General features: G+C 44.7%; 1 protein-coding gene and 1 pseudogene across 1 annotated transcript; one reads left to right on the plus strand and one right to left on the minus strand.

Moving 5' to 3' along the window:
- Window positions 1-10,265: 10,265 nt before the first annotated feature.
- Thbs1 (thrombospondin 1) lies at window positions 10,266-23,085 on the plus strand. The gene is made up of 21 exons (XM_032902592.1): window positions 10,266-10,277; window positions 10,352-10,939; window positions 11,736-11,811; window positions 12,048-12,250; window positions 12,344-12,466; window positions 13,189-13,282; window positions 14,940-15,113; window positions 15,755-15,931; window positions 16,243-16,416; window positions 16,649-16,776; window positions 16,892-17,044; window positions 17,382-17,600; window positions 18,006-18,113; window positions 18,630-18,789; window positions 18,911-19,029; window positions 20,227-20,461; window positions 20,623-20,850; window positions 21,016-21,287; window positions 21,654-21,751; window positions 21,872-22,011; window positions 22,417-23,085. The coding sequence occupies exons 1-21, from the start codon at window positions 10,266-10,268 to the stop codon at window positions 22,422-22,424; spliced, it is 3,489 nt and encodes a 1,162-aa protein (XP_032758483.1). The 3' UTR covers window positions 22,425-23,085.
- Window positions 23,086-37,682: 14,597 nt separating this feature from the next.
- On the minus strand, window positions 37,683-47,034 carry LOC116900956 (annotated as a pseudogene).
- Window positions 47,035-72,089: the final 25,055 nt, after the last annotated feature.

Below are 72,089 nucleotides of genomic sequence, written 5' to 3' on the forward strand. Positions count from 1 at the left end.
AGGCTGTATGTGCAGGTGACGTCATCATTACACCAGGACAGGCTATAGTAAGCAACCCTGAAACCTCAAAAGTCTAGATCAATGAAAGTCTCTTTCTCTCTGACACAAGTTCTCCATGGGTCCTGAGAGGCTCTGACAGCCTTTTGTCTGTGACTGACATCTACCATTGAATTCCCAATCACATTTTACTGACCAAATCGAGTCACATAGCTATGCTTAGCTCTGAGGGCTTAGGAATTCTGTCCTGACATCTTTCCAAAAGGAGAACTGCTTGGCAATGTGGCAGATAGCATGAGATAGCACAAGCATATCCCACACCAATCGAAAGACGATCACATCCCACGCCAATATAAACCATACACATCCATACGTATGCCCACAATATAAGCATATAGATTCCTTCGCTGTTAGAGACAGGTTTTGACTATATCTCAGATTTCTAGAAGGCACTGAAGTTGGCCTAATTGCCCACATGACTCTGTGGTTATTAAATAGACCCAAATCCAATAATCCTTACCTTCCAGAAAGATCAAAGTTGATTTAAGGATTCATTTTTTAAAATAGCTTCTTCTCTTCCCCAAAATTCAATTTTACTACAATTTGCTTATGATCGACTACTTTAGATTATATACAATTCACAAGTGATATAGCATGGCTAATTATTTAATTATAAATTTAAGCATTCTTTAAGAAGTCATAGTTCAAGCAGATCTTACACATTTCGGATAATTTGGGTACTCTGTACTTTAAGAGACAAATTACCTATGATACCAAGTAGAAGAAACGGTTGCCACTCAAGGGATACTGAGCATTCGTTGTGCCAAAAGTCAAAGTCATTATTAATTCTTTCTTCATTTAGAGTTAATTACATTTCCCATATGTTAGACGTCAACAGACTGGGTTGAAGGGCACTCCATTGCTGGGCAAACATTAATCCCAAGCATGTCTGTGAAGGTATTTATTTGAATCAGTAGACTGAGCAAAGATCTTCCCTCACCCATGTGAGCAACCATTATCCAACCCATTGAGGGTTTAATAAGATGAAGGAACATATGAAAGGCAAATTCATCCACTCCCCTACAAGGTCCTACCCCCCACTCACCTGAGATATCTTTCTTCCTCTGATTCCACATATCAGAACGCCAGGCAGACCCATGGCCTCAGGCCAGCAGCCACCATGTTCTCCAACCTTCCTGCTCCTCAGTCCTGGCTGTCAGACTGGATTGCATCATCTGCTTCCTTAGTTTTTCAGTTCGTGAATGATATATGGAATTTCTTGGTCTCCACAATGGTATGAACCAATTTCCATAATAAATCCCCACTTAGATGTCTATATATCCAATTACTTCTGTTCCTCTGGAAAACTCTAATATATTATATAAGCAACTATTTACAAATGAAGAGAACAGTCATTCAATCTAAACAGATCAGACCTTCCATTACGATAGCCTCCTGTGGTTGACATGCCAGAGAGCTGAAATCAGAAAGGGTAACTTCTAGAAGGGAATGGCCTTCAGGAACTGGTGCGGTTGTCTACTGCGAATCGAGCACACTCATTTGGCCCTCTGTCTCCATTTTCTGCCTTTCTGTAATGAGAACTTAGGAAATTCACTTTTGATATAGACTAGCTTTTGGATCATTTATAGACACACAAAATAATTCTGCTGACTGCATTACAATAATATACTATAGTTGTGCCTCCTGTAACCTGTGAATGAACAAGCACGCACTAGAGGCTCCTGGCCGTGACCTGGAATATGTGCTTTTTCTAAATAGTTTCTGTCTTTTCTCCTTTACTTTAAGAGGTGTTGCCAGGTGGTGGTGATGCACACCTTTGATCCCAGAACTCAAGAGGCAGAGGCAGGGAGATCTCTGTGAGTTCAAGGTCAGCCTGGTCTACAGAGCAAGCTCCAGGACAGCAAAAACTACACACAGAAACCCTGTCTTGAAATGTGTGTGTGTGTGTGTGTGTGTGTGTGTGTGTGTAATAGTATGGGTTACCTTTGTGTGCCTGTAACTGTGGTACTAGACCCCCTCCAAAAAAACCCCAACTGAATGGAGGAAAAAATTAGTTTTGCTCACGGCTTTAAAGGTTTTTAGCGGGGTTGGGGATTTAGCTCAGTGGTAGAGCGCTTGCCTAGGAAGCGCAAGGCCCTGGGTTCGGTCCCCAGCTCCAAAAAAAAAAAGAACCAAAAAAAAAAGCATAAAAAAAAAAAAAAAAAAAAAAGGAGGGGAGCATCCACATTTAAAAAAAAAAAGGTTTTTAGCCTGTGATGGCAGGGAAGGCAGGACAGCGGAAGTGCATGGCTGGCATCACTGCAGACCAGGAAGCAAAAAGCAAGAGTGATAACAGTATGACCTTCAAAGGCCCTGATGACTTCCTTCTGCCAGCTAGGCCCCAACTTCCAAAGGTTCCATAGCCTTTCAAAATCGTGTCACTAGCTGCGGCAGACATATGTAAGACAGCCTGTGGGGACCATTTTAGATTCAAAACATAATATACAATGACCTGTACCCACACATGGTTTGAGTTGGGTAATTTATGGGTAAATTATGATTTTCACACCCATGATCTCACCAGAGATGCCTAGGAACAAAGTTGAGCCTTCTAAGCGCCTGTCACCTTGGCAGGACCCCACTGCCTGCAAGGTCACAATGACTGTAAGGTCATACGCTGTTCTACTGCATTGCTGTCTCAGATAATAACTTGTCCGGGCTTTTATATCAGCATCCTTTTAAGACAGAGCCAAGGCAGCCCCCTGTATTAGAATACGGCTAAGAGAACAAGGCCTCTCCCTGCCTGATCTGGCTGCAAGTGAGCAGCTGCTGGCTTGCCATGGACGTCGCCTCGGGTAACTCACTCCTCTGCGTTTGCCATTCAACTGTATTTCTGTTTGGAGATGCGTTTCTGTTTTCCTTTTAGTTCTGTATGTGTTTAAAACCTAAACTACTCATAGAAATTGCAAACTGCTCCTGAACACCCACATCCAGGACATGTTAGTGAGCACGCGTTCTCCACATAACTGCTCTTGAACTCCCTGTTTCCTGTGGACCCTCTCTTTGGAAATCAAAGTTGTTTTGAGATCAGTTGTGTTTGTTGGGAATATGTTGCCATAATTAAGAACACTGAAACAGAAAAGAACTGAACACTTTCCTTTATTTACTCATGTTCTGAGACTTACTTGTGTTAATAACACAGCTCACCCTGGATATTCATTCATTCATTCATTCATTTGCTCTTTCGTTCCCAGAAGGCGAATGCTACATGCTTAACAGGTTGAAGACCCTGTACTAACAAAACTATCTAGGAAAGAAGCATAGTCTATTTGAGAACAGATGTTCACACACACACACACACACACACACACACACACACACACACACACACACACCACTACTTAAGCCTTTGACTAGTACAAGCTCCAGAAACACAGCATCTGAGTGACCAGAAAATCTGCCAACAAAGAAGGCACAAGGCAACAACCCACGCAAATCCCATCAGCCAGGGAGCCTCAGCCCACAGCCCCCGTCCGGGGAAGTTCATTACTGCTTGAGTTAATTGTTCCCCTGGCCCTACAGTATTTGAGCAAGAGGGGAAAAGAAGGAGTTGGATATATATTACAAATATATATATATATATATATATTTGTAATTCTCCACATCTTCCAACCTGCTAAGAGTAATTAGAATAAAGGTAACTTTCAACTGGAACTGCTAAAGGTGTGGGGTCCATTTGCTTTCATTGGTAGCCAGGAGAAGGTTGACACTCATGTTCATGGGAGGCTGTATAACCAAGCTCCTTAGGTCTTAGATTAATTACCATGTTAGGTGCGGGGGGGGGGAGAGCTTAGCCTTCACATTCTGTAAGGTAGACAGAGAACAGGTGAGGTTATAGTCAATAAAACTTAGACAAGTTGCTTTAAGACATTAACTGCCACACTTAATTATTATTGTTACATAGCAGTCATAGTAGTTAGGTGTTGGTGGCAAACAACTCATGCTATAATTAGCCCAGGTGAATTACATTTTTTTTATTCTCTAATGTTTGTAGAACATTATTGTCTATTGTGCTTCTAATATCATGGTGTGTTTTTATTTTCATTTTGTCGGTTGGGTCTAGTTTGGAGGGATTATGCTTGCTTGTGTTTATTTTTGTTTTTTGAGACAGGGTCTCGCTTTGTAGTCTAGGCTAACCTTCCATCTCAACCCACCAAGTGCTGGATTACAGATGTGCACCACCTGGCAGAGGGCTGGATTACAAATGTGCACCACCTGGCAGAGGGCTGGATTACAAATGTGCACCACCTGGCAGAGGGCTGGATTACAGATGTGCACCACCTGGCAGAGGGCTGTATTACAGATGTGCATCACCTGGCAGAGGGCTGGGTTACAAATGTGCATCACCTGGCAGAGGGCTGGATTACAGATGTGCATCACCTGGCAGAGGGCTGGATTACAGATGTGCATCATCTGGCAGAGGGCTGGATTACAGATGTGCACCACCTGGCAGAGGGCTGGATTACAGATGTTCACCGCCTGGCAGAGGGCTGGATTACAGATGTGCACCACCTGGCAGAGTGCTTGTCTTATTCTTCTGACACCCATCATTTTCTTCAAGGAAAGGTAACAGAAAACCTGGACTTATCACTTAATCTGGAGTACACGTGTGAAAACTTTAAGCACTTTGAAAACTTTGCAAGTGGCTGGTGTGAAGGAACATGTCAAACTTTAGGGAAACTGGGTTCTTTTAGAGCTTTAATCAGCTTCTAAAGCAAAATTGCAACATGGCAGTTCTGGAGACTCCACTGTCTCATGGTTTTTCAGATTCATGGATTCCCTTACCAGGGACCTCTGAGGGCCACCCAATGAATAACCAAGTCGTTGGGTAGGAACACACCTAGCCCAGGCCAACTACTGTCCAGGAGCTCAGGCTAAGAGCTTAATCCAAATCCCTAAAACATTCACATCCTATCTTAGGAGCTTTCCAGTGTGTAGTCTTCACCTTAGGAAGCCCTTTGTCACTCCAAAGTCACTGCTGTTGTGAAGGTCACATGATTGGAATCTTTTCAGTCTCAGCAAGGAAAACAAGTCCAGGACTCAGACCCATTTTCCTCTGTAGTAAACCAACTTACTTACACTCCTTTTTAAAATAATCATATATAGTCAGTACATATGGTGCTGTGTAGTACATAAGAACCTTTCATGAAAGTCCATATTGGACATCAGTTTTACTCTCCCACAATCCCCTTCTGCCCTCTTCTCTCCTAGGCACATTCACGTCTACTTCCATGTCATATGTACATAACATGTCCCATAAACATAAAATATGACTCTATAGATCTATACAAAGAGGACGTGGCATCTGTCTTTCCAAAACTGCCTGATTCGCTTGACAGGCGTCCTCTGGGTGACAGTTCCCCTGTTTCTATAAATGACATAACTTTGTTCTTCTTTTGGCTGAAGGAAATGACACTGTATATGTGTGCTGCATTTTCTTTGCTCCTTCCTGTCCTTGGGGACTCCAGTGACGAGTGTGACAAGGACTCTGCCATGAAAACATCTTACAAGTGTTGATTTGGAGTTCTTTGGGTAAATGCTTGGGTGTGGTGTAGCTGCTCACATGATAGATCTATTTTTAGTTTTTCAAAGAACCCCCCTACCGATTCCCTTAGTGACTGGACTAGTTTACATTCCAACTAGCCATGTATAAAACATCCCTTCAGCTTGGGCTGAGGAAATGGCTCCTTGAGCAAAGGGCTTGCTGGGCAAGAATGAGGGCCTGAATTTGCATCCCCAGGACCCATGTAATAGGAAAGTCAGATGCCGTCCTAGCAGAGACAAGAAGAAGAAAGGGGCTTGCCTGCTCATCAGGCCAGCTGGTTAGTGAGCCCCATGGTCAAAGAAAGGCATTGTCTCAAAGACTAAGGGAAGGTATTTGACATTATCTTCAACCTCGTGTGTGACTCAAACACAAAGTCAGGATGGTCCCTGGGATTCCCAATTGCAGGCAGAATATCTAACATCTCACTTCACTCTACAAAGGAGTTGGTCGGTACTGTGTTAAATAAAGTCTTACTTCGTGGTGACTAGAGATATGAGAGTCTCGGTTGCTTCCTATAGCATAAGCCTGTTTGAGAATGAAAAGCCACCAGAAGAGAGAATAAAGCAACTTATGAGGGACAAATTTTTATATTTAACAAAAAAGTGTTGTATTTAGCAGAATAGGTGAAGAGGCTATCAAAGGTTTAATCTATGACCTGCCTTTATTTCTGTACCCTCCAGGGGTAAAAAGAGAGCCTGGCCAAGCATGAGCAGGAAGGAACAGAAGAGTAAAAGTCGTGGTCAGAAGTGGCACCAGCGTCCTGAGCAACAGGAAACAAGAGCCGACCAGATGAAATGGTAAGACACCAGGAGGCAGTGTGGCCCATAGGGGTGGTAGGTTTAGTAGCTCGAAACTAATCTCTTCAATATCCACCATATGGAAGCAAGCTAGAAACCTGTCGACTGATCAATGGAAAAAAGAAAATGAGGTATATATACTTCAACAAAGGAATTCTGTTCAGCCATAAAGAATAATGGAATTATGACGTTTGTGGGAAAATGGATGGAACCAGAGATCATTATGTTAACGAACTAAAACAGACAGGCAAATGTCACAGTTCCTCTAGCATGTGGAATCTATACTTAAATGGGATACGAAAGTAGGAATTTTGACAGGAGACCATGAGGCCTAATAGGAAGGGCAGAGGACAAGTGAGAATAACAACCAGAAGACACAGAAGCAGGAGGGGAATCCATGCTTCCACTCACTGAGGAGACCACACACACACACACAAGAGAGGGGGGGAAGGGGAGGGGGAGAGGAGAGGGAGGGAGCACACACACATGCACACATACTCGTGCACACACACTCATGCACACATTCCCATGCACACATATGCATGCACACAGACTATATCCTTTCTACTAAAGAAGCAACCTCTGCCCATTCCAGTACTCCTCTACAATGTCCCAAGAGTGTGCTGAATTTCTGTAATCTGGTCACGGCACGTGGTGTTCAGGAATATGGTTGGGACCTCACAGCTGCCTAGGAACCTTGTCTCCTGCAAACCTTGTTTTCGCCAGGACAGCTGGATTACCATGTTGTGTTTAGGGAAAGACTCTGTGTTTGTATTCAACATCTCCAAGGCCACTGCCAGCTTTAGTACCGCAAAGCTCTCCCATAATGCCTCATCCAAAAGGTGTGGAGGAGGTCAAAACTTGTGTTGTCATTGTCGTTGTCAAAGAAGCCAAGCTACAAGCTCACCCCTTAGTCTGGGCAGTCCGTGGCCCTAAGGGGCAGAGCCTGACTGAACCGGTTCCATCAGCAAAGTGTAGCTGGGTCTGGGGAAGTGGATGGGTTTACACAGGGAGAGAAGCTCTTGCCTGTGGCCTCTTACATTCATCTCTGTGGTACAAAATTCAAGAGGAAAGAGGATCTCAAGGCCAACCCTCCCAGGGCAGTAAGCTCCTAAGGTCCCTGCCGGAAGAATTAGTGCTGAGCAGAAAATTTAAAGCAATCACCTTTCGCAGAGCAAAGGGACTGAGGAAGGAACTGGAAGGGACTGGAAGGGAAGAACTAGCCTGGCTGCTGATCCCCAATCTTCAGATCGTGCGGCTGAGTCAGTGCCTGTGACTTCGAGGACAGGAATCCAGTTTGACTAATCAACCAGTAGAAACTTTTACTCCTGGCTCTGAATTTCTGAAGTCTAATAAACAAACACATCTTGGGAAATACTTAGCTACAAGAGGCACTAGCTGAGTAGCTGTGTACCCTGAGTAACTAGGAAACACTCTGTAAGCCCCTCCTTACGTGTACACACACATACCACACGCACACACTCACGCACCTTGTCACAGAACACTCCCACACGAAGAAAGTGAAATTGCTGTGTGATGAGCATAAAGTCGTGGGTGTTTCCAAGATTTGGGAGTCCAGCCAGGTGGAACTGATAAGGGGAGGGAGCCCCAACAGATCCTCAGTCTGCCCCCACCCTGATTCTGCCAAGATCCTTATTTGGTGATGCTTTTACCTGGGTCCCTGGACTCAGAGCCAAGCCTGTTCATGCAGGGCCACAGCTGGAGAAGCGTCGCCGCTGACGTCCCTTCCCAAAGAGATGAATGGAATTCCAGGAAGCTAGAGTCATCTTGGCTTGGGACCGGTTTCATAGAGACCAGACTTCAGAGACAAAGCATCAAGAGCAGGCTACTCATGGAAAAGTGTATATTCACAGAAGTGTAAACCACACCTCTGTTTTGGGAGCCGAAAATAAAAAAAAAAAAAGTTTAGGGAGAAAGACAGGAAATAAAATAATAGGCAGAGAGCAATTTATTACTCTATGGGTCCGTTCTGTAAATAGTGTACGATCCTGGAGCCAGGTGGTTCAGCAAATTCTCCAATCTGGAGTCACGTTAAGAAACACGAGTGGTCACAAAACTGTTTTTCAAAACACAATTTCAGTTTGCCTTGAGGGTGCTAGATACAAATTTGCTTTCTTAAAACGCGGCTAAAAAACTTCGCAAGGATCCCCTAAATCAGAATACATATACCGCCCCCAAGCGGCCATCTGGGGAAGCACAGTAGAACTGGGGAAGAACTCTGGAGTTGGGAGAATGGGAAGGCGACCTCGGTGCACCGTCCTGCTGACCCAGCGCAACACCGCACTGCCACCCTTAGTGAGTCAGAAGGAAGGCTAGCGTGCGGGGCAGGAGTGGAGCGCGAAGTATAGATGACAAGGGATCCCCCACCCACCAGCATAGACCCAGGAGGCAGCTTCTTTTAAGAGGTCCGACCTTTTGCCCTTTTATTTTTAAACCAGACTATCTCGATCCCCAAGCGTCTCCATCATCGAGGTATGCAAGGAGACGGGCTTTAGTGAAAGATACCCTAAAGGGTCTTAGTTGGTCCCCAAAGGAGCATCTTGTCTGGGGACCCTCAGGCGGAAGGTCTCCAGCTCGCGTGGCGCAAGATCCTAAGCGCTGAGTTCGCCAAGGCTGTGTGGGCGGAGACCTATTTTTCTGAGAAGTTCCAGGGCTCCTGTGCGGGATCGGAGTCTTCCCCTTCACTTTCAGCCCGCGAGCTGCGCGCCAGGCAGCAGGGGGCGGAGAGAGGAACCCGTCCCCCGCCCCCCGTCCCGTTCCGTGTCCCCCCCGCCCCCCTCACTCCCCCGGCCCCCTCCCCCCCGCTTCCTGCCCATTGGCCAGGAATGCGGGAGCCTCTTTAAAAGGTCCAGGGATCCTCAGTCGAGCCAGCCACTGCCTGGAGTCAGCCAGCCTCATCGGACTTCTGCAGGCACTCGCGACGCAACTACCCAGTCCTGCCACGGTCTATCCGGCCGCACCAGCAATCTCAGCGTCTTTACCGGACTCGAAGTCCTTGTCCTTCACTTCGCCTTCTCCACCACTCCGGGCTGCTGAGCTCCGGTGCACACAGGTAAGCCTTCTCCCGCCTCTGCTGAGCACCTGGCCGACCAACTCAAAACCCCAGGCTGCAGACAATCGGAGCGACTCCCCATCTCCCACTCAACCCCTTCTGATTTTCCTTACTGTCCCTTATCCTGCCCCATCTATCCGCTGGTAAGAACTTGCCGGAATTGGTTCTCTCCAGCCTTAGGGTTCACCAACTTTACCTCCAAGACACTCCAAGATTTTCTTGCCAAGTAGTCCCCAGGTTGCTCCTGACTTTTGCCATCCTTCTCCCCAGGTACATTCTGTATTCTTGTCTAAGAGAACAAGAAAAAGCCCAAGTCACTTTATGCCCTTCGTCCTGGAACACCAACAGTCCCCTGCCTCTGGCGCTCTTTTTATACTGGATACCATCTGGAAAGTAAATGGGGCCAAAGAGCGCGCGCGCACACACACACACACACACACACACACACACACACACACACACACACGCTCACACCTCTGCCCTACTACCTTGCTTCCTGGTCTCTAACTCTGTCCTCCTGTGCTTCTTGCTACAGGCTCCGTGTTGGGCACAAAGGCTCCACCATGGAGCTCCTCAGGGGACTAGGTGTCCTGCTGTTCCTGTTGCCTGTGTTTGGAAGCAACCGCATTCCAGGTGAGTCTGTGATAAATCAATCCCTCTCTCTCTCTCTCTCTCTCTCTCTCTCTCTCTCTCTCTCTCTCTCTCTCTCTCCTCTCTCTCTCTCTCTCTCCCCCCCGCAGGTGTACTCCTCCTGTGTTCTCCTTAAGATGTTCCCTGAGTCCTTAGCGCCAGGATGCAGCTCTCAGTATTCCCTAATTGCCGAGATTTCTCACTTTGGCCCCTCATAGCCAGGACTTTACACCCTTACACCTAGCCTAGAAAGCCGATTGTCTTCTCTCGCCTTCAGAGTCTGGGGGAGACAATGGTGTGTTCGATATCTTTGAACTCATTGGAGGTGCCCGCAAGGTTCCGGGTCGCCGACTGGTGAAGGGCCAAGATCTATCCAGCCCCGCCTTCCGGATCGAGAATGCCAACCTGATCCCCCCTGTGCCAGATGACAAGTTCCAAGACCTACTGGACGCTGTGTGGGCCGACAAAGGCTTCATCTTCCTGGCTTCCTTGAGGCAGATGAAGAAGACTCGGGGCACACTCCTGGCCGTGGAACGAAAAGACAATTCCGGCCAAATCTTCAGTGTGGTCTCCAATGGCAAAGCCGGCACCCTCGATCTGAGTCTGAGCCTGCCCGGGAAGCAGCAAGTGGTGTCAGTGGAGGAAGCTCTCCTGGCCACTGGCCAGTGGAAGAGCATCACGCTGTTTGTCCAAGAAGACAGGGCCCAGCTCTACATTGACTGTGACAAGATGGAGAGCGCAGAGCTGGATGTTCCCATCCAGAGCATCTTCACCAGGGATTTGGCCAGTGTCGCCAGGCTCCGCGTCGCAAAGGGAGATGTCAATGACAATTTTCAGGTAAATCTTCTTACCTGTCACAGGGCTATGTGGAGTTAGTATCTGTAGACTAAAGTTGTCCCAAATGTGGAGAGGAGCAGACCCTCCCACACCACCACCAGAGGGCTGGTTAGATCATATATGGATGCCCCAAACTCCAGGGTTTCAGATTTGGTAAGTCGGCTGAGCGACCTGGGAAATTGCGTTTCTAATAAGAAATAAGCTGTAATGACACCAGGACCTGGGAACCATGCTTTCAAAGCTACCCAGAGAGATAAGAGATGGTTTTCCTGTTACACTCAGCCTGTTTCGGTGTGGGGCACTCCCTGCGCCCTTAGGAAAGTAACTTGTATCAAATGTACCTATCAATTTTAATAGGCATGAAAAGAATACTTTGTCAGTATTTGGGCCCCTGGGTAGGGTGTTCTGGATGCAAGGCAAGGCATGAATAGCAGTCTGGTCATGTGCTTCTGGGACTTCTTCCTTGCCTTAACTTTCAGATTCTTTCTTTCTTTTTTTTTTTTAACGCCCACGTTAACTCTTTGTCACTGGAGAGTATCATGTCCTCCAGACCTGGGATCAGATTCCATTTCCTGTGTACCCCCAGCAGCCTGATAACTGGATTCTTTGTAAAATGCTCTAGTTGGCAAAAGACACAATTAAGATCTTGAAGTTGTTTGGCAATTTATGTCTATGAGATATTTTGGCAGGATGACCTTAAGTTCTTTTAAACTTTCTGAGCACTCACCACAAGCAGACAGACAGACTGCCCCACCCCCACTCCCAGCATTCTACAGTATCTGTCTTCTGCCCACAGGGGGTGCTGCAGAATGTGAGGTTTGTCTTTGGAACCACCCCAGAAGACATTCTCAGGAACAAAGGCTGCTCCAGCTGTGAGTACTCCTGTGTTTTTAAGATTTGGAGAATTCTGGGGAATTCCACCAAAAGCACCCTGAGAAATGTAAGCAGTAGGGTGAATGCACATCTCAGGGGAACAGAGTTGGCATGCACCCACTCTGTCATCACAAATGAAATGTCTTTTACAACCCATAACCTGAAGGGTGGGCGGGTGAGATAAACTGTGGAAGCCTTGAATTGGCTGTTGAATATTTTATACCTCATTTCTTAGCAGCTACCAACGTCCTTCTCACCCTTGACAACAACGTGGTGAACGGTTCCAGCCCTGCCATCCGCACCAACTACATCGGCCACAAAACAAAGGACCTCCAAGCCATCTGTGGCCTCTCCTGTGACGAACTATCCAGCATGGTCCTGGAACTGAGGGGCCTGCGTACCATTGTGACCACGCTACAGGACAGCATCCGCAAAGTGGTCAGTGGCCTCTGCTCCCATTTGCCGGCTCTTGAAGGTCACCACAGGTGGTCCCATGAGAGTCTGGACACTCATGAGTGTTTTCCCTTTCAGACGGAAGAGAACAGAGAGCTGGCTAGCGAGCTGAGGCGGCCTCCCCTCTGCTTCCACAATGGAGTCCAATACAGGAACAACGAGGAGTGGACTGTAGATAGTTGCACAGAGTGTCACTGCCAGGTAAGGGACACTCACAGACTACAATAAGACTTGACACCATATGTCTCAGTAGATATTTTTAAATGTGCTCTGGCCTGCTACCAAAAGTGATGATTTTCTTTCATAAGTAATGACGTCTACACATTCCTCTTTAAATCTCAGTAGGTTTATCAACTTGTAATTATACCCCAGGCTAAGCAGCTAAGAGAGCAAATCTATTAATCATTAGAATAATTTACCTGCTTTAGTTCAAAGACCAAGTATTGGATGTCAGATACACAAAACCTGCTTAGAGCATTCTTTTTTGACCAGCCCTAATTTGTATTCGGCTCTGGCAGGCAGATCCTTCTAACAATGTTCGGATCTCTGCATCACCAGGAAAAGTTTAAATGCAAATCCCTAATTACTGAATTTAAGACACAACTTCCATTAAGTTCCTATTTTCCTCCAATATGTGATAAGACCTTATCTACATTTGAGATACTCACTGATATGGCCTGCAGTCTGTTGCTTTTCCTTATATCTGTAACTTCCACCCCTGACTGAGTAGCAGTTAAAAAGAACTTTCTCAGAGAATGGAGAATTAGCCCTGGAACTATGTGACTCTAGGGACTACAGATCCAGCAGACATCTGTCCTATAAAAACCATCCTGCCTATATCTCAGCTTATAATGGAAATGCCACAGAAAGCTCCTCTTAGCAATATGCGTGGTAACATGTTTCCCTCTCCTCCTGCCTTGCAGAACTCAGTTACCATCTGCAAAAAGGTGTCCTGTCCCATCATGCCCTGCTCCAATGCCACAGTTCCCGATGGTGAATGCTGCCCACGGTGCTGGCGTAAGTTCCTAAAATGGTAGAACCATACCTCAGTGGCTAGCTCAGTTTGGGGCATCCTGACAGCTGGGCACAACACTGGAACCCAGCCCCTCGCAGGTCGTTCAGGCATATCCTGTCAGATTCTTGCAGACAGACTTGGGTATCAGCTAGTCTATTGTACACAGTGCAAATCTCCATGAGGACCAGATCTTAACCACCCATCTGGATTGTAGCATAGGCAGTGGATGATCTTGTTAGAGCTCATGGACTCTGGTGTTATGCTATAAGGAGGGGAGATGAATACAGCACTGGACTTAAGCTGGTTGCTTTCAGGAGTTGATCTTTTTGTTAGAAAAAAAATGATATACTGGAGAACAGACAGAAACTGGTATAAGCATTGGGCTGTTTGAAAAGTCACCTGTTTTGTGTGCAGTGATAGGAGCCCTAAGAGATTCATATCTATTGAATTTCCAGGGTAGTAAAGGAAATCAGCCACTACACTGCTGTGTAACGCTCTGCCTCCAGGGCTTCTTGCCAGCATAAGCACTTTGCTAAGATGTTTTAATATAGAAGGCACAAGTCATAAAAGTGACTCATCATGCCTCACAAAGAAAGCAGGGATGTTGAATTGCCCTTCAGAGAGAGAGAGAGACAGACAGAGAGAGAGAGACAGAGAGAAACAGAGAGAGACAGAGACACAGACAGAGAGACACAGACAGAGAGAAGACAGAGACAGAGCGATAGAGCGATGCACATATGAGCCACAGCTCAGAGTCATCAATCCCATGGTAGCAATTTTGGCACAGTAATGTTTTTCTGTGTGCCCACTTCTGTCCAGCCTCTATCTGAGGGTGAGTTACAGGGAGCAAAGACCACGGAGAGTAGCACAGCTCTGAGCTGGGGTTGTTAGGAAGATGTTTATTGATGGAAAAAACAAGTTCCCTGTCGTCTGATAGACAGGAGTGGTTGTCATCACGGTGTCTGAGCAGATAGCAAACAAATACCCTCTCCTCTTGAAGTACAAAAACACCAGAGGCCGGCATGAGGAAAACAAACTGATCCACCTCACAGCCTCAGCCACAGTGCCTCCCAACATAGACCAGGGCTTCGCTGATAGTCAGAAATGATACAGGCCAGCTGTCTGACACACTGGCATTCTTGGACACTGGCCTGGAAGCATCTAAGACATCCACAGTCAGCAAAGGGGAATCTGCTTAAGACGCACATGGGAGACTCCATGATGGGTGAACAGGAGAGTCCACACTGTAAGCAGGTTCAGCTGTAAGGACCAGGCAGAGCCTGCCATCACCCCAGACCTTTACGATGACCTGGGATGAACTCATGGCCCACTGGCCCAAGACTGGCATGTCTGGAGTTAGTGATATGACTGCATGCTTGCTCCTGCGAAATAAGGGACGTGTGAATTGGCTCCACTATTGTTTTCACTTCCCAAGGCACTAGTGTAGCCAAGCATCTGGTGTGTACCAAAATATACACAGTCACTATTAGTTAATGGTCCTTCCATTGAGCTGGGAGTATGGAAAAAGAAGGATTTTTAAAAAGAGACCTATTGCTTTGCAACCTCTGCCAATAAAGGTCCCTAAACACATACATAAGCTGCCTGAAGAGACGTTGATCCTAGTCAGGAGATGCTGAACGGCCTCCTTTCTCCCCACAGCCAGCGACTCTGCTGACGATGGCTGGTCTCCCTGGTCTGAGTGGACCTCCTGCTCTGCCACCTGTGGCAATGGGATTCAGCAACGTGGTCGCTCCTGTGACAGCCTCAACAACAGATGTGAGGGCTCTTCGGTACAGACGAGGACCTGCCACATTCAGGAGTGCGACAAAAGATGTAAGCATCATGGCCGCCAAGGGGTGGCAATGTCACCCCCATGCTGTGTCACCAAGAGCAGCTCTACAGCAGACAGCCTGAGGGCCCAGGTTCTGAGCTCTCAGTCTCAACCACACCCCTGACCTCTGCACTCTTGAGCACAACCTTCCTTCCCAGATGCTCCTCCTCATCGATAACATGAGAGTAATAACCATTCTTGATAAAAGTTATTTTTGGAATTTCCTCAAGATAATTCACATGGAACAATTAGAATAGAGCTGGGCTCCTGACCAGCAACCTGTGAAAATTAGGTTGACAGCATCTCTCTCTCTCTCTCTCTCTCTCTCTCTCTCTCTCTCTCTCTCTCTCTCTCTCTCCTCTCTCTCTCTCTCTCTCTCTCTCTCTCTCTCTCTCTCTCTCTCTCTCTCTCTCTCTCTCTCTCTCTCTCTCTCTCTCTCATACACACACACACACACACACCATTTTTCCTATGATAGTTTCTCCGTTGACATGTGACAATAGCCAGTTGCCACTATACACTGTATACTATACACTAGTTTAAGTTGCTGTTGTTCAACTTCGAGAACGATTGCGTGTTGAGACTTTCTTCGTGGTCCCCTTCCAAGGCAGCACCATTTGTGACCGTCAGCTTTGCCTTTCAGTTAAACAGGATGGCGGTTGGAGTCACTGGTCCCCGTGGTCGTCCTGTTCTGTGACCTGTGGTGACGGTGTGATCACGAGGATCCGACTCTGCAACTCCCCCAGCCCCCAGATGAATGGGAAGCCCTGTGAAGGTGAAGCTCGGGAGACCAAAGCCTGCAAGAAGGACGCCTGCCCAAGTAAGTGTGGCCTGCCCTGTGGGTTCATGGGAGGCAGCCCTACCCAGCTGGTGGCCTGCTTGCTCTGCGGTTCAGTGGACCATGGGGCATGGGAGCTCACTCACTAGAGAAACAAACAGAAACAAAGTCCTGCGTACTCAGCAGCTTCTATTAATGAAAAACAGAAAGCAAACCATTTCAGCCTCCCTAATTTCCAAAGATTCTCCCCGTGGGCCAGGTTAGAAGGCGTTTGTAACAGGCTCCGGACAGGCTTCTGGGACAGATAAGGCACCTGAACACTACATTTTTACATGTGACTCATTTCCTTACAGTCAATGGAGGCTGGAGTCCCTGGTCACTATGGGACATCTGCTCTGTCACCTGTGGAGGAGGAGTACAGAGACGTAGCCGACTCTGCAACAACCCCACACCCCAGTTTGGAGGCAAAGACTGTGTTGGTGATGTGACGGAAAATCAAGTTTGCAACAAGCAGGACTGTCCGATTGGTAAGCTGTGAAGCCAGGGACACCACCCTGGGAGCTTTCTCTATTAGGAATGTCATAGTCAGTATTCACTGGGTGCCATATTTGATTGGTCCTGTTGGTCTGATTACCGTGAGACGGAGGGCAATCATTACCAGAAACAGAGACCCTGCAATGTCCTCTTCTGTTTTAAGTAATACATGGCAGTAACAGCAACTTAAACCCAAGCACTAACCTGTCTCTTACCTCATCTCAGATGGATGCCTGTCCAATCCCTGCTTTGCTGGTGCCAAGTGTACGAGCTATCCTGACGGTAGCTGGAAATGTGGTGCGTGTCCTCCTGGCTACAGTGGAAATGGTATCCAGTGCAAAGATGTCGACGAGGTAGGCAAACAATGGCTCTAAGTGATCAGACTGAAGAAGGTAGCTAATCTGGCCCAGGGCCTTTCCTGAAAACAGCATTTGCCAAGTGCTGAACAAACTCCCATTTCCTCCATAGTGCAAAGAAGTGCCTGACGCTTGCTTCAATCACAATGGAGAACATCGGTGCAAGAACACCGATCCTGGCTACAACTGCCTGCCCTGCCCACCACGATTCACCGGCTCACAGCCCTTCGGCAGAGGTGTCGAACACGCTATGGCCAACAAACAGGTATAGTGGACAAGTAGGCCAGAGTAGAATAGCGTGACTTTGGCCAAACAGTGAACAGAGAGGGCACTGAGTGCACAGTCTCAGATGTATGAAAGTTCTGTGCTGAAAGCTGTGATCAGATGGGCTTGTACATGAAGAGCAGTTCCAGGAAAATCCAGTGTCAAACAGTGTTTGCCAATAGCCTGGGTATCCTCAAAGAGAATGGAGAGGGACAGAAGAACCCCACCTTTCTCCCGCATGGGGCCACTATCTTTTTCAAGATGGGAGGGGTCTGGACCCTTTGGTGGCTTGGGACTTTTAGACATTCTGTGACATCATTGGGATGCTGTACCCTCAGGTGTGCAAACCCCGAAACCCCTGCACCGACGGGACACACGACTGCAATAAGAATGCCAAGTGCAACTACCTGGGTCACTACAGCGACCCCATGTACCGCTGTGAGTGCAAGCCTGGCTACGCAGGCAATGGCATCATTTGCGGAGAGGACACAGACCTTGACGGCTGGCCTAATGAAAACCTGGTGTGTGTGGCCAACGCAACTTACCACTGCAAAAAGGTACAGCCAGCTTCCCTCGTGGGCTTCCCCCTCAGGAATTGGGCTAAGGAATTCTAAATGTTGAAAAACTGAAAATGAAACAAGTGTTGAACCTCCCAAAAGCAAGATGACTGACTCTCATTAACATGGAGTCATTCAGTGCCAAGATCAGGTTCTTTGGACATTTGTATCCCAGAAAGACTGCTATACCGACACATTGAAGAGCATGATTTGTGGTCATGGCATGTATGAAGCCTAGAGCATTTGTACGGACTGTACATAAGTAACCTCCCAAAATACCTTCCGTGGTTCATCTTCCCATTAAAAACATGGCTGCACCTGAGCATTCTAGTAGGCTATCCCAGTGTGACCCCTCATGCCTGTGCCAAGCTAGCGAATGCTAACCATGGCTGTCATTTTTCTTAGGACAACTGCCCCAACCTTCCCAATTCGGGGCAGGAAGACTATGACAAGGATGGGATTGGCGATGCCTGTGATGACGACGATGACAACGACAAGATTCCTGATGACAGGGTAGGTGCCTCCTTCATCCTTGTGGTGTGATGACAATCTGAAACACTAGGATTCAAGGGATCACAGAGTGATAACAAAAATATATACCACACTCATATAGAGGATAGTTAGAAACTTGTCACTATATCTTGGTGATTTGAGGACACAGATGTTGCTAGAAGAATTATTAAAGTGAGTTTTATTTTTCATCACAGAATACCTCAGTTTGAACATCTGGTATTCCATTCCCCGCATTCACTTCAGATATGTCTAAATGACTGTAGTTTTATAATGAAAGCGTAGATGATGTGATCATATACCGTATCCCTCTTAATTGCAACTGAAAAGAATCCAGTCTTCACCTATAGTGTCTTCCTGTCTGGGGATTTCACTTATGCTGAATGCTTCATTAGTATATGGACCAAGGATGAGATAACTGCAGTAGATCTTTGAGGGTTTTAACACTGTGTATGGGGTTGAAGGCATCAGCTGACTTCCGAGGCAGCACTACAGAGTGTCCATTTTACCTCTTTGCAGGACAACTGTCCATTCCATTACAACCCAGCCCAGTATGACTATGACAGAGATGATGTGGGAGACCGCTGTGACAACTGCCCCTACAACCACAACCCTGACCAGGCAGACACAGACAACAATGGAGAGGGAGATGCCTGCGCTGTGGACATCGATGGCGATGGTAAGGCTCCTGGTCTGGCGTCTGAAAGGACAGAGACAGGCACAGCTTACTGAGTGGCTGCTAGTGTGTGACTTAGTTACAATATATGGGGCCGCAGGACTCATGTACACCCCCTCCGTAGGAATCCGCAATGAACAAGACAACTGCCAGTACGTTTACAACGTGGACCAGAGGGACACGGACATGGATGGGGTTGGAGACCAGTGTGACAACTGCCCCCTGGAACACAATCCAGACCAGGTAGATGAACTCCTTTCAGAATCTCTTAGTGAGGTGTTGTGCCTCCCTTTCTAAGCCTGTCAAAGTAGTGAATTCAATAGACTCCAAACCCTCCCATCACTGGGGTTCCCCAGAGCCATTTGCAATGTGTGCCTGCACGGACTTTGCCTGATTTAAGCCTCTGGCAAACACTCTGAGAGATTATTGTGGAAATCTTGGGACCTCAGACTTGATTGTGACCACCATTAAGATAAACTACACAGAACAAAGAGCCAAGACTGATAGTTCTATAGTCGTTTCTCAGTTTTACACACTGAGAGGAGAGCAGTATGCAGAAGTGAAACAGACACCTATGTGATGGCCAGGAACAGAGTCTAGTAAAACATTAGGAAGCTAAAATACTTCTTAGAGCTGGAGAGGTCTGGTTTCTCCCATTCCCCCACTGATCTCAGCTTCATTCTCCTCCTGGCCTGAGCTGCAAACAGATATTGATATTGGCTTCTGGTACCAGAGTGCTTCTTCTCTCTGTGTCACTGCACATCATGGTTTTCTAAGGATAAAGTAAATCAATTTTTTCTTCTTTCTAAAACAATGGTTCTAAAAGGTTAAGTGCTCAGAAATTTGAATAGATTATTTTCCTAAGGATTAGATAAATGAGAACTCAAATTACTCCTAATAATTACCCTTGTGAAGTCTATCATGCTAAAAAGCAAGGTGACTTCAAGTCACTGTCACAGGACCCCAGGCCTGTTTGGGCTGCAGGTCACACAGTACTGAGAGCTTCTGCTTTGGGTGGGGTCTACCAAACAATAGATATCTTCAATAGCATTCAACCTCACAGAATGAACTTGGATTCCTCAGATTAGAAAAACTTTTATAAGCAAATTTAAATAGCATACAGAATCTCAAAAGCAAAGAGCATAAAACCTGGAAAGAAAAAATCCAGTTTTCATATAAACCATCCCAAAGCATCTCACGCATACTGAATGCTAAGTCCTCTGGGAAAATCTATTGTGAAAAAACTCTAGACCTTGATTTTATCTGAGCCAAAAGATAAAATCTTTATGGGATAAATGTAGAAAGCCAAATGCTTTTAAAATAAGAAAAAGGTCATTAACATATTATGCAGACAGTCTGCACAGACCACTGCCATGGTTAGGGGCCTGGAGTGGACGTTGACTTTATTCGACTCACCCACCGCTGATGTCTCTCTTCCAGCTGGACTCTGACTCGGACCGCATAGGGGATACCTGTGACAACAATCAGGACATTGATGAGGATGGCCATCAGAACAACCTGGACAACTGTCCCTATGTGCCCAATGCCAACCAGGCCGACCACGATAAAGATGGCAAAGGAGACGCCTGTGACCATGACGATGACAACGACGGCATCCCTGATGACAGAGACAACTGCAGGCTGGTGCCTAATCCTGACCAGAAGGACTCTGATGGTGAGTCACAGTGACCACTGCTAGCTAGCATAACTGACACTTTGGCTGTCTAGATGGAAGGAACAGGGAGGGCATCCCAATTTTTGACAAGATGGTGAATTAGTGACCCGCTCATAATGGCAGTTCAGAATTTACTGAACTCTTGCCTTCTTTGACCTCAGGTGATGGCCGAGGTGATGCCTGCAAAGACGACTTTGACCATGACAATGTGCCAGACATTGATGACATCTGTCCTGAGAATGTTGACATCAGTGAAACCGATTTCCGCCGATTCCAGATGATTCCTCTAGATCCCAAAGGAACCTCCCAAAATGACCCTAACTGGGTTGTCCGCCATCAGGGCAAAGAACTCGTCCAGACTGTAAACTGTGACCCTGGACTTGCTGTAGGTGAGTAGTGAACTCCTCAGATCCAGGTGGGGATACACTGAAAGGGAGAAAATATAAAATCTGACCACTACACCTGTAGCCTTCGACCACGCCGGATATCCTGGAACGTTGTAGAGAACACCGTAAAAGCCACAGTCTTTAACTGACCCTGGTCCTGCCTTCCAGGTTATGATGAGTTTAATGCTGTGGACTTCAGTGGTACCTTCTTCATCAACACTGAGAGGGATGACGACTATGCTGGCTTTGTTTTCGGCTACCAGTCCAGCAGCCGCTTCTACGTTGTGATGTGGAAACAAGTCACGCAGTCCTACTGGGACACCAACCCCACAAGGGCTCAGGGATACTCAGGCCTGTCTGTAAAGGTTGTGAACTCCACCACTGGCCCTGGCGAGCACCTGCGGAATGCACTGTGGCACACAGGAAACACCCCTGGCCAGGTAAGAAGCCTCATCATCTACAAGGGAGAGTTGGCAGGCCCTTGGGAAGCATGAGAGACAGCACTTTGGCCAAGTTCCCACTAGGGAATCTTAGCTGTCAAGTTCTCAGCATCACCAACCATGGTACAAAACCATAGTAGTGTGTAGAGGGGAGTGGGCTCTGACCAAGAGCTGCCCTTTAAGTACACAGGCAGCTTTAGCCACTTCAAACAAACCCCTCTTTTCCTCCCCCACCCCACCCCACCCCTCTGGCCCTCGGCAAATAGAGTTCAACTCAGAGCCTTTCTAGCAGCAGTTTCTCATGAAATGAAATACGAATCTTCAGAGGGAGCTGTGTTTCAACCTTTTCTGGTCCTTTTCCTTCAGGTGCGCACCCTGTGGCATGACCCTCGTCACATTGGCTGGAAAGATTTCACTGCATACAGATGGCGTCTCAGCCACAGGCCAAAGACCGGTTTTATCAGGTAAGACTGCAGGAGTTAAATTTCACTGTAGTCACACTGAGTAGGCTGGAAGGATAAGACCAAGAAGAGCAGTCTCATGAGTGAGTTTGGTTTTGTTTTTTTTTTTTTTTTCCTGTGTAGAGTGGTGATGTATGAAGGAAAGAAAATCATGGCTGACTCAGGACCCATCTATGACAAAACCTACGCTGGCGGTAGACTAGGCCTGTTCGTCTTCTCTCAAGAAATGGTGTTCTTCTCGGACATGAAATACGAGTGCCGAGGTAGGGTGCCACTGTGATGTACAGTTAATGTGCCTACAGATTTATAAGGTGGACAGTGACTATGTTGGGGAGAGTGTACCGTTTTTTTTTTTTTTCTTTTCTTTTGAGAATACAATTTTAAACAAGAACTAATGTCTTTGCCATCCTGAGTCCATATCAGGACTGCTAGCTTGCCCAGCAGTCTCTGAACTCTTCCTACTGGGTCAGAGGCAGACAGTAAACAAGTAGCTATAAGCATGAGCCCTCACTGGTAACTAATGCCTTGAGGCTCTGTGCGTGTGTCTCTGGCTTGTGGTTTTATTCATGCCACCACAGCACCCTGAGTTGCTAGTCTGATGATGACTGCTAGGATGACTTGTGCTCGATGACTCGTTTCATGTATATGCATCTGTGTTTATTTAACAGACTCCTAATCACCACCCCGATCGTAACCAGCGCTGGCATTGCACCTTCTGAAACCAAGGGCTAGAGAAAAACCCCTCCAGGATCGCTTCTCCTTCTCCTCGCCTTCCCTGCCTCTCTTCTTGCATAGTGTGGGCTTCTAGAGTCTGTGACCTGCCTCAAGAAAATGCAGTTTTCAAACCTAGCCAGACTCAGAACTCTGCCTTTAACGAGTGAGAATGCATCTTCTAAGAACATGAAGAATTACTTTGGTTTGCTTTTGAGAAAGCAAAAGCGACTATTTACTTCCCACTGGGAAGGTGCCCACTCCACTCTGCCTTACCCACAGAGCCAGAGCTTCTGCCAGGCCATCTCCGAGCTGCACACTCAGAAGCATTTTCGGGCCTGTCAAAGAAAAAACAACATGGCTCACTAGAACTCACTGCCAAACCACCTCTGACATAAGTCCTCGGCAGTGGGGAGGCAGGAGCCAAAGCACTAGGGAGCCATGAACCCAAGAGACGATTGTGCGAAGAAAAGATGGAGGAGCTGTTACTTGTTCGGTACTAATCATTTTCAGGGGACAGAGAAGACTTGCTGCTTTCCTCATGCTGCCCTGAGAGCTGATTGCCCAGTCTTCCACACAGGCACCTGAGTGAGCAGGGGAGGGAGGGAAATCCTGGCTCCTGGACTTCCTCCCTGTGGGCGCTTCTCACCTGCAGTGGCTGCCCTTGGCTGGTCACACTGAAACTGTGGGCGTCTTCTGCATGTATAACATGCGTGTCTAAGGACAGCAAGAGAACCCTACCGTCTCGGTGAGCTCTAGCTGCCTCCGCAGGAGGGGCAGTGCGCCTTTATTTTATGGTTAGAAAGGCACAAAATTATCAACCTAAAACATTCCTTTTTCTTTTTGCCTCAATTATCATGGAGTTTTCCAATTCTCTTCTGGTTTTTGTTTAACAAACGCTTTAACAATGTAATATATTTATTTTCCCCCTATTCTGGAGGATTCGTCTGAAGGATTGTTATTGAAACAGGATGCGTGGGACTCTCTGAATCATCTTCATAGTGAGTCTTTATGACTGTAAGATTGTAAATACAGATTATTTATTAACCCTGTTCTACCTGGAATTAAACTGCATAGAGCAAATGTTTGCAAGCAGGTAGCTGAGGCCGTCAGCAAATCTCTCCAAAACTAGTGTGGAAGTCAGCAGGAGCTGCTGGCTTTCATTTGGGGGCTTAGAGCGAATGATTTGGACTCCTTTGGCTTTTCCCCTTGGTTTTCTCTGTCTTTTCAAGTGGGAATGGGTGGCTGCCCATTTGCATTTGCCTCTCCTGCAAAGGAAGCCTGAGCCTTCCAAGGCTCACCCACCCCACCCCTTCTGCCTATTTCCAGGGAGAAGAAAACACAATCAACTTTTTATTTCATTTTCCCAAAAGAGACAAAGGTGGAACTTATATACAAATATTACCTCATTTGTTGTGTGACTGAGTAAAGAATTTTGGATCAAGAAGAAAGAGTTTAAGTGTCAATAAACTTAAAACTACTGTTGTGTCTAAAAAGTCGGTGTTGTACATAGCATAAAAATCCTTTGCAGAGAATGATCCCAATACAGAAATAGCTTTGAAATGTTAAATACAACTCCTCAAAGTTCTGGTTTTGTTCTATCATCTTGTACACCATTGCTTTTATTTTTATAAATTATTTTCTCATTGCCATTGGAATAGAGATCTCAGACTATGTAGATACGCTATTTAAATAATTTATCAGGAAATACTGCCTGTAGAGTTAGTATTTCTGTTTTTTATATGTTGCACACTGAATTGAAGAAATGTTGGTCTTTCTTGTTTTGTTTTAGTTTGTTTCTTTGGTTTTGTTTTTGGTTTTGCTTTTTACTTCCCAGGTTTGACTATTTGCCAATGCCCTGTGTTCTAGGAACGTGCTTTTTTGTACACATTTTATCCATTTTACATTCTAAAGCAGTGTAACTTGTATATTACTGTTTCTTGTATACAAGGAACAACAATAAATCATATGGAAGTTTATATTTATACTTACTGTGTCTGTGTTTGTTTTGTTCTTTACTGCTTGGCTACTATGGGATCCGGGCAAAAGCCATTCCCAGCCAACAGTTAGCAAATAACATTCACGATTCTTGCGTGATCGGCAGGCACTAGATTCAGATGATATATTTACTACATTTTTGGACGGAAAAAAAAAAAAACATAAGTCTGCCACATGACAAACAAAATAAAAATGAGCCTTGTGACACAAGCCCCGCCCCACTGAAGAACACATTTCATCATTTTATTAACATTAGGTGTTGACTTCTCAAAGTCCAGCAGTGACTAAGGTGAGGACAGTTGTGAGATGTGACATTTTCTGATCCTGAGTGATGGATCCCAGGGCAGTGGCTGTCAGAGAAGTGCAAGGGAGGAGCTGTCCTGGGACTCTGGAGAATACATACTTTGGGTCAAAAACAGGTAACTAAAGAAATGCAAAGTTGGAGTTAGAGAGATGGCTCAGCAGTTAAGAAGGTTAAAGCACTGACTGCTCTTGCAAAGGACTCTAATCCCAGCAACTCTTGGGGCAGTTCACCACCTCCTGTAACACTGCTTCCAGGGGATCTGGTGTTCTCCTCTGGCCTCTGTAGGCACCTGCACTCACATGTACAAACCTACACACACACACACACACACACACACACACACACACACACACACACACCCTTTTGTAATAGAAAGGTAAATCTTGGATGGATTAACCATGGATGTAAAGATTAACTGATTCCTAGTTCCAGTAAACAGTTCAATAAAGGGATTCTGCTAGGTGAAGGATCTGGCTTTGAGGGCTGTGTGAGGTGGGATCCACCTCGCTGGCTGGCCTCTATTACTCTAAAACTACCAACCTGGCTGGCATGATAGCAAGAGTGAAGTATCCCTGCCACCCTATAGACCCAGAATGAAGCAGTAAAAACTAGCATGAGCTGGGAAAATGATCTGAAAGCAATAATTATCTGCAAAGCGGCACCCATTTCTCTCAGATTGTTCAATATGTGGATTCCTAAAGGAGAATTCTATTTAATTTTTAGCAAAACATTGTTGATGGGGAGTGGCAAGATGCAACAAAAAGAGTGGCCAGATAGAGCTTTTAGCCCAGGGTGGCCAGATCAGAGCTTTTAGCCCAGGCTTGCTCCATTTCCTTGTGAGAATGACCTTCAAGTTAGTAGGTTATAACAGATCAGACTTGTTTAAAACTAGAGTTACATAATCAAGATGACAGACTTCAACTCACACAGGAGTTTACTGTCATGTGTTCTGGGGCTGTTTAGCTGAAAAGTCATAAAGTGGTTCCTGGAGAATTTATAACTAAGCCGTGCTAGTCAGTTACTAAAGAGTCTGTCTAGAAAACTATACTGCAGCCCCTGGATCCCTTCCTAAAGTATAGCATATTCTCTCTCTCTCCCTCTCTCTCCCTCTCTCTCCCTCCCTCCCTCCCTCCCTCCCTCCCTCTCTCTCTCATATGCCCACACACTTTCTCTCTTTCCCTCTCCTCTCCCCGTCTCCTATAATCTTTGTTGTCTTAGAGGAAGCCACTGAGGTGATAAATTATGCTGTACATCTTGTTCGTTCATCCTTGCCACTTTCTGCTATGGGATAATGTTACTCCTTTTAATTAAAATTTCCATTACTAAATGTCATTATCTCCTTCCCCTAACCTAACTCTGGCAACACCCAGACTCCTTATGCCTCAAACACCCTGTGCAGAAGCATTCTGTGAAGTTATTAGCCTGTGCAGGCCCCAGAGAAACAGTTTCACTTGGTGTTTCTCTCTACCTTCCCTTTTCTTCCTCCTCTCCTTCCTGTGTCTGTCTCTCCCCTTCCATACACACACCTCGAAGACAAGGGAGACATGGATGTGGAAAGTCGAAATCTTCTGAAAGGCTCGTGGACAATAACGGCTTCTCTCTGTCCCACTCCCAATGCCCCACTGTACCACCCCTGCCCTCTGATTGTTCCCACCAAACTGCCACAAATCATTTGGGGAGAAACTAAAATTGTGATTTTTAACTTTTGTAGGCCAGCAAAACTCAGGCATTAAGATAAATCCCACTGTAGTACATGGACGCCAGTGTATGCCCTTATCACTTTAAATGGACAAACAGCAGGCTATGGGTGTGGCTCAGTGGCAGAGCGCTTGCATAGCATGTGCAAGGCTCTAGGTTCAATCCCCTGCACCTCAAAAACAAACCCAGCACAAATTAACAAGCAATAAAGGGAAACAGAAAGACTGGATAAAGATATTCATAAGAATGTGGGTGCCCTTGAAAAATGCAATTCTTCATTTCAGTAAGTCAGGAAAATATGTAAGCATGTATTAATGTCAAGCAGGGCCAGCAAACGTTTGCTGGCGAAAAGGAACAATGTTGTACGGGCTGTAATTTAAACTGTATTAAGGGGGGGGGGCAGAGACGGCTTATTGTGAATTAGGAATGAACTAGACTTTCCCACATGCGGCCGACTCGGCTTACACGAGTGGCCATAAAACCTTCTCAGATCAGATTCCCGGCTCATGACTGGGCAAACCTTCTCTCCTGAGATAGTGCTGCTTTTGATAAAGGTCACCTCACCTTCATTCCTTCTTACTAAAAGGCCTGAACTTCAGAAGTAGATAATAAACTGAGAGTAATAAATAATCCGCCACACTCAAGGAAGGCACCAGGGCTAGCAGGAAGCACAGACTCTGCCAACATTCCTTTGTTGCCAGAACTCAGTTCTTCCAAATGTAAGCTCTTCCTACTGACAAACTTAACAGGCAAAACAGAAGGGGAAACCAAGGCACAATAAAAAGCCTCCAGAATCATCACAGAGTTAAAACACATAAAACCCAAAGGAGAGGGCGGGAGAAACGGCCGAATGACAGAGAGTGTGCCTCAAATCCACAGGGCCCTGAGTTCACTCCCCAGCACCGCCCCCAAAACGTGACAAATAGAGACCAATAAACTCATGCCCACCAGATTAGCACAGCATGCATATGTTACAACGTTGGTTTTTACAAAGTATCCTTGAGATTGCAAGATTAGTGATAGAGTTGTAAACAAATTTCCTAGGAATATCAATGATAAAAAGCCAACCGTTTCACATTTACACCCCAAGCTTCAAAAACATCAAAGAAATACAATCAGCAAAAAAGGGAATTCAAATGTTGATATCGTTTGAGGAATAGTCTCTATGTTGCATTCATTGAATACAAAGAATTCAGAAAAAATATAGTGCCAATTTTCAACTTTCTTAAGTTTAAACCCTAGAAAGTCAGGCTTCTCGTTGCTCTCCTGGTTCATTCACAGCATCCCCAGTCTCCTGTCCATCTGCAAATAAGATAACCACAGTGATTACAGAATCAGAAACACGTGAATTATTAAGAAAATCAGTCGGCCTGTTAAGCATTACCCCATTCGCTTTGCTGTATAACACGGTGAGCACAGCCTGGCTGATCCTACAGAAAGGTCAGCACAAACTGCAAAGTCCATAAGGAAAGTAAGGCGACTGTCTTCACCAGGGTTATAGTTCAAAAACACAACTGGGGGAGGGGTGCGTTGAGAGAGTTAAGATTTAGGGGAAGACATCAAAAGCACTTTCTTACTTTCTAAAGCTTCCCAGGAAGGGGCTGAGGCTAAAAGCAAATGCTACTGGAAGATACCTGAGCACTTCCCTCTCTTCAGAGAGAGGGAAAATGTGTCACAAATAGAATGTATTTTATTACCTTTGATTCAAAAAATAAAATGGTAGGACAAAAATGAAATCAAATGAGAGAAGACAATAAAAGCAATCAGGAGAAAATTTGCAAGCTGTAGGATGTGAATAAAAAACTGTCTGCCAAATCTGTGAAACGTTACCATGGGCCAGGCAGTTACACTCCTAGGAATGTGCCAAAGTGGGCAGGGAACATAATGTCCAACAAAAACTCACACAGAAATATTTAAATCTGCATTATATATAATAGCTGAAAAGTGGGAAAGCCCTAAGGGTCCATCAAGTTATGGACAGATAGATAAAATGGGCTGTGTCAATACAGGGGAATATCACTCAAAGATAAAGAGAACAGACCATGGAAACATGCTGCAGGTTGGGTAAATCTGGAAAACGCTGTGCTGTGTGTAAAAGGCACTCATAGAAGGCTGTGTGTGTTACAACGCCACCTACAGGAAATACTCAGGATCTGCACAGTTACAGAGACTCAAAGAAGAGAAATGTGGTGACATTGTTGCAGCATGGAAAAGAAGAACTAAACAGTGTGGAGAGGAAGCTAACACAGCAAAGAAGGGACCCTGGCATCACATGCATGCCCTGCCTTTGTTTGTTTGTTTGTTTGTTTGTTTGTTTGTTTGTTTGTTTTGTTGTTGTTGTAAATTTGAGTCCTTTTCTGTGCAGTAGTCAAATTCTCACCAACTGAAGGGCCATTCACCCTTGAGGACTGACCTTTAATTCCACCTCCCATCTCCTCAGCATTCATTGCTTCCTCTGTAATGTTGCCTGTGGACTTCATCTTGAAGCTATGATACATAGCTCCCTTGTGTGAGTTCTCATATTCATTGAAAGACTGAGAAATATCTCAAGTATGACTGTGACCTACTCATTTTATATCCTAGGCTGATGGTGCTCAACTGGGAGAGAGGCCCAGTGAACACTTGGTAATGTCTAAAGACATCGCTTGTTGTGACTGACATCTTGAATACAGTCAGGGCACTTTATTAAACTTTAGAGCACACAAGACAGCAGCCTCTACACTAAGAAAATATCACACTGCAAATGTCAACCTTACTTAAATAAAGTTTCCTTCCTAGAACCTGGAGAAGTATGTAAAACACAGAAGGATCCTGAATATTTATATTGTAGATATGTAGATTGATGACCTAACTGGCAAGCCCTGGGTCCCAGTGGAAAACCTTGCTCTAAAAAACAAGGTAGACATCTCCTGAGGAAATATATTCAAGGCTGAGTCCAGGCCCTGTGCACACACACTGAAGAAATCTCTGTGGGGGCGTGTGTCCAAAGATGGAGTGACTATGTCACACAGCTAATTACACTTCCACGATCCCTGCAGCAGATACACTGTACTCCATTCCTTTGAAAGTCACATGTCTTTAAGGAAGTTGCATACACACATAAAAATATCAAGGCAGGGTACATAAAGTGATCCGATAGAGAGCTAACATGCTCAAGCATTCAGTGAAGGCCGAAAACATGCATGGAGAGATCAAAGAGGATGGGTCTAGGTTCATCCCCTTTGAAGGAACACATAGCATTGGTGGTACAGTGAGTGTAGCTGCCATCCACTAAAGGAACATGTGAACCCATCCAAGTTACAGAAGAATCTGAAAGAACTTGAAGTCCCTAGCTAATCTAGCTGTAACCAGAATTTCAGTCAGGCAACTAATCAGAGACTGACAGGAGGGGAACTTGAGGTCAAACTGTGGAGGCCTTCAACAGTGAGTAAAAGAAGTGCCAACATTCAACAGGTAATATCCAGCCACCAACTGTCATGAGAAGTGTGGTCATCAAAGGCTTACTCTGTCAACAGTAGGAGGGGTGGAAAAGAAGGCAGGATTGGAGAGACACCGGTGGAGGGATCGAAGTGCTTGGAGCTTGAGAGTGCAGAGCCTGGGAGGTTATGAGCAAGGAAAAGGACAATTCATAAGGACTCAGGTTTTGAGCGTAAGAGATTAAAGGAACAGGAGTCAGAAGAGAAATGTGAGTTGAGAGGGAGAGATGAAAAACTGAGTGTGAGGCTGTCAGGTTGCCAGCAGGCAGTTAGAGGCATGAGACTGAGGTGCTGGCTCAAAATCAACTTATCACATTCCTCAGAGAGAATACAGACAGATGATAGATAGATAGATAGATAGATAGATAGATAGATAGATAGATAGATAGATAGATAGATGGATGGATGGATGGATGGATGGATGGATGGATGGATGGATGGATGGATGGATGGATGGATAGATAGATAGATAGATAGATAGATAGATAGATAGATAGATAGATAGATAGATAGATAGATAGATAGATAGATGATAGATCAATGATTAACAGATAATAGGTTTTGGAGTGTGCTACATTAGAGATTAAAATTTACGCTGTTAAAATGGCTCACAAATTATGGCATCTACTTCTGACCAAGATAAGTAATTGAATATTTTTTTATGCTAAAAAACAAAAAACACCTGCCCCTAGTGTTTGACTCCTGTGTCATTATACTCTTGTAAAATACAAGATGAACCATGGAATCCTATCTGGGGATGCGGGTGTGGTCTGGGCAGGCATTTTACATGTATTTTATAGTATTTACATGTTTTTGGAGGTATATTTACAGGTATTTTGCAAGTTCACGCCCTAAAACAAAATTTTAATCACTGGAGTTTGGAGGCTGAAATCTTTTTAAATTACTTATCACCATTCAAAATACTTTGTCTTTTTCTCTACAGTCAGCAGTCGACATCATTTTCTGAATGACGGAATTATCATGAAAGACAATACATTTCAGGAGAGTGTTAACCTCTCCCTGAGCATTGGTAAGTATGCTCCTAGGTTCGCAGGCTCACAGGGACAGCATCTGAGGCTAACAGTACATAACTACACCTCCCTCTCCTTTTACTCACAATGTCTTCAGGTCGAGATGTCTAAGAAATATTCACACAACTCATGCTCGCCATCCTCACCTACTATTGATTTCTCTGCAAGGCTGATTTTCGACTGTTGGTCGTCTGAGGAGTTCATGCTGATGTCATCCAGGGGATCATCCAAGAAAGGGGGCTTTTTCAGTCTCCCAATGCCAATGGTCTTTGACATAAAATAGTCTGCTGCATCATTGAAAGCCTCCTCCTTGGAGAACTGGAGGTGCTTCATGGTCTCTACTTCGATGAGGAGAGCTTCTGGTTTGTAGTGCCCAGCCAAGGCCTTGGTAAGATAGGAGTCTGTGGAGTGCGTACATCCCTCATTCTCAAGCCTGTTCGCATCATCTAGGTGAGTTTTCTGGACCTTGGCTTCGGACTCCTCCAGGAACTCACAGACGGTGGGTGGGCAAAGCTGTGAGGACCCAACTGCTGCACCAGTGTCTTTGTTTTCTCTTTCAGAAGAAAGACCCAGATCGATGCCCTTCTGTTTGGATACACACTCGTCCAGAAGACACTTCAGCTGTTCCTCAGAAAGACGGGGCGGGGGGTTTAGCTGAAGAAACAAACCAAAAGTTCTCATGTCAATCGGTTGATTAAATGTGTTTACTGCAGGTAAGCATCCAGGAATATGCCAGAACGTCAAGTGTCAGAAAACCCCTTACCCAGTAATGCAGACAGGAAAGCAGGTTGTTTTAAAGTGTCTAAAGCTGTAGGGGACTAAACAGTAACCTGCAGGACATATTTTTTATTCCTTTTTTTTTTGGGGGGGGGGTTAAAGCAGGGTTTCCCTGGCTGTGCTGGAATTTACTCTGTAGGCCAGGCAGGCCTCGAACTCAAAGGCCCCTATCTCTGCCCCCCCCCAAAGTGCTGGGATTCCACCCATCCAGAATAAATTTAGAATAAATTGTACACATTAATTGGGAGGAGGGAATCATACAATGCTGATTAAAATAATCTAAACTAACCACTAGCACCCTTATAACACACAGAAACAACAGGAGAAAAAGACCAAGTGTCTTCCATGGGTCACACAGAAATGAACCCTACCATAATTCCCAGTCAGGTTCTTCTGCCTCCACCCAGCCCTCAGTGTGAGCCATGCACTACCCAATTCTGTAACTGGGAGAACCAGGGCCAATGACGCCAGCCCCTGATTCACCAGCAGTGCATCTGTCCACAGCTTTCAGCAGACAACACTGCTGAAGACAGAAAAGGAAGCCTGAAGGCGGGGCCCATCCTGGGACGTGCAGTTGCTTCAAAATTACAGGCACAGGCCAGGGGCATTCCAAGAACTTTGTATATGGAAGAAAGATGTGATCGCACATATTAAATATCAGTTTGTAAAGAATGTCCAGGGCTGAGGGTTTTAAACAAAGCATGAATTTTAAAACACTTTCCCCCTTACTGTTGTATTCCACCACATCTGGTTTATGCAGCACCCGAGACTGAACCCAAGACTCCGAGCACACTAGGCAAGCATTCGACCAACCAAGTTACAGAGTAGTGCTGTGAACTGACTCTGTGTGAAACTGTCTAAAATCAAATGTAGTCAACATTTAAAACCCACATTTTTCTTCCAGCAATGTTCTGAAGAAACATAAAAATGCACCAAGTAAAAGCATGGGGGGAGAGAAGACAGGAATTCAGGAGAACTGCAGCAAATGACAACCAGCTCAAAAAGGAACAGTTTCCAAATGCATTAACACACACAAAAAGTAGTGTCCTCCTTCAGTCTAGACCTAATCCCCACTCACCGTGCACATATACAGCAGATGTGCATCTCAATCTTCATGCGGGCCCCCCAAAACTGGAGTAGGGCTGTCCCTAAAGCTGTTGCCTGCCTGTGGAATCCACCCCCCCCACCTAGGCTACCTTGTCTGGCCTCAGTGGAAGATGTGCCTAGCCTTGCAGAGACTTGATGTACCAGGGTGTGGGGATACTGGCTGCGGGAGGGAACCCTCTCAGAGAAGGGGAAGGGGAATGGGGAGAGGAACTTGTGAGGAGGGGACTGGAAGTGGGGGGGAGGCAGTGTATAAATAAATAAATAAATAAATAAATAAATAAATAAATAAATAAATAAATAGGGAAAGTGCCCTCTCCAGTAAGGATATGGTGGAAAAACTAACAAATGCGTACCTGACAGCTACCAGGCCCCATAAGAAGGCTTATCATCTACTGCAATGGCCATGACTTCTACCACAGAAATGTTCTTCTTGGCTTACTGGGAAAATACACAAAGATTGAAGGGATGAGAGATGTAGCTCAGAAGGAAGGTAACTACCTAGCAAGCACGAAGCCCTGAGTTCAACCCCAGTAACACACACACACCACACACCACACACCACACAGACAGACACACACACACCCAAAACCAGGAAAAATAGCTACACGTTCTGCATACATTGTATATGTAAACGTACAACCCTGGTACAACTATTACCGGAAAGGCATCGTTAACTCCGTGCTTTTCATCCCCTTTCTCAGGCAGTCAACAAACTACAGTTAGACAAGTTCTGCACCGTGTTTTAAAAATATACCATGTGTTTTCAAATTATATTGAACTTATCTGTAAAACACCGTGATGCCAGGCATGATGATGTATGTCTTTAATCCCTGCACTCGGGCAGACAGAGGCAGGTGGATCTCTATGAGTTCAAGGCTACCCTGGTCTATATAGTGAGTTCTATGCTAGCCAGAGTTGAATGGTAAGATCTTCTCTCAAAAAACTTTTTAAAAAAATAAAAGATAAAAACTCAGTGGCAATCGCATTGTGAGTTTGAGAATAATAAGAAATTGTACTGGGAACTGAACTCAGGTGCTCTGGATGAGCAGCCAGTGCCCGTAACCATTGGACCATCTCCACAGCCAGCAGATCCTAGCTGTAACTAGGTAACTGTCAGCACAGCTCCTTCACCGACTATATAAATCACAGTCGGGACAGCGTAGGCACAGCACAGCAGTGGGTACTTAAAACAGTGCACCTTCTAATGCTGCTTATGCAAAGCTGTTCACAATGAGAGGACCACAAGCTGGGGTTTAGAAAGAAGACACTGCATCATCATCATCAACAACAAACATTTGTCATTGTAAAATTCTCAGGCAACAGAACAATTGGCCCTTGTTGGACCAGGAGGAACGAAGGATCCTGGAAGTTGGGTCTCTGGGGTAGCAGGTGGTTGGGAGAGTCGGGAAGTAATCCGCTATGTTTGGCTGCTTCCAAAAGTAATACTGATATGTTAGAGACTTGGAAATTCTGACAATGTATTTGGCTAGATACCCGGAAAAGTACAGCAGTTATGAATACTGAGAGGAAAGCAAAACCTTTTATAAAAATGAAGGGCACGGAGTCGAATACACAGAGGAGGAGGGAGAATGAGAACTAAGCAAAAGAAAAATAGTTTCTAACTGTAGGACAAACACAAGCCTTGGGAACAGAGAGTGGAAGGCATTCTCTCCACTACTCTGAAATGGACTTTCATAAGCAATTATTTTTAAAGGGGTACAGGACAGAGGTGCAGCTCAGTGGCCGGGAACAGACTCCCAGTGTGAGTTCTGGATTCAGTCCTCAGCACCACCATGTTGATGAGCACAAGAACGGCTTTAAAAATACTACTTGTATTTCTTTACCCACAATACCAAGGGTGAACTGTTATAATTTTTGCTCTCAAAACACTGTCAGCAAAAGTCAGTCAAATATAGTAATCTTGAAAAACTAAGTTAGTTAGGTAACAGTGTTTCCAGGCAGTGGTGCAGCTCAGAAAATGCCATGTGACCCACTTTTCTCATCCTTTGGTTCCCAGCAGAGCCCTGCCCACATAAAAACTCAATAAATGGCTATAGTGGAGATCAAGTGAGCAAAGGATGCCCCGAGTGTCTAGATAGCACTTTATCACATAAGCAACTCGCGGGTGCTGGGCTGGATTGGACTCAGGCTCTGTAGGGCCATCCCTGGCTTCTCTCAGTAGTTACGCATGACGGCAGAGGTCACATCCAGATTACTTGTGATGCTTCTGAGCTACTGAGCTCCAGGACTGAGCCACTCATATGAGCAGTCAAGGAGCCATCTGTTCAAGCATTCACCTCCTACATGTCTCCTACATGTAGACTCCACCTACTTGTCAGCGGACTTCCACACTCTGGTAAGCTCTTAAAATCCCTGCCCATAAAACTTACTACAGTGTATTCCTTCTCAGGCTTCCTTTTGCTACAGAAGAAATCAAAAGCCCCTCCTCCCACCTTCACTTTAGCCACCTTTATATGCATCTCCCTTCCTTTCATTTTTGAAGGTTTCATACACGCATATACTCCATGCTGAGGACATTCCCCATGTGACGCCTGCCCATGAACCCCTTGTTCCCCTAAGGTGCTTGTTTCTACTTTCCTGTCATAGCTATGTATATGATTTATGTCTATATATAAAGCGAGAGTCATGGGTGAGAGAAAATCAGCTAATATATGTCTCTCTGAGACTGGCTAAGTCACTTCATAGGATTATCTCCAGTGGCATCCATTTTCCTGCAAACGGCAGAGCTTGGTTCCTTCTGGGAGAAAAAACTTTGCTGACTGTGCATCGATTTTGCCCAGCCACTCCCGTATTGTTGGTCCCATAGCTTAGCTACTGTGAGCAATACCATAACGAACACTGCTGTGTGAGCATCTCTGTAATACACCAACTTGCATTGCTCTGGGTAAGTCCCCAGGAATGGTGTGCCTGGGTCATAGGGGATTTCTATTTTGGAGAAATCTCCATGCTGACTCTCACAACGGACACACCCATTCACCTCTGTACCAGCAGTGCATAAGGTTCTCTAATGGCCACATCCACCAGTATTTACTGTTTATTTTCCTAAGGCCCGCCCTTCTGGCTGGGGTGAGATGGGGTCTCCATGCAGTTTTGATTTGTGGTCCTCTGAAGATGCACTGCTGGTGAGGTTGAGCATTTATCCTGTTTATTGGCCATTTGCATCTCATCTGCTGTTCATTTCCTGAGCCCACCTATGGTTTATCTCTTGTTTCGCTTCTGCAGTTCTTTGTGCATTCTGGATACTAATGCTCTGTCAGATGTGTAGCTGGTGAAGAACTCTGCCCGTTCTGTGGGCTGTTTCTTCACTCTGTGTTTTCCTTTGCTACACAGCAGCTTGTCATTTCATAGGGTCCCACTCACTGATGGTTGAGCAACTAGAGCCCTGGTGAGACACTTGCCTGCGTCAATATCTCGGCGAACTGTTTTCTCAGCTGTTTCCCTCTGACAGTTTCAGGGTTTCAGGGCTTAAATGAAGGCATCTGAATCTTTTAGAGTTGGCTATTTTGTGGGACAATAGGCAGGAGTATAGTTTTATTCTTCTGAATGTGGCTATCCCATCTGGCCTTTTTTCCCAGCTATGCTGATGTTGGCTATAGAGTTGTCATAAATAACCTTTATTATTTTGAAATACATTCCCTCTAATTCTTGTCTCTTCTGGACTTTTAGCATGAAGGAATGTTGGGTTTTGTGAAAAGGCCTTTCCGCATCTGTCAAGATGATTATGTGATTTTTTTTCAGAAGATTTCTGTGACATATTACACTTATTAATGTGTATATGTTAAAGCAAGCCTGCATCTCTGGGACGAAGCAGCATCGCTGTGGTGAGCAGAATTTTTGATGTGTTCATGAACTCAGTTCGCTGGCATTTTAGCAGCTATTTTGATCTGGGCTCATCAGGAAGATTGATTGACACTTTTCCTTGCTGCTGTGTCTCTGTCTGCTTTTGGTATCAGGGTGATGCTGACTTTGTAAGCAGAGGTTGATAACAACATTCCGTCTTTGACTTCTTCATGGAGAAGTTTGAGGATGCAACATGTTACTTTGTATTTAACAGTCCGGCAGGATTCAGCAGTGGACCTATCTGGGCCTTCCCTTTGTCTAGGCGGGAGATTTTATATTACTGTTTCAATGTCATTGCTTGTTAAAGGTCTGATATTTTTATCTCTTCTTTTAAATTTAACAATTCAGTACACTATAAGTTTTTAAGTTATATCCTGATAGGTTTTTTTTTTTAATTTTACTAGTGTCTCTCCTCTCATCTCTAATTTTATTGGCTTAGCGCTCTTTCTCCCCTCAGTCCCTCCCTCCCTCCCTCTCATTTTGGTTAACCGTTTGTTGATCTTGGTTATCTTTCCAAGAAACAATTCTTCCTTTTACTGATTCGTAAGCTCTGTTTTCATCCCTAGTCCACTCATCTCCATCCTGATTTCCTCACTCACTGCTTGGAGTTTGGCTTGTTCCTATTTCCCCAGGGGCCACATGCACAACATTAGTTATTTGCTTTGGATCTGACTTCTCTGCGTGTCACCTGGAGCTGTAAAGCTCTCTGAAGGACTATTTTCATGGTATCCCCTATATTTTGGCATGTGTGCTTCCTTTTTTCTGTGGGTGCAGTGAACTTTATTGATGGTATTCAAGAAAGTAGGGAGGGCTCCCTAGGCCTCTCCTGTCATTATGGGGCTCTGGGAAGGAATTGTGAGGGAGATGCTCAGTGTTGGGGGTCAAGTTGGGATGGGGACTCCTCAGCAACCAAGGTCCTCTCTCTTGCTCTCAGTGTCCTTGCTGGGCTGGGGTGGGTGGTCCAAGGTTTCTTACTGCTTGAAGGCCATGTAGGCCACAATGTCCACCACCCTGTTGCTTTAGTCATATTCATTGTCATACCAGGAAATGAGCTTTACAAAGTTGTCATTGAGAGCAATGCTAGCCCCAGCATCAAAGGTGGAAGAGTGGGAGTTGCTGTTGAAGTCGCAGGAGACAATCTAGTCCTCAGTGTAGCCCAAGATGCCCTTTAGTGGCATCATAGCCCTCGGATGCCTGCTTCACCACCTTCTTGATATCATCATACTTGGCAGGTTTCTCCAAACAGCATGTCAGATCCACAACAGATACATTGGGGGTAGGAACACAAAAGGCCATGCCAATGAGCTTCCCATTCAGCTCTGGGATGACCTTGCCCACAGCCTTGACAGCACCACTGGGTGCAGGGATGATTTCTGGGCTGCCCCACGGCCATCATGACACAGCCTTCCAGAGGGGCCATCCACAGTCTTCTGAGTTGCAGTGATGGCATGGACTGTGGTCATGAGGCCTTCCATGATGCCAAAGCTGTTATGGATGACCTTGGCCAGGGGTGCTAAGCAGTTGGTGGTGCAGGATGCATTGCTGACAATCTTGAGTGAGTTGTCATATTTCTCATGGTTCACACCCATCGAAAATACAGGGTCATCGGTGGAAGGGGCGGAGATGATGATCCTTTTGGCTCCATCCTTCAAGTGGCCCCAGCCTTCTCCATGGTGGTGAAGATGCCAGTAGACTCCACGACATCCTCAGCACCAGCGTCACCCATTTGATGTTAGGGGGATCTCGCTCCTGGGAGATGGTGATGGGCTTCCCGTTGATAACGAGCTTCCCATTCTCAGTCTTGACTATGCCATTAAACTTGCCATGGGTAGAGTCATACTGGAACATGTAGACCAGGTAGTTGAGGTCAATGAAGGGGTCGTTGATGGCAACAATCTCCACTTTGCCAGATGCAGAGCAGAAGGCAGTTCTGGTAACCAGGCGCCCAATACAGCCAATCCATTCACACGACCCTTGCCATCTTGTCTATGAGACAAGGCTGGCACTGCAGGAGAAGATGCAACTGTCTCTGGAATAGGGAGGAGCAGAGAGCCAGTATGTGTGCATTCATCTTCGTTTGGTTCTATGAATTTTATTTCTTGTTTTATTCAAGAACCCATTTATCATTCAGAGTAGCATATTGTTTAATTCCATGAGCGTCTGCATGTTCTTTAGCTCCTTTGAAACTGATTTCTGGATTTGTTGCACTGCAGCCAGAGAGCACACAAGGAGTTAGTTATCCTCATTTCCTGTGCTTGTTAAGACTTGCCTTGGGTCCTGTTACATGATCTACTTTAGAGAAAGCTCTATAGGCGGCTAAGAATATGTATTCTTTACATGTCCCATTTAACTCAGAGGTATTCCTTTGTTGTTAATACTCTTTATTATCCAGTGTGCAAACAGAAAATAACCAGGGTAAATGTACCGGATTTTGTGTCATCAGGAAAGTGTAGTGTAACATGTGCAGTGTTGATTGTCAGAAACCTTACTAAGTTACTGACACCACTGGATGTCTTGCAGAATAATAATAACTAATGTTTACTAAGTACTTACTCTAAGCCAGGTATTGCCCCATGCATGTTACATGCATTGATTCATTTAAACTTTACAGTGACATAAGAGATAGATGCTATTCTTACTATTCTCACTTTATATACATGGAAAGCGAGACACCAATAAGTTAAATAATGTCCAGTGTCTACAGCTGCCCAGTAGTAGAGCTAGGGTTTGCTGAACACAGATGGCTTGAGCATCTGACTGGGACTCATTGTAAATAATGTCTCCCTCTTTCATCCTCCCAAGAACTCATGGCAAGTGAGACACCAATAAGTTAAATAATGTCCAGTATCTACGGCTGCCCAGTACAGTTACAGCTCCATGCCCAGGCTGCCTGCCATTTCTGCCCCTCCACCCAGATAATGCCAGTTTGGTATAGGAATTGAATCTGATTCAGAGGAAAGTTTGGGTTGCTGGAGTTAAGTGGGTGTGGATTGCCTCACCCTGTCCCCACCTCTCCTCCTGCACTAAACAGCTGCAGTTTCCCCAGCCATAAAAGCCTCCAATTCATGGGCATCCGATTTGTTGACAGAGCCATTGAGAGTAGGTGTGTATCGCAAACAACCGTAAAATCCACCATCAGAGGCTTGCAGAAGCAATCGGGGCTTTGATGTGAGCTTAAGTTGTCAAGTATTTTTCCCCAACAGAGTTTCTAAAGAACACCATATAAAAAAGTCATATAAAAAAACCTAATTCCATATCACGAGGGATAATGGGTGGGGAGACAGAATGTCCTAATCAACCACAACAGCAAAGGTAAAAAAGTATCCATTGAAAACTACTTCTACTCCAAAACAAACAACGAAAAGCATCCTCCTTTGGCTTAGTTACCAAGATAGCAGTTTACAACTCTCCAACCACTGCTGGCAACACATGAGAAGAAGTTTATAGAGACCTAAAAAAACCAAAACAGGTGGGGATAGCTGGAGGAATGGCTCTAGTTGAGTTAAGAGAGGCCATGATGGGAGCCGAAGTCATGACATTAGCCAACTGTCTTAACCTTGGGTGGAGCCAAATCTTGCCTCACTCTACCTAGAAGTCAGCTGAGCAGTGAGGAAATTGGAAATACTATATATCACTGAGCCCTCGGGAACAACTCTAGGCTCCCAGGACTGCCTCTCTACAGTTGGTTACCTTGTGCTTGTAACCACCCAAGCTTTGAACCAAAGCTATGGTACCATTAAAGCACCATCCCTGAGATCTTCAATGATGTTTCTTGGTTGGATAAGATGTCTGAGTCCAAGGTCACCCTGCAGAAGAACACATCTGACGCCAGCTCAGATCAACAAGGTTTAAAAGATAAGTTATATCCATTCACATATGGCACCGAGGAGGCATTTAGTGTTACAAAATCAAGGAAGAAACAAAGGCTTAGTCTACAAGGTAGTACCTGGCCTCACAGCCTGTCAAGGGTTTGGACAAGGCCTTCGCTAGGGGACATAAGTACTTCTGCTTTTCAGGGTTGGAGCCACAATATGTTCATAGCTGCCTCTGGCTTGTGAGATGATTTATACGGTTGTCCCTCCCCCATGAGAAAGAACACTCACCTACACTCACAAAAGAACTGGTGTTCAACCCTAGGAATTAGAAGAGTTGAGTAACTCCTGGCGTGGCCCAAGAAATCTCCTCACAGCATCATGTCCGGGGCCAGGCTGTCCCGCCACTGAAACACTCCAGTGTGAGGAGATTTAGTTTGTCCATCTAGATCTGCATGCGCGTGATAATCAGTGCAGGAGAATAACCACTAAAGGCCAAGCTCAGCCAATAGAGGGGAAGGCACTGAACCAAATCCTTCCCCCAAGAGGCAGTCGCTTCCATGACACCCCTGGAGATGCCTCACAATATCAACCCATCAGTCACACTTGTCTGCAAGCACTGGCCACATCAGTTACACCCCACTTCTATTTCTCAGTTGTTTTCTTGAATAATTAAGTGGTAACAGTCAAAGCATTTCTCCATGTTATGCTGTTCCCAGCTGAGACAAGGAGCAACAGTTTCCTGCCAAGGTTCTGAGGGTATAGGCTCGAGCCCTGCTGAGACTGGAATAACAGACATAACCCCAAGTGCAGGGTGGGAGGAGAAAACTCCGTGGAGACTTGGAGGACAGTAATCCAGAGCAGCCAAAAGGAGCATGGAGAGAGGAGATGAACTGAGCCAGGGGAAGAAAGTCAAAATCAGAACTAAATAAAAAAGGAATGACCAGATGGAGTGAAGGGAAGACCATGCCGTGCTGTTTAGTCGCTAAGGGTGCAAGACTAGGTTAAACAGAAGCATCACCTCACAGCCCTTCCTCCCCCAGGAATCAACGCAAGACCAGGCAAGCCAAGCAAACACCTGGCATCCCTTTGCATCCCAGATGTGTCTCCAGCACCCTTGATCCATGCTGTTTCTATGCATGTGCATTCCCATGGCCATTTGGGAATGGGCCTCCATGAAATGTTCCTTGAGCTTGCACGGTATCTTTCTAGAAACTATTGTCTCCTCCTCAGAGGGACAGGAAATGCACTTAGCAGCAACACAGAATGGCAGGGGGACGCTAGTATTTCTAACTTTAAATCTGCCCTCTTTTTCCTCTGCCTGTTAGAAGTTGGACAAATGACAAAAACCTCCCACTCAGACTTCCCATTGACAAGTAAAAATACTAGCATCACACTGGCTCCAAAGCAGCAGCAAGAAGCACTAAGGAGCAAGTGCTTGTACTGAGCAAGGTAGGCATATGCAAGGTTGCACACGGTGTGAGCCTGGTGTGGAACCAGTGCAATTTCAGCCTACCAGGATGTGAGCATGCAGTTTCCTCTGTAGCTGGCAGCCCCGGCTACTAGATAAGCTACTCAGGAAACTCCACACTGAGGTTTGCACTGTCCAAGTTCAACTGGCCCTTAGCTTCGAGGGTCCTCTCTGAGGTACCAAGAATGGATGGTGCTTTATAGATAATCTCACACACTTTGCGGTGAGTAGATTAGCATGTATCCTGCTGGATTCAAGAGGCTACAGAGACCATTAGATGCTGGGAGAGAGCCAGTATGGGACAATTCAATGCTGCCACCTTATTGTGAGGTCAACTATATCTCCAGTACCAGAAAGTACCAAAGTTAGTAACCAGGAAGGGGCTGATGTCAAGATACTTTTACCTTTGTCCAAAATAATGAGATTTCCCTGAGAGAATGTGGGGGATGTAGGGAGTAGGATTGTCTCTTCATGAACACAGGCGTCCACTGTCCCTTTCCCCCACCCAGACCCTAATGCACCAGACCTCCTGTTGCCCCCCTCTCCCCTCTCCATCTAAGCACACACACACCCGGAAATGTTCTCTAGTCAAAACTTCAAAGCATTTCCTACTGCCTCTCTTCACAGCCTACCTGTCTAAAATGTGCTCCCCCATCACCCTCCTGAGATTGCAATATGTAACTCTTTCAAGGAATGAACTGGCATTTAGAGAAGGCCTTTGAATCAGAATGACGTAACCCAAAGCCCTGATTCTAGGAAGGGAATCCAGGCCCATGGCCAGATGGCAGCAAACAATTTGGAAGACATCCATCCCTTTTCAGCACTTCAAATCAGGCCACACCAGGCATAGCCCTAGCCCAGTTGGACAAACCTTCGGTCCTGTCACATTGCATTAGCTTTGATTTTCCTGCTGGTCAGAAACCTTGTACCATAGATCTAACCTCACACTGAATTTGTTGATGAAGGAGAGCCGTTTCTGGTCACAAACAAGTGACCTGTGGTGTTTCCCAGGGTTGAAGCGCTCCCGAGGTCCTGCCCTGTCTAGACATGTATCTGAAGCATCTAATTACCCGTGCCTTCTGTATGGCACACAAAGCCCGACATAAACACATCGCTCCCGCTAACAGTGCTGCTCAGTGAACTGTCCTTTTTCATTTCCAGTCTCAGAGTGAGATTGCACTGCCACGGAGAATGATACACCGTGGACAGCACGCTCCAAGCTCTCCTGGAAGTTACATTCTCTAGCCAGCAATAGAGCCACCTAGAGAACTGGACACAAATGCAGAAGAATCTGCATGGCATGCTTTGCTGTCATAAATGATGCATTAGATGTTCCCTTTCACATAAAGCTGGGATGAACCTTTCTGCTTCTCTTCATATCGCCGGGGCCTTTATTAGGCAAGTGTCCAGACACGCCCATGTCATCAGTCATTTACGCTAGAGTTAGGGCTGAGGTAGACAAAGCTGATAGCATCATATTAATATTAGAAAATTAGGACTTAGAGAAATTGAATATCTTCATCTAAGACCCAGAACTAATGAACAGTACAGAATCCTCACAACTACCTTCCCATAGATGCTCAAGAGTTCTGTTCCCAGGGAAACACCTTAACAACAGGTACCACTGTGATACCTCCCCTTCTGCTTGACAGCTAGCAGCAGCCCATAGCAAATGTCCCTTTCATCTCACAAGCCTGAGGCCAGTGTGTGAACAAGAGGAGAAGTTCAGGGGATGGCAACCACCCTCTGAGTGCCCCAAACACAGAACTCCAAATTCCACCCTTTCAGTATTCACTGTGTCTACCTTCGTGCACATGTTAAGGTCTTTGAAGAGGGAACCAGGTTCTCTTTAATCCTGTATCCCATACCTTCCCAGGGCTTGGCAGAAGACAGACAAGTGATGAAGATTTGTAGACATCACAATTTCTTCTTTTTAAACTTTACTGCCTGTTTGTACTTGTGGGTGTGTGGGTGGCTGCCTCAGAGGACAATTTACAGGAAGGGAGTATCTATCCTCTCCTACCATGTGGGTCCCAGGGCTTGAACTCAAGTCGTCAGATTTGGCAATAAGTCCATTTGACTGCTGAGCCATCTTGCTGACCCTTTCTTTGAGAGATCTTCTACCTGCTATAGTGACATCCCCATGAACTCATAGATCTTGGTCTCTTTATTGACCAATGGTCTCAGGCCATGGCTGAGCCTAACCCCAGTACCCTTTCTCCTGAGCCCTGTTCCCTCTGAAGCTGCTTAGAAAGGTAACAGTCCAATTTAAACTTTGCTTGGAATTTGGGCAGACTAGAAAAAACTGCTTTAACTCCTGAAGGATTCCCCAACATGGGGAATTTCAGGTTCCATTGAAGGCCGACAGACAGATAACGCTGTTGAAGGTCTAAGTGTGTCTTGCTTTCTCCATGTCACAATCCATAAGCTGTGACTCACCCCATCTTAGGATAAAGGTGATAATAACTGAGGGAATATGCCTCAGAGTCACACACACACACACACACACACACACACACACACACTCACACGTACACACACACATGCACATGTACATACTCACATGTACGTTCTCTCTCTGTCTCTCTCTCTGTCTCTCTGTCTCTCTCTGTCTCTCTGTCTCTCTGTCTCTCTCTCTCTCTCTCTCTCTCTCTCTCTCTCTCTCTCTCTCCTCCATAAAAAGCCTGAATCACAGGCCTGTAATAATTCATTACAAGTCAGACATAGAGATTAATTTGTTCTGCCAAGAAAACAGACAAATAATATTCCATTTTTTATTGTGGTTAGGCTTAATTATAGACATCTACTTGTGTGTTTAAATAGAAATCCTCACAAACATGCAGTAAAGTGTGTCCTTTAATAAGAACTTACAGTGCAAAGCTGTTCTCAAAAGCTCTTTATTTGTAAGGATAGACTTCAATTGAACAAAATAGGGCCTGCATGTTCCTGTGAACATTTTCAGTAAATATGTCATCTTTTCTCTTTTGATTTTCAATGATGGGCAGATGAGCCCATCCCTGCATTGGTTCTGGGTCACTTTGGAAGGAACAGGGATGGTCCAAAAGCAGGCAGGGATAAGGACAGCTCAATATGGGGTCATTGAAAAGATCACCCAAATAAATACACGAAAAATATCCTGTCTGAAGACACAGAGGAAGAGCCTCAGATATTATACCTTCTGATCATACAGTAAAGTGTCACTCAGGCAAAACTAATAGTTTTGTTTCCATTTGATTACATTTCAAATTAATGTTTTAAAGTCAAGTATGTGAAATAAAACCACAATTTCCCCCAGATCGCATACTAACACTAAGTGTAGGGTGCTAGTTTGTGTCTGACCGGCAAATAGTAATGCAGAAGTGCAGACTGAAAGACACACTTCCACTCACTGCATGCAAGCACCTCACAGAAATGTCTACCAAGGCTTTGCTGCTTCTCCCCACCCCCACTGTCTCCCCTTCCTCACTGGGTTGTTTCTTTCCACAGACATTTAAAAGGCCGAAAGTAAAGAACCACCACACAACCACCATACACACACACACACACACACACACACACACACACACACACGCACACGCACACATGCACACACACACACATGCACACACACACACACATGCACGCACACACACGCACATCTTTACACACACACACACACACACACACACACACACACACACACACACACACAATTTCCCCTATCTTCTTTTGGGGAAGAGTGGGGAGTGGGATGAGGGTTGATTCAGGCATTTCCTACGTAACTTCACAATCATGATAATCCTCCTGCTTCTGCCTCCTGAGTGCTGGGGTTTACAGCTTTATACAACCACATTTGGCTTCTCATTTTCTTTATGAAAATGTTGTCATAATTTTTATTTTTAAAGAGTAACATAATTAAACTTAAATTGACATCAAAATCCTCTTAAGAGTGCAGGCCGACAGGAGCCGGATGTAGATCGCTCCTGAGAGACACAGCCAGAATACAGCAAATACAGAGGCGAATGCCAGCAGCAAACCACTGAACTGAGAACGGGACCCCCGTTGAAGGAATCAGAGAAAGAACTGGAAGAGCTTGAAGGGGCTCGAGACCCCTTATAAACAACAATGCCAAGCAACCAGAGCTTCCAGGGACTAAGCCACTACCTAAAGACTATACATGGACTGACCCTGGACTCCAACCTCATAGGTAGCAATGAATAGCCTAAGAGCACCAGTGGAAGGAGAAGCCCTTGGTCCTGCCAAGACTGAACCCCCAGTGAACGTGATTGTTGGGGGGAGGGCGACAATGGGGGGAGGGTGGGGGGGGGAACACCCATAAGAAAGGGGAGGAGGGAAGGGGATGTTTGCCCAGAAACCGGAAAGGAATAACACTCGAAATGTAAATAAGAAATACTCAAGTTAATAAAAAAAAAAAAAAAAAGAAAAAAAAAAAAAAAAAAATCCTCTTAAAGCCATTACCAGGGACCTGTCTATCTCTTAACTGACATGTTCTTGTCCAGGGACCAGTTTCCTCCACATCTGTAACACTGTTGTCAGTGCTCAGTTCCCCTCATCCACCCCAGCCTCATTCATTCATTCACTCATTCATTCATGCATGCATGCACATGCATACAAGTGAAAAGGATGGTCCTTTTCTCCTATACCATCCGTAAAACCCACACAAGACATGGTTCTTCTACTCTCAACCTGTCTCCGGGCTCTAACCCATTCTCACTTCCTCCACACTGCAGTTCATCATTCCTTCTCCTCAAACCTCTGCATTCACCTGCAATTTGTCTTTCCACCATTACCTGTGCTACCCTAAACCAAGCCCCAATCCTGAGTGATCATATTGCAGTGTAGAACAGTTGCGTGTGCTCCCGTCTGGAATCATCTCACCGAACTCCCACAGAGTCCTTGGGAGTTAGGTTTCTCATCACTTCTCAGCTCTTTCCTGTATGTCCCCTCCCCCTTACTGCAGCCAGCTTCTCCCACTGGCTTGCTAGTCCTTGGGTATGGCTTCCATGCTCCCGCATCACTGCCCTTTTCCTTGCTGCCCATCTTCTGAAAACGCTTCACACCCAGACATCAGGGTATGTGCCTTCATCCAATCACCAGTCTAAATGTCACCAAGCCCTTCCATGACCACCACAGTCAAAACCACCAGAGTTTCTACTTGTGCTGTCTCTCCTTGTGCCCACTCTCTGCTTCCTGGTGCTGCACATGTAGCACATAGCCCCTTGGGACACTACAGTAGTCTGCCTTTATCCATGGTCTCACATTCTGGGCTTTGTTTACCTTAGTCAAATACAGTCTGAAAATATGAAGAAACTTCCAGAAATTCATAAGTTTTAAACTGTGCACTGTTGAATATCATAAAGAAATCTCTCACTCCATCCCATCCAGAAGGGAAATTATCCATTTGTCCAGCAGTCTATGATACCCGCCGCCAAGCAGCGATCTCAGTTATGATCCACTCTATGGTAACAAACATCCACCCAAGTAAGTTTAGCCTCATGCTGTGTGAAATTATACAAGACCTGAGTCATCTCGCCCCATCACATGAAGAACGGTGAGTATAAAACAGTAAGACACTCTAGCAACAGCAAGATGTCACACAGAACTTCTGTTGTACTTACCCTACTTTATCATAGGTTCCTGTTGTTAGCTCTCCCTATACCAATTTATCAATTAAACTTTATCTGTATGTATTGAAAATCACAGACCATGTGGATTTGGTACTGGCCATCATTTCAACAACCACTGGAGATCACGGAAAGCATGCCCCACAGATGAGAGATGAGGACCATCATCATCTCATATTTGTTGGACACTCTCCCTTCTGACACTTAAGGCCCACATGTGTAGGAGCCTGGATCAATTTACTGCTCTATTCTCAGAACTCAGCAGTATTTTGGTATGTTAAGAATATAGTGGGGGTTGGGGATTTGGCTCAGTGGTAGAGCGCTTGCCTAGCAAGCGCAAGGCCCTGGGTTCGGTCCCCAGCTCCGGGGGAAAAAAAAAAAAAGAATAGAAAGAATATAGTGGATATTTAATTTTAAGAAGCTACTTCTGGAAGAGTATGTACTGCATACAGATATGTTAATCCATTATTTTATTCTCAGAAAGAAAATGTGATCCCTTGCTTTTATGCTTTTGGCTGTGAATCTAGCTGAGCCACTTCTGCAGGTTGCCCTACTTTTATATTATGTTTGCACATCTTAGGTCTGCGTTTCAATGAATGCATATGTTAGTTTCTTTACAACTTTGTCATACTAGAGTCAAACCAATTTCTTTGGGGCATTATGGAGCTCTTAAATGCCTTTGAGAAGCCAGTCCTCCAGTCAGTCAGAATAGTTCTCTTCCTTGTTGTCTCTACGTCATTCATGTTATCTACCTGTCATGTTATTGGAACCTTTTGCCAAAGGCAACACCTTGCTAGAGCGTCTTATAAACAGTGTCTCAGCTCCAGCTCTCAGAACAATGTTTTACTTTGCCATGTTCCAAAAATCTCATTTATCATCAGTCGGGGTGAGTGTGGTGCAGTACATGTATAGAATTCAGAGGAGAGCATTGTGAAATCCGTTCTCTTTCCACCTCCCGAGGATCCTCAGATTAACTCCGGTTGTGAGGATGGTGACTGCAGCTCACTGTTGCATGCTGGGGGTGGTCTCCTTCCCAATAGCACACACACCTTATATCAAGGCATAGCTGGAACGTGCTATACCTTCCCCCCAAAGTCCTATGAGCATGATGTCATACCACACCAGATGAAGAGAGCAAAGTATCCTGTCTGATGATCCTGCCTTGTAGACACAATGTTGACAGTCATAAAGATGATATAACTCTAGATAAGGCCATAAAGTTACTGTGCTGCTTCTAAAAGTTACCGTAAAGTTACTATGTTCACTTTGCAAGCTCACTTGAGCTGTTTGGAACATGCGCTCATTTGCCTATAAGAAAGAAACTTTTCCCAGTTAAGCAAACTCACTTCAAGGATCTAAATGTAAGTTGAGCTGCTGCCGGCAAGAGACTGTCTCCCAAGCAGCACACATCCAGGAGTCTCGGGAAGGTCTCAATGCTTTCTTTCCCCATTGCTTTAAGAAATACATCCAAGGGTCTTTCATAATGCCCTATTTATGGATGATGAACTTAGGAACTGATCTGTCTGGGAACTGGGCAAGGGACACAATTTTTTGTTGCAATGGCTTAAATCAATCACAAAGATGTGTTATAAAAACCAGTGGCATAGTTGGTTCTGAGACTGTTTCCACCACAGAGATCCAGTTACTGACGGCCATTTCCAAGGACTCTTTCCCTTATTCCTGTGAAAATGTGCATTTTGCTGACTGCTATGCAGCTATCATACCACCTGATGGTCAAGTGCTGGAACTTCTGACCCACTGCTGCATGCTCCTAATGTCCCTAGCAACAAGAGCAGCCCCACCCACCAGCATCACTGGCTAGTGCGGAATATTTCTTATTCCCAAAGATGTTCGTGGTCCCTCTCATTTAATCTTCTAAGCCCTTGTCTTAAAGTATCCATCGATACCCTCTCAAGGCATCCACGTGGCATACATGTCTCCAGGATCATAATAAATCCCAACCCCTGCATCAGTCTTAGCTTTGCGTGTTGGTATTTGTGTTCCCATAACATGTAAAGGAATTCTTAGCATCTCATTTGGAGCTAAGGTTCAACTTGTAGTCAACAAATCAAAGAAATTATTAGAATCAATGCCATCTACTCATGTTCACATATTGAATCCAGACCCTCTGGCCAAGTGCTTCCACAGCAATCAATTTAACCTAAGACTGTATTTTTCTTCTGGAATCTTCAAATGCGATTGCCATACATGTCCCCTCGGTGTTTTGTCAATGATAACTGACAAGATATGGCAACTTTTTAACACCATACACTAACTCCTAGCTTTGCCTTTGTCAATGGTGTTTTTAAAGTCTGCTGGAATCTATTAGTAATTATAGCTTCTCAGAGTGAATAAGGAGAACTGATCCACCTGAATAACAGCCGAAGCCAGAAGGCAGATATTTCTATCAACACAAGAAGAGCCCAGCAAAGAGGGACATGGGGCTTCTTCAGGTGGCAGGGATGGCTTAAAGGACTCTGGGGACTTAAGGGTACTCTGAGTTCACCAAATTCTACTGTATCCCCTGCCTATTTTTAGGTCCTACCTTCTGGATGTGCCAAAACTTTAACCTAAGGAATTTAGCCAACACTGTAATTTGGTAAACTGCATTTGGCTTTTTACCTTTTCAAAACAAAATTCTGTAAGAGAATTCTTTATATGCAGTTGTTGGAATAGTTTCCATTTTGATCCACACTAAGATAAGGAAATTGGGGATTTTAGTTCCTGTTCTCTCTTTAACTGCCTGTCTCTTTAAGAAGCAGTAGCCACATTGCCTCGCTGTTCCTAGTCCTCATCCCTTGACAGAAACCCCACATAGTCTTAAGAGCATTCCCTTCTGGTGAACCTCATCCTGGCAACTCATGGAGTCTCCTGGCAGAATTTCCTCCATGTGCTATAGTTTGCCTACATCCCACCCCTGCTACATCTGGGTTCATCACTACCATTAGCGCCAACTAACCCAGACAGCAACCGCAGCTGTCACCACGTTCTGGCACTTCTACTTCCTGTAGCCATCCCCTGTGCCAAATCCCACATCTATCAGGGTTCTTAGAAGCAAACAGTAACAACAGCCAAACTGATATGGGTTTCTGTAAGCAGAAACTGAATTAAAATGACGTCAGGTATTTTCATGTCATTTTAAGAAGGCTAGGGAAGGGTGCCGGCAAACAACCAGGAACGAACAGGAGCTACCCAAAGAAAGTCACTCAGAGAACTCTGTGGCCATGATTCTGCTGAGCTGAATGCACCAACGTGGAACCAGCTGAGTCACAACACCACTGCTGGGACAACTGTCATCCCCACCACCTTACTAACTGGGCATCTCCACCACCGTGGCAAACACTGGGTGAATTGTCCATTCTAATACCCCATCCTTTAGTTTGGGGTCTACATACCCAATAGCCTACATCCAGCAGCCCTTATCAAAGTCAGCTAGAAAAGTCAACAGAGGATTCCAGAAACCTCAGTGAGATGGGAGTCCTATTAAAGTCACACATGGCGACTGTTCCAATCGCAAACTAGGTGAACAATGAGGTACAAGGATGAACGTCCTTTATAAGCATCTCTTTAGAAGCATCTCTTTAGAAGCATCACTTTGCATCCTTAGGGAAGCATCAGTACATCAAAAAAGATAGATTTTATGGGAAGCAAAGTTGGAAAATTTTTGTACTAAGTTGAAAAATTACTTATTTGCATGACATTTTAAAGATTTATTTGTTTATTATATATAAGTACATTGTAGCTGTCTTCAGACACACGAGAAGGCATCAGATCTCATTATAGATGGTTGGGATCCACCATGTGGTTGCTGGGATTTGAACTCAGGACCTCTGGAAGAGAAGTCAGTGCTTTTTTTTTTTTTTTTCGGAGCTGGGGATCGAACCCAGGGCCTTGCGCTTCCTAGGCAAGCGCTCTACCACTGAGCTAAATCCCCAACCCCAAAATCTTTTTTTTTTTTCTTTTTTTCGGAGCTAGGGACCGAACCCAGGGCCTTGTGCTTGGTAGGCAAGCGCTCTACCACTGAGCTAAATCCCCAACCCCAGAAGTCAGTGCTCTTAACCACTGAGCCATCTCTCAGAACTTTTACTTATTGAAGAACCAGCCTGCCTCCATCTTAAGCTTAGAAGTCATCTTATAGTAAGGACAAACCAGGTGCATTCCTACTTATGATTAAACCTGTTTCTCAAGGATTGGGCGATGCCCCTCGCCCTGCAACTGTAACTACAAATGGTTCTCTACAGCGTTCCAGGAATAGCGATCACATCTTTGTTTCCAAAAGTTAATAGCCATCTTGCAACCCTACCTTTGTTTCAAAAGGGTTGCTATGACTACTGTGTTGTTACAACCGTTACCTTGCAGTCCTGTCTTTGGTTCAGGAGGTTGTTATGACTAACTTGGTATGCTTATGTTCTTCTCCTGTGACCCCACCTATTTTGTCCACCAAATCTTCTGTTTAGAAACCCCCTATCCCTGGGCTAGAAAAACCTTGTCTTCCTCATATCCAATGATGACATCTCTAACCCTGACCTTAGTGGGAGGCAACCTAGGCACACTAATAGAAAAGTTTGCTTTAATCAATTGCTCTGGTTAACTTGGCCGTGATGATTGGGGCCGGTGTTCTTCCTCCCATCTTTGGATTAACAGCATTTGGCACCAGTGATGAAGAAGAGTGTTTTGTAACAAATGGAAAGCTGGTGAGCTACCTCCTTGATCATGCAAATTACAGAATCTGGAAATAATATCCTCCATCCCTCATCTTTTCTCAATCCTCAATAAGGCTGATTCATAAGAAGGGCTTAAGAAGATCTGCTAATATTTTTCCAAGAATATTTTAAAATTCCACAGGGACCCACAGGAGAACATTTGCTATCAATTGAACAGATATGTGCATCAAAGAAGAGAAAAATTCTCAGAATAGCTAGATTCCATATTTCCCTGTACACAGGTTTAAAGCACATTGCAGCGCATGTCAAAGCCCTCCACCTCCTGAGAGGCACAGCTAAGAGGAGGAGGACAGAAGAACAATGGAGCTAGAAATCCAAAGGGAGGAGAACAAAAGCAAGCATGTGGCTAGTAGGCAAAGGAACTGGTGAGCCTTTAGTGATTCCTGGCATTTCAACACTGCCAAGTATTTTTTTTTCACAACATTAAGCAAACAAAGAATTTTTATCCCCTGCTTCCTCCCTTCTGCTCAGACAAGCTTCCCCACCAACTCCATTGTTCCCATCCCCCACTTCACAGCACCCATGTCCGGCATCTGACTAGCCACCCTCCCCCTCCAGCTCTGCCCCTAAACCCCAAGGACCCTTTTACTTTCTAGGTGTTCGACTCACATCTGAAGCTAGGAACCACGGATAAGACAGAGCCACATTTGTCCTTCTAGGTCTCGGTTACTGAATTAGATGGGGTTTCTATTGTTATGATAAAACACCATGACCAAAAGCAACTTGGAGAGGACAGCTTGTTTCTGCTTACAACATTCTGATAACACTGAGGGAAGTCAGGGAAGGGGCGGATACAGAGGCCCTGGAGGAACATGGTTTACTGACTTGCTCTTCATGGTTTTCTCAACCTACTTTCTTATACCATCCAAGACCTGCCCAGGAGTGGTACCTCCCACAACAGGCTGGGCCCTCCCATCAGTTACTAATTAAAAGGCCCTGGCAGCTTGTCTATAGGCTAATCTTATGGAGGCATTTTCTCAGCCATGGATCCCTCTTCTCAGACAATTATAGCTCATGTCAAGTTGATATCCCTACACATAGAGAAACACAAAAGACAGTTACTTTACTCAAAATAATATCTTCTAGTTCTACACACTTACACGCAGATTTTATGATTCCAGTTTCTCTTTACAGCTATGTAGTATTCCCTTGAGTATTTGTACCACATGTTTCATTACCCATTCATCAGGGATGACCGTTTGTTTCCACTTCCTAGTCACTGTGAACAATGGAGCAATGGCCATGGCTGAGCAAGGGTCTCTGGAGTAGGATGTTGAACCTTTGGACAGATGACAAGGAATGGAATTGCTGGGACATAATGTAAATATAGTCCTCATATGTGAGGTTGAAAATATAGCAGAGAGAAATAATAGTTACTCATGTTGGACTGACACTTTTTCCCCTCACCAGCAAACCGTCTGAGTGCTTAGATCAGTCCACACACTAGTGCTGAGCTTCTATTTCACGCTGTGCATTCTGGTTGCAGGTAAACAACTCAGGGAGAAAGCACGAAACACCACTGTGGCTGCTGTGTGGTCCACAAGGAGGACTGAGAGTGGAGGGCAGGGGAGGGGAGCTAGGAAGAAACAAAATTTGGAGAAATGAAAGATTGCGTATGGGCATGTGGCTTTAGCAAATCTGCTCTATTTTGACAGAAGCCTTAAACCCCATCTCTCTTTTTCTATCTTCCTAAATTATAAAAAATATGATGATGATGATGATGATGATGATGATGATGATGATGATGATGATGAAAAATACTAATGCCAGGTTACTGAAGATTCAGCGTGACAAGCTGAGAACAGACACCGAGAGCACTCGGATTTTAAACATAGTCTGTGGAATCTGAGTGTTGTGAAATGAGGAAGGGAAGGGGAAGGGGGATGGCTCCAAGATTCCAGCTAAACATGGGCCAGATTCTCTTGGTTCCCAACCAACACCAAGGACAAAAGCTTGGTATTCTGCTGTTTGCTGAGGCTGCACCCAAGAGGTTACCGCCAAACCTGGGAGGCAAGCCTGTGGGGATTCTGGAGGAGGTCAGGAGGCCTGCACTGGAGGTATGAACAGAACAGGCTCTTTTTCCCTCTTCTGACTCCCTTCTCTTAAGTACAGCTCCACCAAGACTCACCAGCAAGAGAAAAGAAAGCTAGGAAACCATGAGCCTGGCCTGCCATTGGAACAAACAAGTTCAGCTAAGTGTCATTTATAGAAAAACAAAAGAGAATTAGAGGCTGGTGTGCAGAACTCTGTAATCCTGGCTTCTCAAAGGCTGCACCCGGAAAGGGATGTGCTGTGTTTTCTACTGCAGTAGGAGTGAAGGTGCTGGGGCTTCTCACGAGTCCTATAATTTTCAGGGGTTGCCCTTTTGGCTCGTCCTCACACAACACAGTGACGTATGAAGAGCACCCTCCCTATCTGAAATCACAAAGACAAAGAAGGAGTGCATAGTGAAGTGTTGGCTCTTCACCAGCATGCTCTAGACACCGTGCATGCTCTACAGACAAGCATGGAGACTGGCTTCATTTTTCCATATCCATTGAAAAAAAAGATTTGTTCTACTTATTTTTATTGGGATATGTGTGTGTGTGTGTGTGTGTGTGTGTGTGTGTACAAGTCTGAAGACCTGAGTTCAACACTAACATCCACATTAAAAAGATGGGTGTGTGTAAGAAGACTGAACCCCCAGTGAACTAGACTGTCGGGGGGAGGCGGCAATGGGGGAGGTGGGGAGGGAACACCCATAAGGAAGGGGGGGGAGGGAAGGGATGTTTGCCAAATGTACATAAGAAATACTCAAGTTAATAAAAAAAAAATATTGCTAAACAAAAAAAAAAAAAAAAAAAAAAAAAAAAAAAGATGGGTGTGGTGGTGTGTGTACCCTGTGCTGAGATGAGTGGAGCAGGATCTCCAGAGACCATGGGGCATCCCCAGACCCCAGTTACTCTGTCTCATAAAACAAGGTGGATGGCTCCTGAGAACAACTTTCAAGTTGGACATCCAGCACGGGCTCACACACACACACACACACACACACACACACACACACACACAGAGAGAGAGAGAGAGAGAGAGAGAGAGAGAGAGAGAGAGAGAGAACAACTAAATGTTTAGAAATCAAAACAACATGTAGTAACATATTTCAACTATGCTGTGCCATTTGGGCAATGGCCAAGGTTGCCATGGTTGTCATCCAAGAACGTAATAAATTGCCTAAGAGAGAAGCTCAGGAAGAATGTACTGACTGGACAAAGGAAAAGTATCACGGTGGGGGGCTGGGGGGGTAACACACTTAAGTAGTTACTTTATGTGTGTGTGTGTGTGTGTGTGTGTGTGTCTGTGTCTCTGTGTGTGTGTGTGTGTGTGTGTGTGTGTGTGTGTGTAAATTTTAAATTAAATTATTCTTAGGCCTCAAATAAGAAAGTAATTAAGAGTGAGTTGATGTTGGAAGGTAAGACTAGCAAAGAAGAGAAACAAAGCCACAGGAAGGAAGGCTATCACATGTCTTGGGTGTTCCAACCCATTGCTCCTGGTACCTTGAGATTACTGGGGGATTCTTACTAGTGGGGTGGCCATGGGAGCCTCGATGGAGAGAATCTGCCAGGACACAGACTCCTCTGCCACCCCGGACCTAAGAAACGTGACCGAGGCCTCCATCTGCCTGTGTTGTGTGGGAGCCGTTATCAGCAGAGAAACAGAGCCTAAGCTGGAGGGGAACCTGCGGAGCACTTGGCTCAACCCCTCATATATGAGAGGAACTTCTCGGAGTGCTTGAGTGCGGTGTGCCTGTGTCTATGGCAGCAGAAAGAAAATCTGACCCTCTGTCACACAGACCTCCGAGACCTGACACCATCAAGACACTCAGTAACTTGCACTGGATATAGTTTTTATGTTGTTTGGCTTTGGTTATTGGATTTATTGAAGCAGGGTCTCACTCTGTAGCCCTGACTAGACCAAGCTGCCCTCAGGCTCACAGAGTCTGCCCGCCTCTGTTTCCTAGTGCTGAAATTAAAGGCATGTGCTACTCTACTTGGCTTAGCAATAACTTTAATCATTCGCTTAAAATACAGTATTTGGGGGCTGTTGTGAGGGCCAAGAGCACTGGCTGCTCTTCCAGAAGTCTTGAGTTCAGTTCCCAACAATCACATGGTGGCTCACAAACATCTGTAATGGAGTCCAATTTCCTCTTCTGGTATGCATAAGGACAGAGCACTCATATACATAAAATAAATAAATACATTAATCTTTTCCTGATTATACAATATTTCTTTAACCACTCCTTATGTGGACTCCCTCTGCTTCTACTGTGCCCGCAGCCTCACCCGCTCATTCTCCACAGAGCTCATCAGCTAAACTCCATTGCGCTAATAGTTCATCTGTACAGTAAGTGGAAACGATCTTAGCGAATGCACAGGGCTCATGAGTCAGCCCCTGCCCCACCCCCCATGTCGTTCTTTCTCTCAGTGTTAGCTAAAGTTTAACAGGTAAGCTTAATAAGCTCCGTACATGCTGACAGCCATCCCTAACTATCCCCTGGTATCTTCTACTGGGATTCTGCAACACAACTAACAAAAACTAAAAGTCGGGGGGATGAGGGGGGTTAAAGATAGATGTCCACAGCTACTCGACTCTCACAAGGGCTGCTCTCACAGAAGCTTCGAAAATAATGAAATTGCCTGTCCCCCATGGCACCCATGAAGACGACTAACACACATTTGCTCCTGTGAAGCTCCATTGCACATCTGGAAATGTTTAGAGACAAGCGTGCTTCAAACAACCACAAAAGGGGAATGTGGAAGGACAGTACAAGTTGCACATACAAAATGTACCCATTTCTAATTCAGACAAAGAATGTTTACATTCCCGTCGTTCTCCAGGAAGCAGGACCGGCTCCCGTGGTACAGCAGGTTGGGCTGTGGTATCAGCTCCTTACCCCCCAGAACGAAAGAGCGAAGTTCGGGGTTTTCAGAGGCTCCGTGAGTGACTGGACACTGTCAGGGCATTCAGTGGTGAGAGATGCAGCCTCCCTGAAGCCTGCTGTGTGCCTTGATCACACGTGCCAGCCAGGGGCATTAGACTGACAGAAATAAAACAGGAACCATGGAACCTGGCTATAATGAGCAGAGCTTTTAATAGGACAGCCTATCAGCATGGCAGATAAACTACGATGCATAAAAAGACATGAAAGGCAGGAGGATCCGGATAAGACTGGCCAAGCTACATAGCGATGAAGCCTTGTCCCAAACAAGCAGATCTTCCTCCTGCCTTCCAGTTAACAGACGTTTTTGGTGTTTACTGATGAAATGTTGCTTCAGATATTGAGTGAATAACGTACTATGGCATCAATCTGTCACCATCGACATAACCTACAGCCAGAGTCTGCCTGTCTCCTATGCTGTGACAGAGTTATACTGGATTAAAGCCAGCCCCAGGCTAAAGAGATGCATGCTCTTCCAGAGGAGCAGAGTTTAATTCCCAGAGTTCCATCAGGTGCTTCACAACTGGCCATGACTACAGCTGCAAACATATCTGCACATACAGACACGCAGACACATGTGCATACACATACATACCCATATGCATAAATAGAAATCAAAATTTTTTTTAAAATTTACAAGTTCCACCACTCACATCCCAGGGCCTTTATAATCAACAAACAACATAATAGGAAAATTCCAGAACTCAGAACAAATCACCCAGCTGCTAGTGTAAAGTGAGCACAGCTGTAGGCCTTCTAATATTGGGAATACTCACAAAATTATTGAGTATTGCTCAATTACAGGGCGCTGCAAAAGTCCAAACTGCAGTCACCGAAATAGAATGTGGGCCGCAAGCCCTGCAATTACTCTTCATTTTCTCATTTCATAGTTAATACTTTGATATAAAGCCTCCAATGTTAATGCTATACTTGCCAAAGGTACTGAAATTGAAATGGGTCGTGTACGCTATTGATGACTCTGTTATAAGCGCGTCATTTGACATTGTGAGCATTCACAGTCCAAAGAAAACCCCTTAATGGTGAACTCTCCGTGGTGCACACTACACTAAGCTTGCTCTCTGAGTTTCCTGGACAGAGCTTAATGCGCACTTCACCTCCCCCACTCTGTAATTTATTATTTTTTTAACTTGCTTGTGACCCAAGAAAACACTTCCTAACCTGAGCACTAGGCAGGATTAACTCATGCGAGTGGCTGGAGTGGCTGGGCAGCTCACTCACAGACTGCGGGTGGCTCTTAAAAGTCTTTTTGTACCTCTGGGTCTTTGTATTTAGCCAAATTCTTTTGTGACAGGGATCTGGAGGGATAAAGAATGCTGCTTGGGGTAGGAATGCACACATGCTTTCTTCTGCTTCATATTCAGCCCTGCTGCGACCCAGCCTGCAAGTTCAAAGTCCTAAGGCCTTCTTGCCTTTCCTTTGGGAAACTACCTCCCTAAAACTAAGAAAACGCAAGAAAATCCAAACCTGCTTTTTTAAAACCTATTTTTACATGTATGAGTAGTTTGCCCACATGTAAGTATACGACATATATGCAGAGCCTGCAGAGGCCAGAGGAGTGTGATGGATCCCCTGGAATTAGAGATGGTTGTGAGACACCGTGTGGATGCTACAAACTAAACCCAGGTCCTCTGCAAGAGCAGCAAATGCTCTGTAACCACTGAGCCAGCTCCAGCCCGGCCAAACCTGTTTCTCAAGGAGACATAGAGCTAGTTTTGAAAAGGACTTGGATTTTTGCTAAACATTAGGGAGACTCACAAAGCATCGAAATCCACTAAGTAATCCTAAGATTAAAACCCACATGCAGCTTTGTTCCTTTGGTGAAGTGTCAGATTGCGTGTTGCCATTGAACCTGTCAGCTTTCTTTGAGACTGTCTTTCGTAGCATTTCCTAATACATTTTACCCCCAGAAGTTTTTTTTTAAAAATGGAATTTCTCTAAGGGAAAGTTTCTTTATACAACTTGCTTAGTCTTCAAAGCAACTCCTCTTGGGGTCAGCAAGATCATTCAGCAGATAAAGACATTTGCTGACAAACCTGAGTTCAGTCCCTTGAACCCGTGAAAGGAGAGAGCCAACTCCCACAGGTTGTTCTCTGACCTTTATAGGCATGCTATCTCACGTACACACACACACACACACACACACACACACACACACACACACGCACGCACGCACGCACGCACGCACGCACGCACGCATACACAATACACACACATGCACTACACACACAATACACACACATAATACATGTGCAGACATACAATATACACACAATACATATACTCACACACACAGACATACATACACTTACACAAAACACACACATATGCAATATACATACAACACACATACACACACACACACTGAGTTCAAGGCCAGTCTGGTCTACAGAGCAAGTTTCAGGTCTACACAAAGAAACCCTTTCTCGAAAAATAAAAAAATAAAATATAACAAGCCTGTCAAACACCAAAGAGGGAGTGGGGACCATTTCAGTCTCAAATGTGTCCGACTTTGTTCTGGAGCTCCCTACTGTATCTGATGAGACGCAGTGGGCATTGGTCAATGAGGGGGAACACCAGGACTAGCCCTTTGGGGCTGTAATGTGCCACATCCTTGACAAAGGTACTTTTGCAGTCTGAGCCCCAGTATAAGTATTCTTTCATAAATAAGTTACTTAAATTGGATTCTGGCTTGAGAACTCAGCATCATATTTTTAAACCATCCAGTTTACTTTGGTATGGCTGGAAAATTCTGCAAAACTCAGGATATGTGCCAACCATAAATTAAAATAACATCTGAAGGGCCAAAATGTAACTGTGTGGTTCATGAGTCTACAAAGGGTCTAATGTCAGGAGGCCTCTGAGTTGCACACCTTGTGAACAGGAGTTTTCCTTAGCTGAAACCATCAACTAAGAGAGACTGGAGGGCATCTTATTGGACCTTAGACTTCAGGCTTTAGTAATAAGTTCTTAAAACAGACTTCAGAAGTATCCCCTCTACCTAGCCCTCCACGCATGCCTTTGTCTAGAATGTCACGCTCATCACAACCTAAAACCTGAGTGGCTTGGGCATTTCCTCCCACTGCAGGAAAATACATTAACCTCTAGCCACCCAGCTGAGGGGCCATGCCCACATCAGTCAGACTTCTGGGCATAAAACAGCTGTTCAGGCTTGATTGATGACTGGAAACATCCGGCCCCTTCGCTTCCCAGGGGAAACCCTCTGCTCCTACCACCCGTCAAGGTGCCCTGTCAAACTTGTCATACCATGAGTCTCCCTGCCAACCCATTTATCAGTCAGCTCTACCAAAATGGTGTTCCAGGTGTGCTTCTAAGACACAGGCACAAACTGCTCATGCTTTGTCTTACGGCTCTTAGGAATTCTTGAGAATTTCTGCCCCAGACTGTCAAGCTTAGAAGCTGAGAAGAATAAGTATTTCTATGAGGGCTGAAGAGCAGTATCTAAATATATTAGCATTCAGCGGTCTAAGAAAAGATACTGATTTCTGGACAAGCACTGAAAAGTGAACTCAAGGCGTGCTTTTGAATTTGTAACTAAAGGATAAACTGCTTACAGCTTGTTTCCTGATGTTTGGGAAACTTATTGCAAAGCCTGCCACCCATTGGAGTTGCACAAGCCCCAGCAATTTACCTGAAGTGTTCACATTGTTCTTGTAAAATGCTGTCCCTCCATTCTCACTCAGATGCCAGGAAGCCCAGCCATTATCCTGAGTTCTAGTCCAGAGAACCTGCTAAAAAAAAGCTGCTGCTATGAAACAGGAGAGCCAAGACCCATGACACATGATGGGCAGAAGGGACGGGGGTTGGAGAGAGGGGTTGGTAGGGAGCATCACGTGTCTGAGTGTGGCCCTTCTGGTCCCAAGCACACCAAACCTATGCTCATGTGAACTGGGCGTGTATTTCAGTGGCTTTCCCAGCATATGCAAAGCCCTAGGTTCAATCTCCAGTTGCCTCTCCCAAAGGAATTATCAATTAAGGACTGAAAACACAAAAAATAAGGCAAGACATACAAAGACTTCTTATGGCAAATTTTTCAGAAGGTCCATGTATACTCTGCCAATGTCTACTAAATTAGAACACAGGAATATGGGCTTGGCATACTGGTTTTTACAACGCTGAATGACATGCAAAGTTTGGAATCTAAAAGTAAGCTGAGTGTGACCATGCTTCACTTTCTGAGTTAAGTCAGTCACTGGGGGATAAGGGCAGAGCTCACGGGTAGAATGAACTTTAGCATGCTCAAGTCCCTGGGTTCAATACCCAACATCTGCTGGGATGGGAATAGGGGTGTTGTAACATTAAATGCTACAAAAAAAATCTGCTATTAAACTGTTAGAAAAAGAAAAAAACAAGAGAATTTTGAGATTGTACTAACAGTTGAAAATTCCTGGAAATTTTTCATTTTCATCCCTATCTTATTAAAACATTTGCCATACGGCCATGGAGCTCATGGCTTTGTGTGACTCACTGTGTGCTACTTTCATAATCTGAATTTGATATAGACATCACTTCCACAGAATGGATCACAGAGTGACGGATTTCACCTAGCCCTTAAGGAAATCAGACACAGAAGCCGCTAAGCAATGGCGGCTCTAAGTGCAATGTGTCTTATCGGTACATGTGTAAGTATACGGTACCTAAGATATCTGAGATGTATTTTGGAACGTTTCCCCTTTCGGTCATTTATGCAATGGTTCTGGAAAACACTTTGCCCTTCAGGAAGCAGAAAGCAGAACAAAGAGAGAAATCTCCAAATCCCTGGCAGGAGGGAGATCACATCTCAGCATTTGACTGACACTGCTGTGGTCTTCTAGTCCAGAAAACTGAGTGAAGATTCATGGGAAATTTTAACAGGAGTGAGACGCACTGGGAGAATTTATATGCTTACTCACATAAACTTTTGTAAACAACACTCAGGAAATCCATGCTAACCCTCTCTTAGCTGGTGTCTTAGCTGACAGAAATTTCTCATGAATTCCATATTCTTATAAAAATAGTAACCAACATATTTTAACATTTTTACCTATTCTGACAATACTTCACTGCCCCTCTGTTTGTCAAGATGTCACAGACAGCTGAGGGGGCACAGTCGAGCTTACTTCTTACTTCTCATATTTAAAGGGGTCCTGGATTTGTGCTTTTCCTAGGGCATGTCTACAAACCAGTATGTGACCGACTTTCCAGCCACAGACTCTGCTCTTTAGCATATTTTGGTCTTTTCCATCCCATCTGGCCCCACACCTCTCTCGGGTTATTTTCCCCAAATGATATTTCCACTGTGTCTCCTTCTGTGCAAAAACCAACAGGAGTTCCCTGTTGAATCAAGTCTTTAACACCCAGCTTGACCCTCCACAACCTGACAATATCTGCCTCTTCTGCTTTATGTCCACCTCTCCCAACATTTTCATTCCAGTCAAGCCAATATCCTTACTGCTTGCCACTGAAAAAGTCAATCATGTTTATGAACTCTTAAGAGGCTTTAATAAACTAACATCAATTGCTAAGAATTAACATTCCACAAACACTGGGTAATCTGGTTTCCTTTATGATCCTGTGTTCCTGTTTTAACGAAAAGCAACTTAGAAGGGGAGGGGCTTATTTCAACCTAAAATGCCAGGTTATAGTCCATCGTCGAGGGAAGTTAAGGTAGGCCTGACCGCTCTTTCACAAAGCATTACCTCCAACCAACTCTCTTCCCAGCCAAAGAAACCATAGTGGACGTTGATCACTAACTGGCTTACAGCTGCTGAGGAATGGTACAACACACAGTGGGCTGGGCCCTCCTGCATCCATGAACGATCAGGACAGTCCCCCACAGACATGCCCCAGGGTCAACAAGATCTAGGCAGGTTCTCTTTCCACAAAAGGGTGCAGCAAGGTGACTGTTAAGGCTAACTAGGACATGTGAGTATGAAATTTCCACATAGCAAGGAAATCTGTTTGGAAAACACATGTTTTATCACTTGATTATAGACTGCGGTATTATTATTTTATTCTTTCCTTATTTGTGCATATTCCAGTCTCCTTTCATTCAACTTTTTGTTGCTTAGTCTCCTTCAAATGTCAAAAGAGTTACATCCTACCACCCCTGTATCTGAAAAGCAAAGATTAAAACAATATGTACTTATTTTGTTCTTTGATGAAAGTGTTCCAAAATGCTTAATTCATTTTTTGTACATTAGGAGGAACAGCAGCAGTAAATCTTTGACAACTGAAGCTGAGTGAAATCACACAGAGAGAATGGCATCACTTCTCAGAAGGACTTCAAGCGAACTACTTCCCTGGGCATCAGTGTCTTCATCCGAGCAGTGAGGAGAGACACCCAGCTCTAAAGCTTATATTCCCATATCTCAGTGCTTAATGGGCCCTCCTAGTAGGAGCAGGGAAGACCATGGTGCTTAGGACAATTTGAATGGTTGGGGGACAAGCTCAAGAAGTTTCAGAAGGGAGGACTGTTAATAAGGAGCCCACAGCCCATTCTTGTGATATTTTGGCAAAGGAAGTGGCTGCTTTTTTGAGGCTGTATTGAAAAGATTTGGATTAATAGCTTTGACAGATGAGATCTCAATACAGCCTAAATTTGACTATGTCATGTGGTTATTAGTGGTCACTCATGTGGATCTGCAATAGGAAGGAGCAAGCTGGACAAAAAGAAATACAAAATACACATGCGGGGGAAAAAGCTTCATTGGAGCCAAGTCCTGTGCTCACAGGAATAAAAGACGTGGTGACCTGGGGAGCAGTGAAAGAACACACCTAGCTAAGCCTCCAATGTGTGAAAAGAAATTAAAGAAAAGCTTAAACAGTGAATGAAACCATCAACAACAGAAAACTAATGCAAATGTAACTGAAGGAGGAGGCCAAGTGCCAGCCCCATCAGCTCAGAACACATGGTTCTGGCTTTATAGTCAGAAACAAGAAAGGGGTTGTGGAATGTACCTCCTTGGCTGAGGAAAGCCGCCATGGAGACCAAGCGTGTGCCAGGATGTCCCTATACAGAGGCCCAGAGAGGCCATTGTGTGAGGCTGTGACGGTAAAGCCCTGACTGTGCTTGAACCCCAGGATGTTGGAGATGTCAGAATGATGGGTTCCCTGCCAAGGAAAGCCGCAGGGCAGACATGGGACATGCAGGGCAGATATGGAACCAAACCAGGACAGAGAGGTGTGCTGCACAGAGCTGCAGACATGGACCAGGCCAGGACAGAGAGGTGTGCTGCACAGAGCCGCAGACATGGACCAGGCCAGGACAGAGAGGTGTGCTGCACAGAGCCGCAGACCTGCTGTCCTGCTGAGTGTGCTCTTGCTTTGGTTCGGAATCTTCTCGTTATGCCATCTTTCCTCCCTTTTGGAATGGGAATGTATCTTCTGTGCCATTGTCTGTTGGAAGCATGTGATATGCTTTTTTATTTTGATTTCAAAATATTTGTGTTTACAATTGAGAGGATGCCTTGAGTCTCAGAAGAGTCTTCAGACTTTGGACTTTTAAACAGTGCTGAGAATGGTAGACTACAGAGACTTTGGGAGTTGTGCTGAATCCACTTTGCAATATGATATGGCTGTAAGCCTATGGGGGCCATGGAATGGAATGTGTGGTTTGAATAAGAATGTCCCATGGCTCATAGATTTCAATGCTTAGTCACCATGGAGTAGAACTCTTGAAATGACTGGAAGGATTAGGAAGTGTGGCCATAATGCAGGAAAGATATGACATGAGTCCTGTGAGTGGACTTTGAGGTTTCAAAAATCCATGCTAGCCTCCCTCCCCATGTAGAAATCTCAACTCTTTCTCCAGTACTATATCTGCCTGCAAGCCACCATGCTTCCCACCATGATGATAAGAGACTAACACTGAATAGGCCAGCCCCAAATAAATGTTTTCTTGTATAAGAGTTGCCATGGTCGTGGTATCTCTTCACAGCAATAGAAGAATGACTACGACACACATCCAGAAGTTTTTAAAGAATTCTACTGCATCCTTCCCTCCCAAGGCTTAGGGATTGTTACAGAAGACGAGGCAAAAAGACTGGAAGAGCCCAGGTGGTGGGTGAATACAAGGAAACAGATATGGAGTCACAGTGACTGTGACAACATGCACAAACCCTGTGCAAGCTCAAGCCAGACCAAATGCCAGCATGGAGAAGGGAGGTGGCAGCAAGTCCCACCCCTAAGCAAGGAGCTATTAGCAGTTGGCAGCTATGTGGAGAGGGAGAGTCAGTTTTCTTTACGGGTGTAATCTCCAATAAATTAATCTTGCTCCAATGGAAGGCCACACGTTCGAGAATGTATGGGCTGTACTAAGTGACCTTTATGCCTTAAAAAGAGAAGTTGCATGGTTAGAGAAGATCTAGGAAGAGTGATAAGGGAAAATAAGATCAAAATGCCTTGTCTGAAATTCTTAAAGAATAAATGATAAAAACGCATCTTTGTGCTGGCTTTAACCAATTTTCTTGTTATTTTCCTTCTTTAAATAAAATAACTATTTGAGTTTCTTATCATTTGGGTTAAAATCAATAGAAGTTTTACTAGAGCTGGGTAGATGGCTCAAGAAATAAAGTGCTTGCTATCTAACCATGAGGACCTGAGTTTGGACCTCAGGACCCATCTAAAAGCAAGTCTGACAGTACAACATTAAGTAGAGTCAGGGAGATCACAGGAGCCCACTGGCCAGGCAGTAGAGCTGAAGTGGTAGACTCCGGGTTCAGTGAGAAATCCCATCTCAAGAAACAAGAAAGCAAAGAAAATGAACCCTCATCTCCACATGAACCCATATGGGCAAGGACACACACACACACACAAAACATACACACACCACACACATACATGCACACACACACATACACACACACACACACAAAACACACACACAAAACACATACATACACACAAAACACACACACACCACACATATACATGCACACACACACATATACCACACACGCACACACATACACACAAACCACAAACACACACACACACACACACATATATATATACACACAGAGACACAAAACACATGCATACACACATACCACACATGCACACATTTTCACACATTCTCTCATACACACCACACTCACATATTCTAACATAGGGGAACACCCTTATAGAAGAAGGGGAGGGGAATGGGATAAAGGGAAAGGGAATAACATTTGAAATGTAAATTTAAAAAAATCCAACAAAAAAAATAAAAAAGAACACAAGCTTAATAAAGATAAAATATCAAAAAAAGAATAAAAATAACTTATTAACTTTCTGATGAAGATCACAATCGCATGTGGTGTTGTTGTGATTAAAAATTAATTCTAAACATTTGTTATATTTGGAGTTAGTACTTCATTGGTTGTGCATTTTCAACTTTCAGCTGTATTTATAAAAGCAAATTCTACTTATTCAGGGGTAAAGGCATGCAGAAATAAATGGGTGTTGTGAATTTTGTACACAAAAAGGGAATGATCAAAAGATCTCACTTACCTAATTCTTTTCTTTTATAAAAAAAAAAGTTTAGATCTACACAGGCTTTGTGTCTACAGGATTTAATTTAAATAACTACAGAGAAGTAAAAGTAAGCTTGTCTATTAAACTTCTCAAGAACTCAAACTAAAAATGTCCCTTCATAACGGCATTTCATAGCTAATAACTGGCTGAAGTTCCCTAGCAAACACCATCCTTTGGACTGAGCGGAAGGTGACTAACTTCTTAGGCTTATTAAGCATTGCCTTTGTCGGGGTTCCTATTGCTGTGCTAACATGCCATGGTCAAAGTCTACTTGGTGAGGAAAGAGTCTATTCCTTTGTGCAGTTTAGTCACACAGGAAGTCGGGGCAGGAGCTCAAGGCAGGAACCGAAAGGCAAGAACTGAAGCAGAAGCCATGGAGGAGCGCTGCTCACTGACTTGCTTCTCCAGGCTTGTTTGGTGTGCTTTCTTATAGCACCCAGGACCACCATCTCAGGAATGATAGCACCCAGAGTGAGGTGGGTCCTCCCATATCAATCAAGAAAACGCACCACAGGATTACCTACAGGAAACATTCTTGCTTGAGGTCACCTCCTCCCTAATGACTCCAGCATGTGTCAAGTATACATAATAGTAACCAGCACAAGCATCAGCTGCATACATGTTGTGCTAAACATGAGGTTAGAGATAAACTATTCAAAGTTCCCACCCTAGGTGACTTAATGTGGATAATCTGTGTAATGTAGACTCGGAATGGAACGAAGATCAGAATAACCATTCTGTGTAATCAGATATGAAATGAGCATCTCAGAGCCAAGAACACTGCACAGTCAGCAGCATAGCTTCTGTCTCCAGAAACTTCTGGCCTCTAGTGGAGGACTGTGAACTGCAGACTGTAGTGGTGGAAAGGTACACTTTTCCAGTTCTGTGCTGTTACCCTTCGCTCCTCATATAGTGTGTTGTAAGAGTATGGCGTCGGTCTGTGATATGGTATGTGGTACAGGTTGTGATATAGGTAGATGGTGTTGGTACTGTGCTTTCTAACAAGTTGAAATTTCCACTTTCCTGGTTCTCTCATTCTCATTCAAACTGAACTGCACATGTAAAAGACTTCAAATCCCTCACCAGAAAGTGAGGTGAGTAACTGTGGCTGTCTTTTAGGATCTAACCTTGCCCAGAAGACAAAATCACACACAACTAATGCCAATACAAGGCAGACTTAGGCAAGTGTTACGAGACAGACATATGCTTCAAGATGTCAGGGGCTAGCTCAACAGCAGAAAAATATTTAAAAAAAAACATTTAACATGGTGTAGGAATATTAAATAGGCATTTCTCTTAAGAAAATTAGGCAAATGGTAGCAAGCATATGAGACAATGCTTAATCGTACTCATCAATCACAGGGGACGTGAAGATTGGGGGTAGAGCAGAAAACAGCGGCTGCCATTGTGGCTTTGGAGAAAGAAGGATCCTTGCACACTGCAGGTAGGGTGTAAAACGGTGCCACTGCTGTGACAAACAGCACAGGAGTTCTTTAAATATTCCAACAAAGTTACCATAGGACCCAGCAATCCTGCTTCTGGGAATATGCCCAGAAGAGCTCAAAGCAGAGAGTCAAACAGTTTAGACACCCATGTTAATAGCGGCATTATTTACAACAGCTAAAATGTGGAAGCAACCCAAGCACCCACGGACAGATAAATGGCAAACACGGTGTGGTAGACGCAAGAATTGAGGCATGATTCTGCGTTGAAACGATGAACTCTGACCCCTCACAACATAAATGAAATGTGAGGACAGAGAAAGTGAAATAGGCAAATGGGAACCAATAAGCTGTACAGACTCTGAGGATGCTGAGATCCATGGGGAGAGGAAGAACAGTGGCTGCCAGGGGCTGGGAAGGAGGGGAGAATGGGGAGCTGGTGTTTCATGAATACGGTTCCACTCGGAAGGGCAAACAGTATGGATGAATTGTGGTGCTGGCTGCACCAGAATCTGAGACAACTTGATACCAGTGAGCTGCACATTTTATGCCGTAGGTATTTCCCTACAATGACTGTTTAAAGTTGCTTTGTTTATCTTCTGTTTTGCTCTGTTGCAAGTGTGAATGGAGAAGGATCTTAGCCAGGCTGTAAAGGACACAGAGAAGCTAGGAGCAGGAAGAAAGAAAACAGCTGAAGACACTGAGTGAGGATCCCGTGCTAAGGAGGGTGGCCTGATGCAGAACTGCCTGAAGGGAATGGGATGAGAGCGGATGGAGCTGAGAGCACTTGTGCCTATCTCAAATGGCTTTGAATGCCATGCTAGAACATCTTTACACATGAATAGACTTGAACCCTAAAAAAATGTCATTGTCAGCATCAAGTAGACCTGGCTGGGACAGGGGATTATGGTCAGAATTCACAAGAACATGATGAAGGAAGAGGCTTCCTAATTAAGAAGAACCTAATGTTATAATACAATCATTTTCAGGAGTGCTATGCATTCGCTGGTGATGGTTGACACCATTAAATTAGTATTGTAATACTACATTAATATACACAATGGTACCTATAGTTGGGGCTCCAATGAAACCAAGCAAATCTACAAACCAGGACAGTGTCATTCCATGCTCCTCCCTCTTCCTTTCTGGCACCTCTCCAGGTCTCCTACAAAACTAGTTATCGTCTGAAGATGCTATTCCTGAAGCAAGTGACCTAAACCCTGGTTTGAATGGAACCTCAAAACACATATGCTGGAAACTTATGGGAAACACATTAAAGGGTAGGAACTTTAAGTGGTAACCAGTTCATTAGGGCTGGAGTCTTTGTGAAGTGGGCTCCTGACTTTAAAATCTCCATAGCTATAACTTGTCATTCTTTTCCTCCCTCTAATCTCTTCCTTCTAGTTCCCTTCTTACTCTCTCTGTCTTCTGCCATAAGAAGACAAGGTAAGAACACCTCTGCCAACAGTTGGGTCCTTGCTCCTGACCTTGGACTCCCCAGTCCAGACTCTAAGTAATGAATCTTTGCCCTTTATGAATTACCCACTCTCAGAAAGTCTTTCATAGAACACAAAATAGACAAAACCAGGGCTCAAATTCTGTCTCTGCTGCTGACTGGCTGGAGACTCAGGAAAATGGTTTGATTACTATGGACCCATTTCACCTACAGAACATTACTTTAAAAAAACAACACCCTTGCTTAAGTTGGTGCCATCTTCCTATTCAGTATGAAAAGTCAGCTCTTTTATGGAAAGGGAAAGGGAAAATGTAAACAGATGCAACAGCCCTGTGCTTGGCTGGATACTAAGAACAACTGAAAACATGGCCACATCAAGACGTATACTCTCATAGTTAGCCTCAAAGGTCAGCCTGATGCAAACCCAGCCATACCCGTCATGATGTACCGCAATGAAGGACAGTAATCTGTAGGCCAAATAAATGCTTCTCTACCCAGTGTTTTATCATAGCAACAGTGTTAATCACTGCGATTTAAAATTAGCCCCAAAACAGAACCAGTTCAAATGTCCATCAAGTGGTGGAAAGGAATGAAAGGTTGTGTGTGTGTGTGTGTGTGTGTGTGTGTGTGTTTGTATGTGTGTGTGTTTGTGTGTGTGTGTATTTGTGTGTGTGTGTGTGTGTGTGTGTGTGTATTTGTATGTGTGTGTGTGTGTTTTTGTGTGTGTGTGTGTGTGTGTGTGTGTGTGTGTGTGTGTGTGTGTGTGTGTGTGTGTGTGTGTGTGTGTGTGTGTTGTGTGTGTGTGTGTGTGTGTGTGTCTGTGTGTGTGTATTTGTGTGTGTGTGTATGTGTGTGTGTGTGTGTGTGTGTGTGTGTGTTTGTATGTGTGTGTGTGTATTTGTATGTGTGTGTGTGTTTGTATGTGTGTGTGTGTTTGTATGTATGTGTGTGTGTGTGCGCGCGTGCACACACACATAGATAGATCAGACAGACAGACAGACAGACAGACAGACCAACAGACAGAGATTGTTGGGCCATAAAAGGAAATTAAATCAGCTAAATAATAATAATAAATTAGCCTTGAAAACAATATGCAAAGTGAAAGAAACAAAAAGTAAAATCACAAATTGTGTAATTTCATTCATATAATGTCACAATGATCCGATGTTAACACATTCAGAGGAAGGATGTGAGCTGTGACAGAAGTTTGAGGATTATGGTGACTGCGTATAGTGTTTCTTTGGAGAGCATTCCAGTATTCCAAGATAAATGAAATAAGCACAACTTTGTGAACATACAGACTATTAGTTTAGCTCAAATTATCTAACTTATAAATTTTTATTTATTTAGAATTTTTAAGTTTGAAAATTAGTTTCATGCAAGATTGTAAAGAAGGGCAGCACCCAACAGTCTTACCCAGCTGTGACGCCCATGAGCTACCACGCCCAGGGTGGCACAATGACCCAAGGGTATGTAGTGGTAGCACACATATCTTGACAGTAAGCAACAGCTCTCTTCCTGGATTTAAGACCTGCTCAACAAGAGAAAAATAATGTCCACTATAGACACCTAGCTATTTCCTCAGGGCTAGTGAAGTTATGGATCGTAAAGGAGAACCCACAGCTACCACTTTACTAAAGCGGTATAATCCCTAAGTATCTTCTAAAAATTGCTCTACTACTCACAGATAAGTGTAGTCCTCACCTCTCATCAAGGAAACTTTTCTTTGTAATAAACAGAGGCCATTACAGAACCCACAACCGATTAAACTGCAGAGCTGTTGAGCCCAGACCCAAAGACTACATCTAAAGTACAACTTCCCCGCCTGCGGGTCAGGGGTCAGATGCGCAGAAAGGCCGCAAATGCCAGAGGGGCAGGGAGTTTGCTGTGAGATTGTTTCTCCTAGAAATGTCAGAAGCTACATCCACAGAGTCTCACCAATCTGATTGCCTAAGTGGGAGTTGAACAGGACAATAGACATGCTAAAGTGAACAGGGGAAAGCCCAAGAGGCCTCAACCCTGCACAAAGAATTACAGGCAAATACGGAATGCAGAGAGTAGAATAAACAGTCTTACCCAGAGAAGAGCATAGCAATTGGTTATCCAATACTAAATGGTCAGTCCTAAAAACATACACATAAATAACATCATATAGACTTTGCAAGTCATGTTTATGTACTTAGGAATAGATACATATATGTGTGTAAGAATGATTAATTTAAAAAAGACCATACATTTGAAAGAGAGCAAGAAGGGATATATGAGAGTGTTTAGAGTGAGGAAAGGTGGAAATGATGTCATTATACTTTGATTTTGACATGTGTCATGACATGCACATGC

Source organism: Rattus rattus, chromosome 5, assembly GCF_011064425.1.
Source record: "Rattus rattus isolate New Zealand chromosome 5, Rrattus_CSIRO_v1, whole genome shotgun sequence".
NCBI lineage: Eukaryota > Metazoa > Chordata > Mammalia > Rodentia > Muridae > Rattus > Rattus rattus.

Coding starts and splice junctions, on each gene's coding strand:
- Thbs1 (XM_032902592.1), top strand. Junction 21,288..21,653: donor CAGGAAACACCCCTGGCCAG/GTAAGAAGCCTC, acceptor CTTTTCCTTCAG/GTGCGCACCCTGTGGCATGA. Junction 21,752..21,871: donor CCAAAGACCGGTTTTATCAG/GTAAGACTGCAG, acceptor TTTCCTGTGTAG/AGTGGTGATGTATGAAGGAA.